Raw genomic sequence first — 72,089 nt, forward strand, 5'->3', positions numbered from 1 at the left:
GTGAACACTTGCAGCAAATGTACTCATGTGAGGAAAGTGTCGCGAGGAGAAAATTCACGTTTGGTCAGAATGCCGCATAAGTCAAAAGCTTGAGTAATTTAAATTTATGCAAGAGAGCTGACCTTATGATAACAACTCCTCACATTATATATATAGTTCAAATATTTATGGCATTGATGAATTTGGAGGTTAGGTCAACACATCAAACTCATTGTTGTGTTCCTCAGACCATTCCTGAACCATTTTGCTTTGTGCCAGGGCGCATTATACCATGCTGAAAGACTGTCTTATTATTATTCCTTATTCTTATAGTGAATCCTGGTGCCATGTGTTCCCCAGGTAAGCGACGCACCTGGCCATCCGTGTGATGTAAAAAATGATGTCATTCATTCATTTATTCATCCATCCATTGCTCTGTGGTCCTGTTCTGATGCTTACGTGCCCATTGTAGGCACCTTCGGCAGTGGACAGGGGCCCGCATGGGCGCCATGACTGGTCTGTGGCTACTTAGCCAAACTAATGCACAGTGTTCTGACACCTTTCTGTCAGAACCAACATAAACCTTTTTCAGTAGCGGACCACACAGGCCTGACTTTGCTCCCCACGTGTGTCATTGACCCTGTCGCCAGTTCACCGCTTTTCCTTCCTTGGACCACTTTTGATAGGTGATGACCACTACAGTCCTTTATTCTGGAAGCCAACTTTCAAGAGCCAGGAGGGTTACAAGTTATCTCTTTGCAGGATGTGATTAGTCCAACACCGAAATAGCAAAATTGTCCAAATTTGATCCAAAGGGATAAATAGTTCATTACTAATGCAGGATGGCTTCAGCAACAGCTTCCACTCTACACACTACTGCTGTACAACAAATGAAGGGTAAATTCATTAGGAGCAACCTACTGAGGCTGACACTATGTAGATGACAAACTACACCTGGCTTTGAAGAAGTTCACTCCTTTTTCAGTTATCAGAGAACTGGTAAAGGGTCTGAGTACTAGAGGAGAGGGTGGATCTTCAGGGAAGATAGTACTGGGGGCTGATCGCTACTGAACTCCTGCAGAGGTGTGCATGCTGAGATCCAAAAAAATTGGGAGTACAGCAAAGTATGACTTCAAGGAAGGAGGTCAAGTGAGTTGAAGGAGCAAACAGCCTTTCTGAGTCTCAGATGAAAAGAGAGCTGAAAATCCACGTTTCACGCTTTGTACTCGACAGTGGGTTTCACTTGTGGGAGTAATTAGCATCGCAGCTTTTCTTTTGAAGTGAGCTCGAAGAAATAGTGGAGGAGAGAGCTGCTGCTATTGCTGCTTGTAAGGACCACACATTAATGGAGATAGATATAAGGGGTGGAAAAGAGTGATGCTGAGGGTGATGGTTAGTTTCATACAATCATGTAATTTGGCACAAAGCACTGCATTAAAAAAAGATTCTTTGGAGCAGCTGCTAGGAAAAAAACTTACTGAACTTATGAAAAATTTACCTTTCAGGAAAGTTGCACAAAGACAAAACAAGACAGTTGATTTACAAAGGAAAATAATCATCCTCACCGGTCATAAAATCTATATTTTAATAGCAATATCACCATCAAAATCATCATCCTGTAGATTATAATGCAACTGAATATCTTCTTATACACCTGGAAAACAAGTGTAACTGTAAATTTTATGAAAAAAGAAAATATAACAGGTGAATGTGCATGTTTTGGCCATATTTACAGTTTATTTATTCACTTTTATTGGGAGTTTTCTTCAAAACAATATTTCTGTCCATACAATCACATTCCAAATAAAGCTTCCAAAACATTGAAATACTGATAAAAACAGCGAATGTTGATCAATATTCCTGTGACCAAAAGCACTCCCATGCTTTACAGGCCCACATATTGGATATTGCATGTCTGTGTAGCTCCTACCAGTCGGCCAGTAGACCAAAGCAGCTGTTCCAAAGCAACACTTCTTCTGTCCTTCATTTTCAGAAACAAAACCTAAGGGCTCAGGGATTGCGCAATACAAAGATGGTGGCCCGGGAGATATTTTGCCAAAGAAAACAGCTGGACTGAAAATTGCGAAAACGGCAAAAGAACTAAGTCAGAGGTTGTAACTGTATATGTATATTGACATGTTGCTGTTATTATTATCCAGCTAATAGGTCTGTGAGTTTAGTGATTTGAGTTACACAGCTGATCAGAGCTGGAGCTGAACTTTCTTTAGATGTCACGATCCTGTCCTGAGTTCTGTGTGTGCTGTTAGTTTATAGTTTGCTTGCTACTTTTAGTGTGCGTCCTCTACCTGTGGCCTGTACTACGAAGCGGGGTAACTGGCTTATCCAGGTAACTTCAGGAGTTGGGTGTAACTTCCCAGTTACTACGGAAGGTGGATAGGTGTTACCCGAGGTCTTTTGCCTTGGCAATTTACGCTGCGGTTGCAATGAAGTTCTGAACACCACAGCCTCTGAGAAATATCTTGGAGCTTTTTTTCTGATCCACATTCTGGACTGAAATTACACTTATTTAAGATACAGAGATCTCATCTTTTGATCAGAGTAAGACAGAGATGAGTTTTTTGCTCCTGAGGCCAATATGAGAAAACTGAGACATATTTGAAAAGACTCATGAGATCCTTAACTTCCCAGTTAACCCATACTACGAAAGGTGGATAGGTGTTACCTGAGGTCTGTTGCCATGGCAATTTACGCTGCATCTCTAAACTGCTCCGAGCAGGTTTTGTTCGTGGTTAACTCGAGGTTACCCTGCACGTGGACTACAAACCACATCTGTACTTAGTGTTAATGATTAATTAATGAAATTATTACACACCACTTCATAAAATATGTTTAGATTTCATCCTGATTTGTTCCACTGCGGTTGCAATAAAGTTCTGAACACAACAGCATTAGGCTACATTCAGACAGCGAGCCCTGCAGCCTCTGTGATTTTAGAGAGGAATCTTAATTAATTAACAGGACAGTTCCTTAGATGTAGCCCATCTGTAGTCTATAAATGAATTCTGTTTTCACATATTTAGATTATTTTACGTGTCCAAAAAATACAGCGCCAGGGTGAGGAGTTAATGACCGAGAAAAAAGATCCTAGATTAAAGTGTGAAATTTACAAGAAGAACAATGGGAAATTCCCTGAAATTAACGTAAAAAAAAACCTAAACTCATGAGTATTTCTTCACTGCTTTCCAATAAGTGCATACTAAACAGCAGATATGTGTGTGTGATGTTACAGCCTTGCAAAGTGAAGTTTCTCTCAAATGTGTGACTATAATGTCAGAGAACATTCAAGCTTTTTACTTGTAGATTAATGTTGGAAATTAAATTCTGTCTCGGATTATTACCCGTCTCCGCTGGCTCCTTTTTTTCTATTACAATGGACCTTATGTGCAGTTGTACCTTTACATCTTAATAATATTACACATAACCCAGAAGAAAAATCTTTTGCTCAGAATAGTCTTTTCTTTAACTCTTGAGAAAACACTAAGATCTCAATAGTGAATCTTTGAGATCACTCCTGTGATGGAACCCCGCTCCTGCAACAACGCTGCCGCTGCGCCATCCAGCTAAAACTAAATTTTCCTTTACTGAAGAGGAGAAATGCCATATCCACAATTAAAAGTCCTCAAAATTCTACTCAAGTAAAAGGTATAAAAGTATTCCATAGTGAATGTACTTCAAAAGTAAAAGTGCTTATTCTGTATGACAGATACTTGTTGTGCATCAGTTCTTGCGTGCATTCGGTCCTTAATGAATTAATCTCTAAACATCATGTCAAAGTATTGGGTGTTCCAGTTATGCTGGCTGTGACTACCTTAACCAATTGGAAAGCATGACATTTGAAAGTGCATTATTTTCAACGTCAAAATGTATTTTATTTTTCTCAGTAACTTGTAACAGATAATTAACAATAAATACAATAAGGATTTGAAATTAAGGGGAGTAAAAGTACAAACCCCCATAAAAAGAAAATACTCAACCTCAGCATTTGACGTAAGGAAAGTACTTGAGTAAAATAACCCCTAAGTGGGGTTACTAACACAAAACTGAGAAATATCTTGGAGCTGAAATTACACTTATTTAAGATGAGTTGAGATGAGTTTTTTGCAGAAAACAGACATATTTGAGTAGAATCATGAGATCCCAGGATCATAGCTGAGTTTTCTTTGAGCTCTTTCTCTGATCTCATGGTCCAATGTTCAGGAGACTTCAATAACACTTATTTAAGATCAGTTAGAGATCTCTTGTTTTGATCAGAGTCAGACATAAATGAGATTTTATATGGTTGTTTTTCCTGGGATAAATTTGAGAAGTGGGAGAAAAGGCCTTAAGTCTCACATTGCTATTAAAAGCAGCTCATTTGTGTCTAGGAGAACAGAAGGAAACAACGATGAGATCTCATCTTGGATTTTGCTTTCCTATGGGAAAAGAAGAGCCCATAACATACATAAGAGATTTGAACTACAATAAGAACACTGGGAAGATAATTAGGCTAAAAATTTAATCCATGCGATGCCAACAAGCCTCCCTGCCTTTGTCGTCCGCTACGATATTAGATTCAGCCTTTAACTTGTCTTTACATTCATAATTTCCTGACACTACCAAAGTGCATTCCTCTGGAGAAATACGGCGCATGCGCCGTTGCGCCTGCACGGACGCACACATCCCTTTTATGCGAACGCACACAAACTCCAATTAAGTTAACACCGGGTTAACACGAACTCAACTAACCAACATCTTATCTTAGCGATTTATGTTTTGATATAAGTTAATTTAGATGCTTGGTGTTTGATGTGTGTTTGGTATGGATAAAAATGGTTGGTTTGACGTTGTGGCTGAGCCTTCCAGCTTCATGGAGGTGTGTGGCATGCATAGGGTGACAAAATACTAGGATCAGACATGGATTTCTCATTTGCATTTTGTGCGAAAATCGATTGTCCCTCGGAATCGGTCATGAGCGTGCTTAACAGGCAACTATCACAAAGTGTGTATTTAGTTATGTATTTATATTCTAATCCTGGTAATGAAAATGTTTTAAAGGTCCTTTTACATAGAACGCTTTACAAACAGATGAAAATTCAAAAATTTTGCTGGCAAATATGCCAAATAATCACCTTAAAAATTGCAAATTGTAAAACATGAGTTTTTGAACATGAACATGAACTTATTATATTTGGCATAGATCTAATCCTGAAAGCCTGACATTTCTATGTTCAGTGTCCTAATGATATTATCCCACTCTAAAACTCACTCTGGTGACGTGAAACCATACTTCTGGCTAAATTGGACTGAGACTGGGGCACCGTCCAGGTCTGGAGGTGGTCTCTGGTGAGGGAATAGAGAGGATATGAGGCTAATTTGCATGTTATGTTCCCATATACAATCTGTTGGACTCATCATCTCATGTTTGTGGAAATAGCTGGCAATACAGATGACAACGGTGGATGGAGTATGCCAGCTAATCAAGAACATCCTCCCTGAAAGGCAGAGACCAAAAGTTTTTATTTTGTTTCCTGTAGATTATTGCTCCAGCATTGTGCTAACACTCAGTTTAAACCTCCATCTTCAGTTTGAAAGTGGCCATTTATTAAGTAAAAACTATTTTCCACCAAACATGGAAGACGGATTAGATACTGCATTTCTCTTAATGCCAACAAATCCCATAAATAGTATGGTATATCTTGTTCTTTTGTGAGAAGCTCCATTGTGGTCCAAAAACTAAAACACATCAATGGGCCACATCGTTGCACTGGGTTACATGTTTTTCATCCTGTGTTGTAACCATGGTTCGAATTACGGGGGGGGGATTGGGGGGGGTCTGACCCCCCTAGTTAAGGCTTGGACCCCCCCAAAAGAGGCAAAACCAACAGTTCAGGGGGGTCTTTCTTACCTGTATTTATAAATATTACAATTTCCTGTACTTATATTCAAGAATCTTGACAGCGCTGGTGCTTTGGCATGAGCAGTGAAATTGGGGGATTAGTTATTGTAGAGATACATTTTTACATAAATATAGAGTTTATTAGCTCATTTGAAGTCTTTTGCGAGTCCTTTCACAATAAACATGGCATTTGTTTTAACACTGGAATTCCCAAAAATTCCCAATTCCCCAACAACAGTGTTTGTCAGACTACTGCTTTATTGGACGCAGATTACATCATTCACAGTCAACATGAGCAAGAGGAAAGGAGATATTTGTTGAAAAAGAGTAAGCTGAAACTTTAAACTTGATGAGATAATAATGCAGACTGTATTTTATGTGTCTTTAGTTCTGTATCAACACTGTGTGGGTTTGTTTTCAGCAGTCATGATGGTCTGCTGTTGTGTGTCTGACTTGCTGGCAGTTTTGCTCTAGAATACTTGGTGACCTCTACAAAAGTTGTCATGTGGTATGGGGCACCCGTGAACTGGTGTAACGAATTTGATTTATCATCATCATCTTCATCATCATCATCATCTACTGACTGATGACATTAGTTAAATAAGCGAGGATACTGTAAGCATTGTAAGATTTTAGATGGTTAGAAGCCCGTGCCTGTGCTGTACGGGGTTTTTTTTTTGGACCTGGAAAGAAAGTTGACCCCCCCCCCCCCCCCACCGGTTGCCACTGTATAATTCGCACCCCGGTTGTAACGCTACTTGTGCCCTGAGAGGCAATAGCCCGATAGCTCAGGCCTCCCCATGTAGTTTCAGCCTGGAGATGTGCATAAGCAGTGAGATTGCTACATTACAGTTTTCTTAGCTTTTTTAATTAAAAGAAATAAACACAATGTCGTGCCATGTTCACTACATAAGCAAAGAATTTGTGTCGATTCATTTTATTAATCGATGAATCGTTGCAGCCCTAGTGTTCATATATTGTGATTGTGATACTGTTATTTCCTTAGTGATCACTAAGGTCCTTTATGTTGGTGACAATTTTTATTTAAAGTCAGTAAATGTATTTTTCATTTTCCTCATATAATTCATGCAACATAGCTCAGTTTGTACTGAAATTAGTTTTTGCCACTTTAACCTAACTACTAAATAATCTTAAATCAACTTCTTTTGGTCAGATTTTTATCTTCTTGTTTTGTGTAAACTGACGTCAGGATGTTTTTTGGATCAGCTGCTTGCTGCTACACAGCCTGCAGAGCAGTTTCCTGCAAGGGTCTGAAAAAGTCACATTCAGACTCAAGATGAAAGTAAATGGAAATAAATTAGTGACGGGCTGATCATAATATGGATTTACAGCCAAACTGAATTCTGGGCTACGGATACGGCCGAGGAACTAGTGTGTGTGTGTGTGTGAGTTTCTGGCATTTGTCAGGCTTCTAGTTGGCACAACTACTACCCGACTAGCGACAGGTGTGTCTGTTTACACTCGGACACACACACACTAATTACAACCCTGGCTCTCTGCTCGGTTTAATCCGCTCTCTGGATGTTTGCCGTGGCACTCAGAGACTTCCAAGGTTGTATGTGTGCGTGGTGATCATCGATGTGCCCAGGTGTGTGTACATACTGTACAGGTGTGTATTTCTGCTTTGTGTGTGTGTGCGCTTCTGCCTCAAGATAACTTCTGTCACTAGTTTTGAGTTTCTTTTACAATGACAATGGCCATCATTGTTGTTTATTTTTTGTTAAATAAACAGATTTTAATTTGGTTTATATTTTTTAAAATAAAAACGTCCAAAGGAATCTGAACATATACAGTAAAATTGTACAAAAAGGCTGATAATGACACTGATTAGATCTAAACAAAAGAAACCCAGAAAAATTTAATTATTATAATCCCATTTTCAACAAGATTTTCTTGAAAATACGGTTTTGGAAAATAATCTAATTGCAATTTTTTTTAATCCATAGCGATTTAATATGCGATTAATTTTTAAGCCTCTGTATTATTCAAAATGGACAAGCAGTAAATCAGTATATACTATGACCAAGACACTATTAGAAGGATAAAACTACACTGTTCTTTCTTGTGTTATGATGAATTAGGTAGAATTATTATTATGAGCAATGGTGGAGAAGATATATCAAATTCTATTAATATGAGAAAGATAACTTGAGTCAAGTCATGGCATTAAATATGATGTAATATCATCAGGTCGGCCTACCTACAGACCACAAGAAAAACTAAGTTCACCACAGCGTGTTATACAGTAAGTGCTCAATACAAAACCCACAGCTCAACAAGCAATTAATGAATCCTTATCTGAGTTCAGATCTCCAAGGAGTCCATCTTTCTATATCCCAGTAAGCAAACAAAAAAATACTCAGTTTGACGAAAACTGGCCAACGAAAATAAAACCAAGTGTCACCTCTCGTGTTTAATAGACAAGCTTAGAAAATCTCCGACAACATCGGAATCCCCCTCCTCCTTCACAGACATTTCCTGAGCTGGCTGATGGCTGTATTTGTGAGGAAGGCGCCGATCGCCATAATACACCTACCATACAGCACGTGTCTTTCTGTTGTGCATTTTTCCTGTGCGTCAAAGCTGCGGATGGCCCGACGATTTCACCCACCACAACCATCAAGTTACCCGCGGGTGGCGGCTGCTACCTTAATGCCCTGTGTGACACTTAAGTTTATATAATATCAGCTTCTGTCAAGCTTAAGGCTTGGTTGTACAACAAGAGACAAAGTATCAACTTCGTCTGCAGACTGCTTTCTGCTTGGGTGTCATGTGACCAGAGTTTAATCGCAGCCTTTGCAATTAGAAAATCTCGTTTTATTACATCGCGATAATATCGCAAATGCAATTAATGGTTCAGCCCAACAGATAAATTCCAAATTCGTTTTGAAAAAGTCAGAACAAACAAAAGGCTCCAATATATGTCTTTGACTATCACATTGACTTCACTGTCAGGCACATTATATGACTAAATAAAATGTTTTTCACCTGTGGCGAAATAAACTCTAAAGAAAAGACATCTTGTTGTTTACTAACAGAAAAACAGGAGATGAACTTTGATGAGAGAAGAAAAATTGTAAAGTTGGAATCTGAGAGCTGATTATTAATGATGAAAAGATGGGAAAAAGAAGACATTTTATTGATGATTGGAGAAACAGGAAAGAAAATAAGGAGGGGGGAAATAAATAAGAAGGAAAAGGAGATAAGAGACAAGAGGAGAGATTAGGAGCAACAGATGAGTTGAGCAGAAGGAAGGAGAAGATATGTTTTCTGTTTTTCCCATATAATAGATAATAGATTAGTCTTCCCTGGAAAATGAGAGAGAGAGAGAGAGAGAAAGAGAGAGGGGAAAATACAGAGAGAGGGGGTTAGGAGTGAGAGGACACGCACACACATAAGCCAATTTGCCACAGTGATAGTGGAGAGGGAATTAAATACAAGCTTAAATGTGAAGGATGGAGACATACTGAGAGGAAAGAAGAAAGGAAGATGAAGGAGAGGGTGGAAGAATAAATGAAAAGGTTCAAGAGGAAAGCAAAGGAGAGGCAGTCACTGCAATACAAGCGACCAAAAAAGCAAATATTAAGTCACTTTGTGTGCTCAACTGCCTTGGCTCTTTTTCAGCATTTCATGAACTCCTCCCAGGTCTACACTGTTTTTATTAAAGAAAGTCAACACTCTTTGGCCAGTCCAACATTTCCAACCACTTCAGCTTGCTCTCAACAATGTTGACAATGTTCTCCAACTGATCATTGGAGGCTGTAAAACTTGTGACTCTGTATAGGAGTGTTCATATTGATGTTTTATTTTCATGAATTGGAGAGCTAAAGGGCCTTGTTTTACATGCTTATTTCACCCTATGTTTTTCCTAATGTTTCCTTAGTTTCCACATCAAGATTGTTTATTTTATGTGTCTTGGTACATGTGCCATCTCTGGTTTTGAAGGAGCATTTATAATAATGAGTCATTTAGCTGACGCTTTTATCCAAAGTGACAATTTGCTATATATGTCAGAGGCTGCATACCTCTGGAGCATCTAAGTGTCTTGCTCAGGGACACATTGGTGGATATCGCAGTGGGAATTGAACCCCGGTCTCCCACACCAGAGTCTTATCGACTGTCGCGTAGCTACCCCTCATTTCTGATTTATCACAACAAGTTTTTTCTTCCCTTTGAAAAATATACATTTTAAACCCGAAATGCATATGTTTGCCAGACATGGGTGATTAAGACAAGCTATAAAAGCCACAAGGCAATTTACACACAGAAATGGGATATATAAAGATTCAAACTAAGTAAAATACAAGATTAAAATGAAATAAAATAGAATAAGACAGATTAATTGTTCCAAATTTAACTTTAAATGCAGCAGCAAACAAAAGTCTTAAGAACTGATTTAAAACAACTGAGAGTTGGAGCAGACCTCAAGTGTTCATGTGATGCATGTGGTTAATTATTTGACCGACAGTCTGACTGAGCTGACAGCATCACGGACATGAAAGATAGTCCAGGTGCTGCAGAGTTGATCCAGGTTGTGTGATTTTCTTTTTTTTAGTCTCCATGAGGATGAATAAGGAACTTGAGGATGTCAGCAGAATTCTCGGGTTGAGGAGACCATGTGGGAGAAAAAAAGGAGTTAATGAAGGAAAGCAGAGGAGGAGAGAAGCTGGGGTGTTACACCGAGTCAGGAGAAGACGACGAGGGATGTTCTGCAGGAGGATGATGAGGAGGAAAGCAGCAGGATGGATTAAGGCGAGGATTTGGTGTTTGTGTGTGTGGTATCAAGAGAGAGAGAAAAAAGTTTTTTTCTGTTAAGGTAAGGGTTCGTGCCAAAATTGATGAGCTTGCTATCTTTCCAAGATCCCTGTGCGCTACTTTTGTCAAAATCTTTGTTACTGAGAAGCTGTCACTGAAATCACCTGTTCAGTCAAAAACTGTGGGCAGTACTGTGTCCTCTTCCTTTGACTTCCTGTTAATCGCTTTCAAGTTCCTGTTGATGGAGGTTGAGTTAGAGCTGCTCTTCTGTTTATTTGTTCAGTTTATCACTGCTCAGTTTATCACATTTCTCTCTATAAAGTAAATCTTAATGTTCTTGTTCATGTCCTCCTCTCCCTTATTTACTGCAAAGTGATGTAATTAGATGATTAAAGTCAAGAATTATGTAGCTTAACCACAAGATTTTGAATAAAGAGTAATTTATGCTTTGTGACACATGTCCAAGTTACTGAGTTGCACAAATGATGACACTCACCATCCATCCAGACCAGCGACTTGTGTGCAGTACAATAACATAGCATGGGGTCTAGACACTAGTGGTGGTGGCTAAAGAAGACCAGCTGAAGATCTGAATGAATGCAATCTGGAGTGGGATTCCTGATGAGCTCAGTGGAAGGACCGAGTGTTCATCTGGTTCTGAGCTGTTGTGTCAAGCTGACAGTAAAGAGACAATCACAGCTACAGAGTTGTAGCTAAATCGTATTTGATAAATCTTTGGTTAAAGTAAAAACTTGTATCGCCTCTAGTCAGAGGATTGTCAGTGGTAACGGCCAAATCTACATGAACAATGACAGTAAGCCTGAACGATGTGGTCTTTGCGAGGCTTCATTTCTGTAACTTTATTAAGGCCACACCCCAGTAGTCTGGTGATACGTGGTTTTCACTGGACAGAAACAAAGAAAACTATCTGCCAATAGTAAGTTCACTATTTTAAAAATAGGAAAAATGACTGACAGGTTTCCAATACTGATCCTGAATATCAAACCCATTGTGTTGTCAGAGCGGAGTGCTTTAACTCCAGACTGTTGGATTTTCATGCTTCTGCAAGAGCTTCTTCACATATGTGTCACTTCTTAATTGTGTGTGTGTGTCTGTGTGTCTGTGTGTGTAAGTCTAAGTGTGTGAGTGTGCAATTTCTGGCCTTATTGCAGCATACTCTGCAGAGACCTTGGATGAAAAGTGAGTGTGTGAGAGGGTGTAAGCAGACGTCTGTATTAGGTATTTATTGCATAATAGTGAGCTTTCATTCTACATTCTGTGAAGGCAGATGTGCATAGACTGTTGTGATACCTGTATTTCTAAAACAGTTAAGAGTAAAAGTTGTATTTAGGTTTAGGATTACAATTAGGAGCCTTTGCATTGCTGAAGAAATGAACATTTGAATTTTGTAACCGGTTCCTTCATGAAATAATCTGTAGTCTTTATAATTACACAAAACCACAACCGTTTTAGCCAAGGCCTCCACGATTGGCATGTGAAGGTAAAGGGGCTCTCCACCAATTTTACATGTTAATCTCAGTTAACTCTTTGTGCTTATTACTACTCAGCCTATGAATGCTGTTGTTTTATGTCTTCTGCAACTATGGAGAACCTTTGTCAAGTCTGGATAATATCAGATGAAGCTCGGAAACTATACATTTTTAACTTGAAGCCTGTGTTTATTATTATATATATATTACTATTCCATTTTTGTAGAAGTGCAATATGAAGCCACTGTAGTATTGCACTTTTAGAAGCTAACATGTGGAATATAAGTGTATTTTCACACACCTCTCTTTGGGGTCACAATTCCCTCTTAGCCCCTCACACATCACCTTTGACCCATTCTCCTGTGAAATGTGGATGTCATTTTCTTTCCTAGCATCATAATCCATCCCGCAGTTTCTAAAGGGCAACATACCCCATCAGCTGCAACCATTGTTTTCTGAGGAAGCCCACACACTGGTGACATCTTGACAACTTGTCAGGATATACTACAGTGTTTTTCCCCAGCACTGACCGAGGTCAACTCTTCAGAAAAGGAGTGATTTTATCATATTCACTCCCTAGATTGTCACATTATGGCTACTGAACCCTGAGCAGTTGACTACTTCTGTCAGTATGATGCATTCAGAGCTATGGGCGTCAAGTGATGTGATGATCTACGTTAACAATGTGTGTTGCACTTAACAGTTGAAGCTGAAGCAACTTTTTATTGTCTCCAGTGTCACTAGCACAAGTGCCTAGCCTAAAACTATGGTTGAGCGACAGTAACATAACATTTCTGTTTCGCTTTTAATTTTTTCATTTGTGTAAGAGTGGTCACATTTATTTACTTGGAGGTTCTGTTTCTCTCTATGTTCTGTCAGAGATAAAGAGACAAAATCGTCTTGATCAAAACCAAATCAGAGCAAATGTCAACATGATGATTTATGTGAAAAGATCTTTAAGCCAAAAAGATCTGTTGTACTACTTCATGCAGTGAGATATTAATGGAAGATGTGAGACGACTGTAAGTCTAGCAGTAACCTGCTTTTGAAAATGAAACTCAGACTTCGAGAACATTAACTGAATGGATGTACAGCTGCACAACAACAAGCTGCGTCAGCTAGCTCCTTGTTTCCAGCCTGGTTGCTCTGAGGTGGACCTCCATGATTGCACAAGCTGTGATTTCTGGTAGATTTATGATACATACAGCCACTAAGCCTCTAGAGGCTACTGTCATCTTGGTATATGCATCCAGTCTCTTTGTTAATCCAGTGCTGTGTGTCGGTGCTCTGTTCTACATTTATATTTTACTCTGGAAATCTAGGGTGATAAAACTGGATGCAAACGTTTTACACAGACTTTGCTTTGGACTCCCTTATTCAAAAAATGAAACTAGGCTTGCACTTATATATGAATCATTGTATATCAAACTTATACTCCATAGTTAATTTTTTTTTGGCTGATGAAAATGTCAGTAAAAATCAAAATTTAACCTCTACATTTTTAGAAGTGTTGTTCTCCTTGGACAAGTTAGCAAAAAAAAAGAAGCCTTTAGAAGGCCTGTATCTGTATGCCAGCTTATATTATTTCAGCCCAATAATAACGCAACCTAATTGATTTGGGCCTGTACTACCAAGCAAATTCAACCTAGGATGTGTTTTCATTATCTGGCTTCCTTAACCATAACAATCATAAACATGGACAAATCTACTGGGAGCAGAGCATCAAAATTTTACAAATGAAGAGCAAACTATAATATTACACAAATATGAGGAAGTTAAACATAAATCAGGCTAAAGTGTCCCATTAGGGCACTGTTATGACCTGGCTCAAAAGGCCACAACAAAAGGGAGACACACAATGGCAACCATTTAGTAAAATATGTTTATTTAAACCAAAATGAACCAAATTAAAACTTTTGCCAAAGGTGATAAAGTATAGAGTATGAACATCAGTGGTTTCAGTTCTGTCAGGGCAGGATGATGGATGCAAGGAAAATGTGTGTAAGGGTGTTGTAATGTGCAAGAAACAATAACTACAACTAAAACAGCCTGTCCAGAAACCAAGGCAAAGGTGGAACCTGTGGAGGGAAACAGAGGGTAGTAAGTTAGCAGGGAGGTCTGTCACCTCAGCCCAGCAACAGAATGAATGAGAATAAGGCGCTACAAATACTCTACAGGACAATTAGCCCAGGTGCCTAGAGTTACTGCAATCAGTCTCAGCTTTTCACCTGCAAGGGATAGAGATTGGGCACGCCCACACATGACCCCACAGGGTGTCACAGGCACATGTAGATCTTCTACATCTAGAGCTTAGTTCTTTCGCACGCTACGGCTGTGTGTCAGTTTTTTCACATTGGAAGCAATGGGTACTGAATAAGTCGTTCAACTCAAGATCTTCTTGTCATTTCAAAAATCGTATTAATTTATTTAAAGAGGTCTTATTATGCTTGTTGACTTTTCCCTCTCCTTTATTGAGTTTTATATCTTTTTTGTGCTTGTAATAGGTTTGCAAAGTTAAAAAGCCCGAAGTCCAGCCCAAAGGGAGTTTCCATCTCCCACAGAAAACTCTGCTCTGAACTGCCTGAACAGCTTGTTTGTAGTCCAGCTTTTTCCTTTTGTTCTCTGTGATGTCACAGCAAAATGTGCGTCATCATGCTCGCCAAGTGGCTAGACCAACACACCCTCAAAAACACCAGTGGAAAACACAGCTGCAGCACACAGTGACAAGATGTCCGCCTGCTGCCTCCCCTCTATCCTTTCAAACACTAGCTACCCTCCAGGCAGTCAATGGACATAAAGTTGTTACTGTGATGTAGAGACAGAGCTAAGTTAAAACTTTATGGATGAAAGATACATTTGTTACAGATTAATAACTCACCACTCTGAAACTCTTGCTCCAGTCCATGCTGCTATACTGGTAAGGGGAACATATACAGCTGAACCAAAGCTGTGTTTACCGGCTTCTCACAACCCGCCGTACTCTGCTTCTGATTGGCTAGTAGTCCTTTACTAGGTACTGCGCATGTGCAACTCCCAACAAATATCTTGTAGAGGTGAGATGTGTCACTCTATAGCTAAAACGAAGCGTTCAACACACAGGGTGAAAAGAGGAGCTGTAATGTGCAGTATGACAAAAATATGGTGTTTTTTGAAAATGACACCATGTAAACCTGTTCTGGTACAACCCATAAATAAGATGATTTGAACCTGAAAATTAGCATAATATGACCTCTATAACATACCCAAATGTGCTCCAAAATTGCTCAGTTACTTTTATAAAGCAACGGGGGAAAATTCCATTCATGCCATAGAATGTGCTCAAACAGTGGTCAAAAGACTGTATGCCAACCACGGCTTCAGTTCCCAACATTTACCGAAAACTTACACATTACCTGTGTCCCCAAACAGCAAAAGCTGGGGCTTTACATGACCAGGCTCTATAATACAATTTTATATTAAATTTAATTTAATTTGAATACCATAATACTGCATATATGCTGATATTTAACATAACGGCGATGTAATAAGTGAACCATCGTCGAAGGAGTAATCCGGAAGTTACCTTGCCAACCTAACAATTCTGCTTGTAGACCCTTGGGGCATGAGGAAATAAAATAAGACAGTTGCTTGTTTTTATCACGGGTTGTGCGAACAGGGTAACCAGTAACAAGAGGAACAGGACCAAAATGCAGACTGCAGAGGCGGAGCTATTGCGGAAAAGTGATTTATAAACAAAAATCAAAAGAATCAAAAGGCTTACAGGTTGGTGAGGAAGACAGAGGTCAAAACTAGGGACACAGTCAAACAAAAGTAAACAAATCCAATCGGGAGCAGGCAAAATCCTAGAGACAGGCAAGGTCCAGGGAAATAAATATCCAACAAGACACAAGAACAAAATTGAAGAATGGCAGGAATGCTTGACACAGGGACAAAGACAAAATGCCACTGAGACACAGGAACACAGATAGACACAAGTGAAACTAATAAGGGTGCAGCAGACAATCAGAACACACAAAGGTAGGAAGTAAAGTGACTGACATGGGAGGAGAGGTGAATTACATGAAGTAACTAAAACCCAACTTTACTGAGACACCCAGCACGATCTCAGTGATGTACACAAGCGTCTTGTACAATCACTGAATAAGTGTTTACCAATTCCAGAGCACCAAGTCACAATAATCTTAATTAACTTTGAGATTGGGGAGGTTGTGTTTAACAAGTAACAGGGACACTTTGAATTAACAAGGTAATTAGATTTAATTACATCTCTCCTGCGGAGATGTCACTGATGAACATTTTACTTCTACTAATCTCTTGCTGTATTCCTTTGTCTAACTTTTCTTTCCCTCATTCTTTCCAACTCTATTCTTTCTTTACTCATTCATGTTGTGTTGTCAAATGTGATAACCTTTATGATCTTCCTAAGTAGACGACATTTTCAGGGTTAATTTAATTGGTCCCTCTAAAAGAACAACTGGCCTAGAGAGAGGAGAGCTTGGCTTGAGCGAGTTGACCACACAAGGCATGCCGACAATGCAAAGTGTTATTCCACTACACATGGATGGAGGTGCTGGAGCTAAGAGATTTTTTTTTTAACCTATCTGTTCTACAATGGAGCCAGTAATAATATATTTGTTGTGTGTTGCTACTGTACAAATTCATGAAATAAAGTAAATAAATCTCTCTTTTTTTACAGTTTTAATTTATAATGTCTGTTTTCCTTTGATTTGGATGTCTCTGAAACCAGACTTTCTTCCTATTTATTTCAGTCATTCCCCTCTATGTCACATATTTTCATATAGTTTGATTTTATCCCACACTTTCCATATTTCCATCGGTTAATCTCCACAGGGAATCAATGTTTCCATAACCATGTACAACTTTAGAGGCTTCACTGCTAAATTATTTTTGATGCTGCTCAATGCAGGACCACAGAGAGACAGAAGAGCTTTTTAAAAATGTTTAATAATTTACATTTTGACAGAGGAATACGCTCCCTCAGTGCTTTTTGTGTAAGAGCTGATGCAATTCCAAAAAGCCTGGGTATCTCTGGTGGTTAAGAAGCAGTCCTGGTAACAGAGTGGTTGTAGGTATGAATCCTGTCTGCAGTTCACAGATATTCTCCATGTTCTAATTGATTAACTTAACAACCATAATAACCTGATTTCATACAATTCTTCTTTCAGCTCAGTGAAAACTATACAGTATATATGTAAATAATTTTCACTCATTTTTTATTTGAACTTAGCAGAAAACATAAGATTTCGAGGGCAGATGTGCATTATTGTGTGTTTTAACAGCCACATCCAAATGCTGAAGACAATCCAATAAACCGAACCTTGTTCTTATTAGACACAAGGCGTTTGGCCTTCAGTGTTACGGATCAACATCAGCATATCATTATTTACAGGAAGACAGCTGACAGACATATAGTCACCTCTGGAGGCTCATTGTGCTTTTCTTGTACGTATGTAATTTAATTGGTCATCTCTTCTCATTTTCTCTCTCCCATGCTTGCTCAATCTCTCTGTCAATTTGTTTTTTTTTGCCCACATCACATAATTTGTTCTCTTTCCTTGTAGAGTGGAGCTCAGAGAACAACTTGCTGCTAAATCAAATGCCCCCATAAGGATTAATGAAGCTGAATGGATTATAAAGGCATAGATAATGTCCACATTTAACATATTATGGAAATTGCTTTACTTAATGGTGATATGAATTAATCAAACCATATCACGCCAAAGTGTGTAATACATCCAGCGTTGTAGTTTGGTTAGGTTTAAGCACCAAAACCACTTGGTTAGGTTTAGGAAAAGATCATGGTTTGGGTTAAAATAACTACTTCCTTAAATGAGATTTTCTTTCTCGTAAAACATTTTTAGACAGATGTAAATATTTTTAAGCTTTTTTTCAAAATTATAGTTCCTCTTTAAGAATATTCAACGATGTACAGATACATTGACTCAATCTGCTTGATTTTTTATGTTGCTGTTGATTATTATCCCAAGGAAGTAAAAGAACTGTCTTTAACATTAAAACAAATTGTTTACTCGGAGTGGCCGTATTACGGTAGCAAAGTAGTAGGAAGTAGGGTGGAAGTATGTGTAGCACACATATTTGATCATTTCTTGTTCGCACAAAACAGTACAGTACATTGATTTTCTGTATACTAGTTCCAAAAACATTTTACTATTACAATTAATTATTAGTGTTTATGCTGTCTACTCTTAGTATGTGGTGGTGAAATTGGGACTCAGAGTATGTCTTTGGTCCAGTCTGAAGAATTAATAGTCCACATTGTCTTTTAAAAACAAGAATAGGTAAAGAGGCTCATGTTCCCATGGTGTCACTTAATATCAGCATATGATTATGGCTAACATGACAGCTCGTTGACAAAGGTGTCAGTGTAACAGGCTCTCTGGGCCCCCCAGTGCTTATCTTTAACTGTCCAGCTATCAGATTAGGCCTGATAGGCCCCTGGGGACCAGTGGCTGTAAACCAGAAGCTGCTTATTTGGACAAAGTTCAAAAGCCTAACACCCAAAGGAAACCTGTCTGTGATTCAGGAGTGGAAACATGCTTACTGGCTGAAACGTCAGGATGGTCATTGTTCTAAAAATTCATGATATTCTCTGTTGTATTTTAGGAAAGTGTCTTATTTCATTTAATTTTCTGGTTCATTGCCTTTGTTTACTGAGGTAATGTCTTGTTGTTGATGCTTGCAAATTAATAGTTTGGAGGTACGGCTTCCTGAGCTTGTTAGAGGGGGTCTGTACCCTGATGACCAATCAAACAGCTCCTGAACCCTCATATGTCCCCAGGTGCCTTTGTTGCTCTTTTACCAAAGCCCTCGTTTCTGTTGTCATGCTGTCTCAGTTTTTTGTCACTGCAGTAAGTTTCTCCAGGTTACACTTAACAGCAGGTTCCTGTTGCCTTCAGCCTGAGAGAAAAACAACAAACCTGCCAGTTCCTCTCATCTTCAGCATTGGCTTGGCATAAGTAGCAGTGCTTTATGCTCAGAATCCAATTAGGACTTTTTTGAGTCGTAACTTTCCTGATTTTAACAGAAAGAATTCTGACTTCCCAGCTGAAAAATGTATTTTCCTACATCAAACACAACCTTTTTCAGTAATGATGATCCATTTGTAAGGTTATCATTGGTATATTTCTGTAACGTATTTCCATACGTCCATTTTATCCGCCTCCATCAACAGTCCAGTCATACATTCATTAGTCTTTATCTATCCCTCCACCTCATTTTTCTTCTTTTTTTTAATCTAGTCATCTCTAAACCTATCATCTGCCATCTACCCATTCATCCATCACACATGACAGTTTCTGCAGTAACAATGTATTTATCATCACCTTTCTAACCCTCTAATTATCCACACAGTGCAGCCCCAAAGCACCAGGGCTGTTTAAGACAGACATATAATTCGACTGAATGGAAGAAGGGGCTTCTTGGTGCATCATCAATGACTTCTGTTCCATTCAGTATAGTTCAATTCAATTCATATCTTAATGTCCAACAAAGGACATTTAGTTTGCAATCATTTACAGTACAAACACAGGTGAAATCATGTATTTAAAACATACATTAAATGTCTGCTGTGCTCATTAACAGTTGTTTCCCTGGTTGGAGAAATAATCTACCAATCAATGGCCACAAACATAGCAACGAATGGGGAGGAAATTGACGGAGCAGTAAAGTTTGTTGTTTGTTGATTTTCAGTAATAACAAACTCAAATCAACACATTTCTTCTATCGGCGTGATAAACGTTAACTGCACTGAGTACCATGGAATTGACTGAAAATTACATCAGCATTACAGATTTGTTATTCACTACTAATCAGTGGTGGAAATAGCCACATTTTACTGGGAGAACCGTACTTGGGTGGGGGTCGGGGGTTGTCATCTGATAATGATGAGTAAGAAAAATTGTCCTGTCTCCTCTTCTCTCCGCTGCATTGTTTCCTCTCCTGTCCTGCTCTCGTCTCCTGTCCAACAACAATAAATAAATATATATATATTAAAATGTTGTTGTTGTTTTGACAAATTGTAGTGTTAAACACGTGTTTAGGGATGTGTATCATTACGATTTTATCGATAACACTACTGTTAAACTAAAAGTGCTTTTAAAAAATGTATTTTAAAAAATACTAAATTCAGAACAGGATTAGAATTTAATATATATAATTTAACTAAATGTTGTTTCTAGGGCAGCAACAGTAATATTTACAACACCAAAGTCACTATGTTATACTCTGCATATACGTGCGTGTCAACATTACTGCAGCTTCCAGCATTCAGCAATAGACTTTTGAAATCTGAGCAGGAACGCCATTCCCTAGACTTCCACATTCACTCACCTGGGCTCAACAAAACGCAGCAAAATGCTAATTTAAACAACAACGGTGGTGCCTTGAACACCCTATTGTGTACGCTGGCATACTGCACTTTACTGCCTTGTTAATGTGTTTATATCCACACTGCTGCTGATAGGGTAATAGCGTTTGTAGTGAACCAGCCAGTGTTGGTTTGATTATCTTATATCAAAAAGGATTAATCCAGAATCTCTCAACCTGAACCAGGCTGTGAGGACCTCAGCAGCCATAAACTAAACAACCTCTAAACACTCCCAAGACCAAAAGGGTAACCATGGTAACGAAGTTCCTCTTTCAGATTACTTCAGACATCAAAGATCCCCTTCTTTTGGACTCTTAACATGCCCTCTCCATTTTCACACCCAGTTGTGAAACTGGTGAGTAAAGCCAGACGCCAGGAAGGACAACCCCAAATTCCTTTGTTGAACAGAATGTTGTATACTTGTATACGAAAAACTTCCCTATCACCTTGTTTGAATTAAATAATCTTTATTAAGTTACACAGTAGTTCTCGCCACGTCAATTTGAGTAGTTTTACCATGTTCTTGTTAAAAAAATATGTTGGAAAGAAGGAACCATAAATAAGTTAATTTTGCCGTGCTTTTGAATCTTCATCAATGCATGCCGACATTTCTGCATTTAATCTATGTTCTAACTAATAGTTTGTTCCCAGCACCTTTATATACTCTCTTAGAAATGATATTATACAGAAATATTATCATGTGTTAAATAACCAATTATCCTAGCTCCTGAACCAAGGATTGAGTTAACTATAAGTAAATAATCAGAGGATCTTTTGTCCTGTCTTGGAACCAGTATCCTCCCCAGAGGACAAAAGAAGTATTGCATGTCACTGTTAATGCCTCTCCTTCAGTTTAATGTATTACTGTTTTATTGTTTATAATCTGATGCCATCTTCGTATAACTTGCTTATATATTCTCTATTCTATAAGTAAGAACGTTTAACAACCAATATTATCCAGGAAGTGGTTAATTAAGTTTCTTTCATCTGCTGTGATCCTGAAAATGTTGTTTGACCGAACCATTTTCAGTCGTTACGATGATTAATTCAATTTTCTTTTCCTTTTATCAAATGCTTAAAACTAAGAACGGTATAACTGTTTATGACATTTAAGGTTTCATTGTGGACGGTATTTCATTAAAAACGCGCAAATACATGTTAAATTTAAGACACAGAAATCTGAGGAGACGGGAAGCCCTCCACTTGAGGATACACCCCAGGAGACAAAACATGCTGTTGTGTAAAAATTCAAGACTTGGGCCAGATAAGAAAGCTTGAACTATTACCAACATTTTTATTATAGAGCCCCTCTGTTACCAGAACAGAGACCCGAGTTGACATGAAAACCATGTAACGACTGACTTTCACCTCCTTTTATAGTTTCTTGGCTTCACATCATCTCTTGATCTGACTGCCTGCTCCTCCTCTCTGTGTCCTTTGCATGCACTCCGCTTGATCATGCCATTTCATCCATAACCTGACTTTTGTGGAATTGGTGTTGTTTGTGCTCCGAGCTAGAAACAGGACATTCTTACTGTGATGGACTATATTGATGTATGTTTTGTAATACAATTTTCACAAAATCTGCTTCTATGTTTTCCTTTGGAAGTGTTTTTGATTCTATCTTACTGTGCTCCCTCCCTTTGCTCCCAAAGCAAGTGTGTTCACACACACACACATATGTGCTACTGCTGAGCCTGTGTAGTTAGATACAGAAAGGAGCACATACACAGAGCTATAGAGTTTTAACACTGTGATCCTAACTTTACACAATAAAACAAAACTTTAAATGATGACAATGTAGACCACCATTGCTCTAGTAATTAATGATAACAATTTAGGCTATAATGCTCCAAAATAATTCACAACAATGCGCTCGCTCTCTTCTTGCTCTCAACTCTCTGCACGCTTACAGAATGTGCTCCGTGTCCAAGCAACGCCAACGGCAAGAGTTCCGCACGCCATTGTCTGTGAAATTTTCTTTGTCTTCCAGCAACGTACTTATCCATATTCACCCGAACCTTCGTTGAGTTGATCTTTTCTTTTCTTTTGTTTGTTAAAGTTATTAAGCCACGCAACGTTGAATTCAGGAACAACCAAGTTCACTTTAACGTTTATTTTAGTCGAATTAACTTCTACTGCTCTCACCAAAGTTCAGACCCAGCCACGTGGGTCCGTTACGGCAGCAGTAATCCAGAGGACATCAAACCAACGAACCGAGCCAGGGTTATCTGCCAGGCTGGACGGCCCTATCACTGCAAGTGTTTTCTTCACCACCAGCCGAAGCGGACGGACCCCCGGAATAATCGCTAGCAAAAAGCCAGGAGTCGAGCAGCTAGCGTGGGGCCGCTTGACCAGCATGAAGGCTGACAAAACGCAGTAAGGCAAACAAAAACCCTGCATTCTGTGGTCAGTTGATGTCCATTACTATTTTTAATCCTTTAGCTTTAATCTTTAATCCTGTAGCCTAAAACTAAAAAATTTAACTTAGTTATTATCATAACTTGCATTCTCTTTCTCTCTTAGACTCAAATCCTTCCACAATAGACCAAATAAATTCACATTGAACTCCTTAATTCTTAGTGATTGCATTCTGTTTGTTTAGTCATTGTTTTATTTCTTTGATATATTTAAGATCACTTGTATTCACTTTAGTTAGTTAATCAATTTCACCTTAATCACAGGAACGGTGTGTGTGTACTGTTTAAATCCAAGTCACTGGACGGAGGATTCACAACTTGATATGAGACTGACTGATTGATTGAAAATTTATTTTTCACTAGTGAATAATTGTGTAATTATTAAAAACCATACTTAAGGCTTCCTGAAGGCCTTAGGCGAACGGAATTTCAGGTGGTGCCACAAAACGAGAGTTTTATTAATTAATATTTCCAAATATTATTATTCATAACCTTATTAACCAATAATACGTAGGTTCACTATACGCTGACACACTCACGAAATGAGAGAAAACATACCTCAAAGCCTGTTTTGTACCATTGCACACTGTTTTGAGGAAACATCATTTAGCCCAGAAACCATTGCAAACTGGAGCAAAGCATTTTGAGATTTAACGTGCCCCAGTTCTCACTTCCATCATCAGTCACTCACTTTACTAACCCTGTAAGCTGTTTTTGTAAGAGATTTTTATTATAGTTTTCTTGTGCATTGAGGGATTATTATTGATATTTCAGGTGCACTTTTAGTTTGACCTCCAAATAAAGTCATATTTTTTAAAACCTGTCAGATATTCTGACTGCCTGAATTTGTTTTTGGAGATGTAATAGCACAAGTGAACACAAGTTTAAATTTACAAAGCCCTGCCAGTATCAGGGCTACACACAATGATAATGGACTCACAGAAGCTCAACTCCAGGTAGTTCAAACAATAGATTTATTGGACAAGGTGCACAAAGAATCAGGCGAAGGTACTGAAAATACTAGACTGGAATCAGGGTCAAAAGGCAAGGCTTTGGTTGAAACTCTCAGTAGAAAAACCACTAGGAAACAGCTCTGTCACCAGGTAACAAGTCAATCTGGCAAAGACATCAGTGAGGAGTGGTTTATACACTAGTGCCAGGGAGACAATGAGACATGGGAGCACATTAGGGTGGGAACAGGTAATCACACATGGAGGGGAGGCAGACAAAGACCTGAAGCGAGACACAAGATGAGTAACCCACACAAAACAGATAGTGGCTACAGACAAGGAAACAAAAAACATGACCTTAACTGTGGGTACTCGACATGACAGCGAGTAGTCTCTATAGAGGCTGCAATGTAGCGACTGGAGTCACTATTTCAATAGGGTTGACCCCTGTGGTACAATGAAGGTTAATTTTAAACATAATGTCATTGCAGCCATTAAATGGAGAAAACAGGATATGCACACTGTGTCTGGAGAACATTTTGATCTCATGAAGATCCTCACTAGGCTTTTAACAGGCAAATGTTAAATAACACTACACATGGAAAACAACACACACACACACACACACACACACACACACACACACACACACACACAGGTGATTTCAGTCTGCATATATTCTTCTTATATCAGTACTGAACTAGGGAACTATCAGGAGGGTGATGATTAAGATATGACACAACCTGTTCATCTACCTGCAGATGTTTTCCAGGCCAAATGGTCTAAACTTATCAAAGCAAGGGACTTTTATTCCATCTGCTCTGTGCAGATTTGATGGAAATCAGGCCAGAAGTTTATAGTTCGAGGCCAAGAGACCATGATCGTTGACACCAAATGTCCATTTTTTTCAATTTCTAGCACCAAAGTGCTGGAAAGACATACAAGGACTAAAGTTGTTAGCTAATCTGGCAACCTACAAAGTCCAATAGAGATACAAAGTAATCAATCATTGCTGGTTCAAATTAAAGGTGCTCTGTGAAGCATTTTAAAATCAATAGTGCAAAGAGTGAAAGGACTTTGACACGTTTCTCTCCTGGGAGGAAGGATGGAAAGGAAGGGCAGTGTTTATGAGACATATATGGTCTCTAGTTTGGAGAAAAATAAGTTATCAACACCTCTTTTATGAGACAGAGGTGACCAGTCATCTCTGTCATGATTTCATTTTGTGAACTTAATTATACCAAGTACAATTACATAGCCTACTTGTGGTTAAAAATGATCCACACAAGCACCTTTTAAATTAGTTTAAATTATCTAATTTATCTTCGTGACACTGGCAGGCACTTTAAATCCTCACACTTATCTTCACATTTCTACCTGAAGTAATTTGGTAAAAGATTAAATTACTTGTTTTACATGAAGATTTTTTTGAAGTGCAGAACTTGACTACCTGATAGCTCCATTCTCTCTCCTGGAGGATTAGCTCTGCCACTGGGACTGCACGGCTAATTTGACAGATAAAAAGGTGGAGATGTTAACATGCAAATGTAACACAAAGGCAGTCCCACTTGTCCACAGGTATGTCTTCTGTTTGTGTGTGTGTGGGAGAGTAGGACTAGCTTCTAAGTGACAGGCAGTGGTGCACCTGAATTGATTGCTACATGAGCTAAGTGGTCTCCATAAAACAAGCTGGAGATGAAATAATGACTATAATATCAGTAAGCTTTTGTACATTTTTGTTAGCATAGTTACAAACAAAAGAGACTGTGAGAAAAGTATACAATAAAAATTAAAACACAAAAAGCTAAGCTAGCTGTTGATGGTCAGTTTTGTAAAATGCCTCCACACTGTAATATTAGGTTGGCTGCTTGGTAAACTATACTGTGTCGTCTTATATTTCTTCACACGTTAAATACTGGGATGCGTGGACGTGGACGCTTTGGAGTGAAGCTGTGCTGAATAACAGAAGGTAATTAACAAGTGATGTGACTAACTAGCTGTTTTATTAATTTGCAATGTAATTACTTTTTAATGATTAACAAGTAATAAGTAATTGATTTTATTTTCCATGTAATTTCCCCCAAACTGTTCCTCCCTCTATCTTCTGCCCTCACTATGCATGTAGGTGCACAGCTTTTTAGTGAGCTAAATACTGTGAAAACTGTATTGGATAAAACACAACAAATTCAATGATGTGGATTACAAATCTCAAAAAACATGAGATACCTGAAATCTAAATGCATGTATGTTACGGCCTTAGAGCCGTGTGTTCTGTGTTTTGTTTTATGTGCTTCTCCTTCTCCTGTAGTTCTCCAGGTCCTTCCCCGCTCCTGCCTCACAGCTGCAACTAGTGATTGGCAGCAGCTGCCCGTGATTCCCCAATCAGTACCTAAAGGATAAGAGAACAATGAGAGAGCAGCAACGGGGCTTGTGGGGCCAGTCTTGAGAGGCCAGCGTTTGAGGCTGATCTTGAGAGGCCAGCCTGTGTGGCCGCCAACCAGCGGGTCACATGGCGGTGTTCGGGAGCAGCAGGGTGGAGCTATGGGCTCGCAGACTCTCTCGGAATAGAGAGAGTGTTGAGTGTGTTACTTCAGTTTCTAGTTTAGTGTTTTTAGTTAGAACCTATATTTCATCTTTTTTTAAGTAGCCTAAGCCCTGTGGCAGAAAGAATTGAGAAGGAATTTTAGGGGTACACCGGTTTCGTCTGGTCATGTTTGGGTCAGTGGGAGATGGGAACTCCCTTTGGGTGGACTTTGGGCTTTTTCACCCTGCAAACCTATTACATGCACAACAAAGGTATATACCTCAATAAAGGAGAGAGGAAAAGCCAAAGAGCTGTTAGGTGCATTGTGGATTGCCTGACATGTATGCACCACAGTGTTGATTTAATGGTGCCTTTCCACAGCAGTGCCTATCTTCCACTGGAGCACCACAAAGATTTTTTTCCTTTTACTCTACATCCTCTATACCAACTATTGTAGGAGTCAGTATAGTGATGGACACATCCTTAAATTTGTTTACACTGTCATCAGTCTGATCCAAGATAGACATCTCATGGGCCTGTTATTGATGTTTGAACACTGGTGTAGTAATCATTTTCTAAGGTTAAATACTACTAAAACAAAAGACATGACAGACTTGACATTAGAAGAGCATAATCACTCCCACCCTTTGACCACTGTCAAAGGTCAGTGAGTAGTGAACGTTGCGGCAAGCTGTTAGAAAGGCCAGCAAAGGCCTACGGAGACTTAATGTCATCGATGTTGACCATAAAGTAGTGGTGCTATTTTATATAAGTCCCCACACACACGCGCACACACGCACGCGTCAGTCACATTTGTCCATACCAGCAGAGGGGAGGACTCCCCAACCGAAACACACGGGTAATCCTCACCACTGAACAGTCCACTTTCATGTATGATGGATTACCATAGCATGTCAACAAATCCATCAAAGTGTTGGTAGGATGAGGCCTTGAGTCCCCTGAGTAAAAGGGAGCGAGAGAGAGGTTTAAATATATGGAATTCTACATTTTACATAAACATACCTTTTTAAAAGTGCGTGCGTGCTTTCAGTTTTCAATATTTCATATGTCCTCCTGGTCATGTTGCCCTTGATGATTGATATCCCAGTTCATCAATTTGGCAGTATAATGTCTGCAATACACAACACAAACACAGTAACACCCTCATGGTTACACTGTAAAGACATAAAAAATCAGAATCTGGTCTTATTATAAATGTTGTTACTGTTCACAAGCACACTTTCCTCTTTTTTCCATAGCTGACAACAAAATAGAATTTTGACTTTCCTTTTGTTCTCAAAAACTGGGCTTATGCAAACTCACACACAGATACACACACCTGCTGTCTAGAAAAATGAAAACACAGAAATAACAGCATCTGGACTCAATCCTCATGTGGTCACTTTTCACCCACACACACCCACACACATGCCATGTTGGCAGCGTCTGACTGACTAACGCACGTCTAATCGTCGCGTGGTTGCTGCATAACTTTAAACCTTAATATACACAGATGTCCTGAACGGGGACCCGTTTTTTTAGTACCAGGCTGTAAAACATGTTTATTTATGCTGTAAAGGTGGCCATTGTAATATGGGGGTCTATGGGGAAGACTTGAAGGGTGTACACGTGATGGCCTCCACCCCCCCGTGTGTGAGTGTGTGATTACTCAAGCAGAATCCTGAGTTGAGTCTCATCAGCTGCCTCCCATTCTGCAATCAAGTCTCTTACAAGAACACAAGCGCTGTCACACTTGCTGTTACAGCAGTTCTGTCTTCTCTGCTCCAATCCCTGCCTCCAACAGGTGACCTGTAGGTTTTGCCTCTCAGTTATGGACCCTGCTCTCTCACTCTTTGGACTCCGCTCTGGCACACACCACTCCTGGGAGGAATCCAGACAGGGGAAACCCTGTCTGGATTCTTCCTCTTCGGTGTACCTCCTTGGTTCAAGTTCACTCCCAGTTCACATTTGTTAAGGTTGTAAATAAATCATCTTGCAAATTATACCCCTGCCTCTTGTCTTACTGTATCTTGCTCGTGGGTTCACTAGCTCCGCCGTAACAGTGCCGTTGTTGTAATGCTTCCATCTCAATTCCAAGTAGTTAACTGGGTGTAACAAAGTTGAGTAGACAGGTAAAGGTGAAAGCTTTTGTCAGTACTGGCTTGTGTTAGCTGTCCTTTTTCCCTGATTGAAAGTCGATTTTTTTGATTTTAAACTTTTTTTTTTTTTTAAAGTTCAAACTCTCCTGATGTACTTTAGCCAGAATAAACACTGTGATCTAAAGAAAAAAATATGTACTTAAAAAAAAAGTAAATAAAATAGGAGTGGTGTGCTGTGATGTCAATCATCCTCCAGCAGGAATTTTATACCCAATGTGTGTTGTCTTACTAGAGTGGTATTTGATTAAAGTGAATAGTTCACTGGGTTCTGATTACTCTGATTAAAATTAAGTACCAACCCTGATGTGACAGCTTCGACAGCCATGACTTTTAAATATACAAGTATTTTAACATGACTGTGTACTGCAGCTTGCATAGAACAAGTGAATGTTTCTGTCCCCACTGAGCCACAGAGCTGCTTCTCATTCAGCTATTAGAGGCTAAAGTAGTTTGTCTGATTAGTCGAGTGTTTACCAGCCAGGCCTAATTCCTGACAGAGCCACAGTATCCATCCACATATCCATTTTAATTAACACTTCATCACAATTAGCTTTGTGATCAGCAGCACAGTGGGCTGGGTGAACACTATCTCTCTCTCTCACACACACACACACACACACACACACACACACACACACACACACACACACACACACACACACACACACACACACACACACACACACACACACACACACACACTCCAGTGAATGAATGAAGAGCCTACAAAGGTGTTAGAATATTTTCCATCGACGTGTTCAGAGAAAAACATGAAAACATAATGGAGGTCAGCTGACCTCTCTACACTCTAACAAACTGATGTGTAGCCTCTGCGCTGCACTGTGAAAGAGTAATTTTGCACCCAGTTTGAACTTCTCTATGCCTGCTGCCTGCAGTTGTAAGACAAACAGGGGACAGTAGAGGTTTGGGGTCAGGCTGGACAGAGAGAACAGAAAGTCTCAATTCTGTGGCCTGCTGGCACTCAAATTTTGACAATATAAACCACATCGCTGTTTAAGGTTGTGCAAGGTAACTGGGACATCTCAACATCCTGTACAGATATGTTCTCTTCTAGATATGACCGGTGCCTGAATACTACTGAGCAGTATCTGTCATTAGAGAAGGAATCAAATGCAATTGTAATAGATTTCACAAATGTGTTTCTACTTGAATTTATTGGACCATTTAAAAAATGCGGGTTAGGTAGGCAACTATTATATCATCACAATGAAGCAACTATGTGAACATACCCACACAAGTCAAAATATATTTTGTTGCACAGCCAACGGGATATTTTTTCATCCAGGTGGTTGCAATCTTTCTGGGTTTTTCAAAGATCACAAAGTAATTATTTTTCAGAAAATCGGATGCTTAGCTCTGTGGCTCAAATACTTGAGAAGACTGAAGTCTTGATCCAAACATCAACACATCAACCAGCATTAGAACTGTGTATGATGTTTGCACAGCAACACAAAGCTCTGCGCACCAAGCAGTGTCAAAACACAATTTGCCCACATGTATAATGAGCCGTTTCTATATTATTGCAAACACTGTCATTTATTCAGCAAATCTGATGTTCTGGCAAATTAAAAATAAATTATTTAAAAAAAGAAAAAACTGGCGGTGTACAGTAATATTTCTGTCACTTTGCATGCTCTGCAGATACTGAATCTAGTCTTGTTTACACATTTCTCAGCTGTGTAACATTTCTAACGATTTGTTTGGCCTGTGTTAACCAATGCATCAAACCACAATCATTCATTATTAATTCATGAAAGCTTCATATCTACTCAAGCAAATTCTTCCCACAACAAAACAGACCACTACAATTATACTACTATTCAGACCAAGGATTCATTAGCACCATCCAATCAGGCTTGCTCTGATGAGCTGACACTGATACAATAGCTGGATAGACTACTTAGGGCGCAAGGAGTCTGATTGAGCTGATGTGTTTGAATTTTCTTGTGAGCATTGTTTTTTTTTTTTTTTTGTTTTTTTTAAGACCTTCCTCTTGCTTCAGCCGTTAAAAAACATTAGTACCAACCCCACATGATATGATTTTTGCTCTATCCCAGCTCACTAATTTGATACCTGATGCTGCACTGCAAACTAAACAAAGGAAGTTTTATGAGATTATATTGAAATGAAAGATAGCATATTGATTTGAGCCTATTCTATTTAGCACTTAACGCGCCACTGTAGCAACGTGTGTGTGTGTGTGTGTGTGTGTGTGTGTGTGTGTGTACAACTGTATATCGCTTCAATCATTCAACTAACAGTATCTTTTTTTACAGGGACTATTTATTTTTTCTGTCAAAATATGACTTTAACTAAGCCTATACAGCAAGCCACATCAATTCACAGAAACATATCGTCGTTGAGTGTAACTTTGCCTCTCTTCCAGTCTTCTTAACACAAACACACACACACACACACACACACACACACACACACACACACACACACACACCTCATTCATAATTTTCTTTTGAGTAATGTATACTATGGCATTTTATTGCTATCAGCTGAATTTAATAAGAACAAACGTTATTTATTTACTTATTAAGTAAATAATTGCCTAAGACAGACAGAGAGAAAGAGACTTCATTGCTCATTACGTGGTCAACACTTTCTTTCACACACAGCAGCACAATATTTGCACCAGATGTGTGTGATACTGCAACAAAGTTTAAGTTTCAAAAGCCTGAAATAAACCAACAAAGACCGCAAATCCGCCATTTATGGTATCATTATTAATCATGTCGTAATGACATTCATGCGGTGTGCAGCATTTTGAAAACTTGTTTATTTTAGCTTGTTTATCTTATTAATGTAAATAATAATTTCAATGAAAATACCTTTGTGATTAAAAATAATGGTTGTTGGTAAATGACTTAGTGACCCCCACAGATGCATGATTTTACTGCTGCCATAAGAGCTCAGACCCTCCTTATGGACCATAATTACAACTCTGCTGGACTATATGGACTAAAGCTTGTGGACTATCTAACTGTAAAATCTGTAAAAATGAACATACATGCAATAAAATATGTATACCTGTATCAATAAGTTTGTAAATATCCACTTTTTAAAAATGAATGGAGAATGGAGTTAGTAGCCTACTGTAATAATACTTTCACTTTATTCACTGTATACACACAGATTACACAGTTAGAAAAGGAGTTGGCAGCAGTGACTGATTTGGAATATCCAAAACAAGTCCAAAATAAGTCTGACTTTTTATTTTATTTTACCTTTATTTAACGAGAAAGAAAACTCATTCCAAGAGCATCCTGGCCAAGACAGGCAGAAGCACAATTAACAGTTGACATAGCTTAATGTTACCTATATAGAACGACAAATAACCTAACTTACACACTTGTAACGTTCTGTAATTTGTGTGATTTAGATGTACAATATTGTCAGCGGTAGCTATTTTGATGCCGAACACCTACCAAGAACAATGCATTCAGACTTTACTCAATATTTTGGATAATGCTAACCAGTCACGTACTGTTGTCGCGATGTGTCCTGACAGTGGAGCTGACCTGACAGTGGAGGTCTGCACCAGAAGCAACCCCACAGTGGAGGTCTGCAGTTGGACCCCTCTCAAATTAAGAGATATTGACCAGTTAATTCTCACCAACTCAACCTCATTTAGCTCATTGTTTTGGCTTTTTACAGCACATTCACTGTTTGGTTCGGTGTCAATAGCCTCATTTGAAACCAGCAGCAGGCAGCTGTTTTCATCAGACAACCCACTGTCACTACCTGTCTAAACAAAAACTAAATGGGGAGTGAATAGCTGACTTACATTCATCCAGTGGACAAAACATGACTACAATAGTGTGATTATGTTGCTCTGTGTGTGCTGGATGAGTAAATAATACTGGACCATGACTGGCTTCCAAACTACAGAATAATGTGAGAATAATACACTTGAGTACAAATTTAGCCCAAGGAATGAGCCACAGTAGCCAATGAGTGAGCCAGGAGCGAGCAGATCTAACTAATAGAACAGCATATTTTTCAAAATATGCAACAAGTGCAAGTTTCTTTGAATTTCACTTTTTTCATAGTCAACCAAGTCCAGGGTCACAGGGTTGAGCAATATGACCATAGGCCTTGGTGTGAGATGATAGTATACTAATAGAGATTTATATACTAGTATTTTCCTTATAGTGCCTAAGGCCTACATTGTGTAAGGTTATTGTGTGCAATAATCAATCAATCAATCATTTATTATTTGTTCTGCAGCAGACATATTAACGCAACAAAAAAATAAAGGACAATATGACATGAACATACAATATAATACGGAAACACACACACACACACACACACACACACACACACACACACACACACACACACACACACACACACACACACACACACACACACACACACCTGTACGTGCCTCATAGTGAGGTCCAGGTTAATTAACTGGTGGAGTGAGGACCAACCTTTCTGCTATACTTTGAGACAAATGCATGATAGAATCCAACACTGGGTGGCTCCTTGATGCCAGTTTCCACCTCAGTTCCTTAAAAAACAAGAAGGAAAATTTAATTTTTTTTAACCCAGTTTACCACTGTAATGGGGACTTTTTCAAGGGGGCGCTATTGAGTTCGTTTCACAATGGACTAGTTTAACTATCTTTTGTCTTTAGCTTTAAATTTTAATAACTTTAATGTTCTAGCATAACACATTATGTAAAAATAAATCAGTATGGACATGTTTAAAAAGAATTGCCCAGTCTGAGATTCATAGATAAGCAGAATACCTAAATTTAATGAGGTGACCATCGATTTGACTGCTCTACAAACATACATACTTACTGGTCACTTACTGCTTTACTAAAGTAAATCTAACTTATTCAAAGCTGCAGGGATATAACAGAAATCCATTGATTATTAAACATAAACATACCGTAAAATAAATAATTCCAGAAAAAAATTATTGCCTTTTGTACAACTCAGAAAATACAGTAGTGTACTGTATCATTACTTTTTTTCTTTTATTCTTTTAGCTTTCGCTTTTATCCAAAGCGACTTACAATTGCTATATATGTCAGAGGTTGCACGCCTCTGGAGCAACTAGGGGCTAAGTGTCTTGCTCAGGGACACATTGGTGGATGGGTCACAGTGGGAATCGAACCCTGGTCTCACAAAGGCATCTGTCTTATCCGTTGCACCATCACCACACCCTATTAAATTACCAATTAAATTGAAGGCCAATACAAAGAAATGGGATATTATCAGACAAACATCACTTCCTATTAGTCAATGAAACCTCAAGTATAATGGATTTATTTTAAATGTTCATGTGTATTTAAGTGCTTTAAGAACAGACATTTGATTGCTAACTCTCTTACCATGGAACAAAAAAGGTTAACTGTCACAAAAAACACATTGGCCGTCATGAATTAGCTATCTGAAAAGAGTTACAGACGGCACTCAGACAAAAGGTTGAGCTGTTAAGAGTTATACATACACTTACAGTAAGAGTACAGTAGTACTCTACTTGTCTTTGGACAGAGTTAAAGCATGGATGAAGGATTTTTTGTATATTTCATAATAAAAGCCATTTAACTCACCATCAGTGTCTGAACTCCTTATCTCTAACTCAGCGCAGGGGTCAGAACCTCCATCTGAAAAACAAGAGCATACAAAAGGTAACACCTTGTACTATTTAGTGTGGGTAAGGCTGATTTACTGAAATCTTTCTACACATTTTAAATAACTTACGCTTCTGTTTGCCTTTCTTCTTCTGGAGAAGCTTTGGGCTTTCACCTACAACATCTACAACAGGAACAGTCAAACATCAGTTCCTCTGCAGCTATAATGGATATTTAAAAGGGGTCCATGTGTATTCAAGTGCTTTTATTATTAAAATCTGACAACTAAGAACTGACAGCTGGCTAACTCTTAAATTACAGAGATCAAAACTATAAGTAGCAGAGTGTCCTTGAACGTTACAAACTAGTTCTTACACACAATTGTGTCACCATGGGACAAAAAAGGTTAACTGTCACAAAAAAACACATTGGCTGTAACACACTGTCACACACAGTGTTGTTTCCAAAAAACAAACCATTCCAAAACCGATACATAGTTGCCCCAATCTCTTGTTGGCATGGTCATCGTCAACCATCCCCTCAGCATCAATGTTGGCTACCTCCTTCTGTTACTTGCATCTGAGACTTGAATGGAGACCGGGATGAAGGAGTTCTTATACCTGTTTTTTCTGGCGATTGGCCAGATAGTAGTAGAGTATACTCAGAGTTAAGAGGATGGGCACTATCTGAGCAAATAACCGTCGCTTTTATAAGCACACGCTTAATGAATATGAATGAATATATATATATATATATATATATATATAATCATATATATATATATATATATATATATATATATATATATATATATATATATATATATATATATATATATATATATATAATCATATAAACTGAAGTCCCACTATCTTGCTGGCTTCTTTAGTGATCCTAGCCAGGGCATTTTTATCTTTGATACCAAGGTTACCATACCAGCAGATGATGGAAAATGAAATGACAGATATCAGTATACATGTGAAGACACTGTGGACTGTGGTTTATTGTCAGCTGTCTATAAAACAGAAAGTTCTACATGATGATTTGATTCATGCTTTTTTTTTAAGTGTGGTATATCAGAGATAATTTCCTTGAATGTCCTTTGTGAAATATCATTGACAAAATATAATTATAGTACCATATCTAGAGCACAATTAGGGCTGAATGATTAAAAATCTTTTCAAAAATGATTGCGATTTGAAAGAACAGGATAAGCTAATTGTGAAATGTAAAATGTAGGTTAATTATACAGCACATCTGTCTCTTTTAAACGGTCATGCAGTTACAAATTCTTGCTGACCAATCACAAACGCCATGCACCTGCTGTTACGGTCCTACTCACTAATCAGAGTGGGCACAGGGCGTGTACAACAAACAAACGAATCTGGAGGATAACGTGGGATCATGGCGTCAGGCGAACCGACGTCAACTCACACTGAAGTGTTTCAGCAGCGGAGCATTTAGCTGCCCTACGTTTTTGACGGGCTGTTAATTTGTCATTTTTTGTGCTTCAACTACGAATAACAGCTCTCTGCAAGCTGGTTTTGTTCCACTCTCCGCAGGCTACATATCACATGTGGAGCATTTCAGAATAAGAGAGCATTGGCTGCCTGATTTTGCCGACTTGTTCAGATTTTGTAAATTTGTTCAACTGTCCTTTTTTCGTGCTTCTATCATGATTAGGTAGGCTAGGTATGTTGATATACGATCAGGAGTATGCACAGGGTATTTTGAAAATCAACCAGATTCTCTGTGCCATTCAGTGTTTGACTTCCTTCCTTTGATCTATATACTTTAACAATTGAAAATGTCCCTAGATGTGTTTACATGCAGTGATTCAGCTTTGCAGTAATTTAAATGCTAAGAGGAATCACTCTATCTCACACACACACACACACACACACACACACACACACACACACTGATCAGTCTATTTATCAGTCAGTTAGTTGACCTCATTTGCTATGATGAGAAGAACTCCCTTCTCAATCAACAAGTATTGATCTGCTTGTGTGTGCATGCATGATATTTCTATTGTCATGTTTGTGTGTACTATCTATGAATCTGAACGAGTGTGTGTGTGTGTGTGTGTTGCACAGTCAATGCAGTATTCCTCTCTTTTGTCTTTACAACCTACAGTCTGTTGGAGGAGGTCAGTTTGCGGACTGAATAATGACTACAGAGAAAAACTTTAAAGCATCACTTGTCAAAATAATGTAGCACTATTGAGCTTTTTAGCCTGATTTAGCTCATATTTTTTTACAGTACATTTAGTCATCATTTCCAGCATTAGCAGGCAGATGTTGTCATCAAACTAACTGTGATGAACCCACTGTACCCTACCTGCCCAAACCAGAACTAAATGGGGAGTAAATAGTAGATATAGTATAGAATAGTGCTTGAAGTGGGCCGGAATGCCCCGGTACGCCGTACCAGCACCTCGACATTTTACTCTTTGGCGTACTGGGATATTTTCTTGCGTACCGGGACTTCTCCCAAGCTACCAGTATTCTCCTCTGCCCTCTCCATGTCAGGTTCTTTGGGCGCTACGTGACGCTCACCCTCAGATGGGGTGCCTTTCAAGCAGCCGTGTGCTGAATGTAGCTCGTCAATGTCACTTGACGTGAACCAACCAGTCACAGCCTGGATAGGGTGGGACATTTAAAAGTATTGACAGATAGGTGTCATTTACACTGGGGACGCTGGGGACAGGTCAGATTCCAAATGTCTCCATCACTTTTTGAAAGCTTTTGTTAAAGATAATTCTGAAAAACAGCTTGCAACTAGAAATGTTAAACAACAAATCAAACAATGCACAATAAGAAAACATGCAATGCAATTGAAATATAGAAGAAACAAATTTGCATTGTCTAAAAAGCTGATAACTGACTTGTATTCCATTATATTTTGAATTGTCACCTGTCACCTTAATTTAGTTTCCCCGCATGTACACCGCCTTTCGCCCGATGTAAGCTAGGATTGGCTCCAGCCCCCCGTGACCCCGTATGCAAGATAAGCGGTTGACAATGGATGGATGGATGGACTCATACTCACTCAGTATTCTTTTATCCCTTTGCTCTGCTGAAATTTCCCCAAAATACTGAACTATTGCTTCCAGTGTATCTAAGTGTGATTTAAATGCTCGTGTCACTCAAAGTGTATATATTTTGTGAGTCTGCTTGCCCTTTAGCATGGAAGCTGAGAGGAAACTGAACCTGTTATTCAATGTTTAGGGCCTTATTCTGCTCATTGATCCACATAGTTTTAGTGACTGTGTTCAACTGTAAAGGGGTGTGTGTGTGTGTGTGTGTGTGTGCGTGCACGTGTGTGTGCGTACTGTCATTAATGCCGATACTAATTGCCAGCAGAGAGAATAATGAAGTAGTTTCTGTGTGTAATTGCACCCTCTATCATTTTGCTGTTGTTAGCACTGATGCTAATTGCTAGTGCGCAGAATAATGAAGTTCTATGGTGTGTGTGTGTCTTCCTGCATCCATTTGTGTGGTTGAATACCATCAGTCACTGTCCTGTCATTAGCACTGGTGCTAATTGCTAGCAGACAGGGTAATGGAGTGGTCCCTCAGGACCGTTCAACAACCTAAGCCTCCAATACATCCGACACACACAAGTGTGTGTGTGTGTGTGTGTGGGTGGGGGGGGGGGGGGGGGGGGGTTAATGAGAGACTGGAAGGATTAATGATGGCACCGTACGTCCGTCTGTCTATGTTGTGTGTCCCTTAACTATAAATATATTAGACAAACTCCGGGTAAGAATTTATCCAGTCTATCAGACCTAGATTGCATTGAGGTTGAAGATGGAAGTCAGAGTGAGATCCTCATAGAAGAAACAGCACCATTGGTTCTCACCATAAAGTCACATTTTACTATTGAGTTTTAGATAATTTCACTAGGCCTATACTACTTTGTTATGGACTGCAGTTTGAAATGTTTAAATTGTTTTTAACCAATCACATTTACATATTGGAGCGTCAAAAAGAATACAAATACTGCAGTACCCATAAGTCTCTGCTGTTTGGCCTCCAGGCAGACACGCAGTTCTCAAAACTAGGCAACCGTCCAACCTGATGGAGGATAGAGCCGTTGCAGGGGGACTGCACATGATTGGGGGAAAACTTTGGAGCGTATCGCAACATGAACGCAACTGATTAATGAAGAAGAATAGCCAAACAAGCTCTCTGATGCTGACAATGCTATTAACATTTTCATGTTGGTAAAATTTATTCAGACAGCAAAACATGTAAAGCTTTTTGACAGGGAAAAGTGATGCTCATTAATCAAACATTTCAGTCAAATGCAAATACAGTATTAAGAAACCTGTCTTGCCCTTGAGTTTACTCTCAGTACATGTCTTTAAACTTATCTAAAACTGGCAGTTTCGACAACATTTAACTAGTGTTAAACGATCCCAACAAGGTTTACTTTCCTTTAAGATCTTTCAACCACATTCCTCAGTAACTGGCGTGAACAAACAGTCCCAACTTAAGGTCCAGTTACAAGCTTTTTCTGAAACTTTCAACCACATCAAAGTCTTCATCAACCAATAAGTACTTAATTTAAAAGCCAACGTGGATGAGAAGTCTCAAAACTGCTATGGATGGTTCTTTATTTTGTTTTTCACTCTTTCCATCTTGTTTAGATATAGGGATGCAACAATTACAGATTTTGTTGTTACAATTATTGTCAGAGAAATAATCACGGTTTCACGATTATCGCGATTATTATGCATTAATTCATTTCACAATAATAATGACGTAAGTTGATTTTTAATATTTAATTACATTAACAATTATATTTCTATAATGTGTATGTATTATTAATATAAGAGGAATATTAACTTTTATCCTCTAGGGAAAATTGTTATAAAGGAGGGGAATGAACTGTTCTGTTACTGTCATCAACTCTCATCCATACATATAAGTTTTAGTGAAAAACCGAGTGCAGTGTTAACTGAAATGCAGTTAATTGGTTGCCTATAGTCCTGAAAGTCTATAAACTCTTGATGTATGTTAGTGTTTAACACCTGGCAACATTTTATCAACACAGACAGGAGAATGCAACAGGATGTAACATTAAATGTTCGGTGACTGAAGGTCTTGTGAGCACTACGTTCTGTCTTCCATAAAGGCCCTTTCAGAAAAGAAGTGACTTGCAGTGCGTGGAAGCTGCTCAGCGCTAATGTTCAACTACTTTGACTGCGGTGTGTGTGCGCCAGCTCGCCGTGCTCGACGCAGCAACAAAAAAATGGGCCTTAATGCTGTTGTTTCGGTGGGTCTGACAGGTTACATGCTACTTTGTTTGTTTACGTTGCACTTAAAGCTTGAGTCTCACCGTCACGGCATCGATTGTAAGTGACACATTTATATTTAATTCCCTACCAACTTGCTACATTATTTAATATAATGTTAGGCCTAACTTTACTTGGGCGTGCAACTCTGGGTGGTGATTCCGCAGGTTCTTCATCAAGTTTAATGTAGATATTTGCTCCTTTTGCAGGAACCTTTTAACGGCAAGTTTTTTGAACAGGTGATCCGTCATCTTTTACCCGCTCCCACACTGCCGACTTCAACCTTTCTTTGGTGGAAATAAAGCTTCACAATTTGGTCCCTCTGACAGAGTTTAGCCAGTGTGCAGTAGCCTCTGATAAGCATGACACTTTAAGCTGGTGCATCGCTTGTGTAACTTTGTTTTCATTTTGTGAAACAGAAACACTCGGTGTAGCGGAGCCTTTACAATTAATTAACCATTTTAAAGAGCGGTTAATAGTGAAATCCGGTAATCGCTGCATCCCTATTTAGATATTGCCTCTGTGCCTCTGTGCCAACTCCAATGCTAGATGCACAGGTATAAGGCTGTGAAAATGAGTACTCAATTAAGATGTTTGGGAGGAAAAGTGCAACGGATGAAGTCATAACAGCTAGGGATCTTGCATGTCAACAGATCCATCTCCATCCCCATCACAACTGAGCAAACTCCTTTTGCTGATGAAGACCATGTGATAGAAAACCCAGTGAACCTTGAGTTGGGATTGTTTGTACTTTCCCCAAGGTCAAGAATAGATTTTCATTCCTTGACCTTGACTATTTCTCATTTGCGCAAGAAACTCATGAGAAACATGCATGAAAAGACACATGCAGTTAATCATTTATTTAATGTTAATTTTCAGTTCCCTGTACTGGTGAGTACCTCTCCAGTTCAAGCTCTGGTGTCATCACATGTATTTAAAACTAGCTGCCCAATTAATTTTTAAAGGATCGACAATGAACCAAACTGGTTTTCATCAGGTTTCTGTAAGTGTGAATCCACTGCCTTGATTTGAGTAAATAGGACATTTATATATAAATGTGTGACTTTAAACATTGTGGGCCATTCAGCTTGGAGCATACAGTTTAATATCAGCACAACACATATATATTGATTTATATACTGGCATTCTGGCAGGTTTCCAAATATAGGACAATCCGACTACAGTGCAAAAATGTAATAATGTTATCAGGAAAGTAGAAAATGATTAATACGTTTTCCATGGAACAGAACTTATGACCCAAAAACCATGGCTGTGCTACAATGCAGATGCCCGAGCTGCTGACACTTCAGTCCGTCGCCTGCAGAAAATCAAACCACACGTCAATTATTGCTTTGCAAAGGGTTTGGGATTAACGATTCCTGGGGGGAAAATTCATCTCATCTGCACATCCATTACTTCCATCTCTAATTCTGACTAGCCAGCAAAGCAGATGAGCGCAAAGTGTAGATGTTCCTGTTCTGGACTTTAATTTGTGGATCTGTTACCTGAAAACAAGTGCTGACATAAAATGTGTCATCTGTCAATATTTCAACTATGCTGACAGGCATCAATCTGCAGTGTCTGTGCTGTATTATAGCATATTTACAAGTATATTCGTTTCAAGTGACAAAATATGTTGCATTTTTTGATCTGAGGCCACTATCAGCAGGATGTAGTAAGTTGTCTGTTTGATCGTGTAATATTGTGGTTAATGTTTGGTTGGGTTTAAGCACAAAAACGACTTTGTTAGGTTTAGATAAAGATTGTGGTTTGAGTTAAATTAATACTTTATTAAGGGTAGAGGACCTTTTGTAGTCACGGTTACAATAAAAAACACTGTTAAAGTTATGGAAGGATCGTGTTCATGGTTAACAGAAACCAATGTTCACTATTAGTGAAACGGGAAATGAAAAGCAGCCTTCTGTTCAACATTTTATTGACACATCCATCCACCCTGACCTCCTAACTCTGTGGACTTTGGAGCTCAAACAACATCACACTTTGAAGGAAAAGAGTCACATTTCCTGTACTAGAGGGCTTTGTCACCTGAACATAAATATATGATGTTATAAAGGATTTACTGATATCTGAGAAACAGTCAAGCCATCCTCAAATTCATCAGTCCTATTTATTTTTATCTAATTTATCATAAGCCATTACATATGATTTGTAACCTTGGAATCTTAAATTCTTTTTTTATGATTCTTTATCTCAGTGCAGCCCTTTCATGAATGAAACTGTAATAAGCCTATCCACATGCAGAACTCAGAACGCATACCCTGGTGTCAAAGTAATTCACTTCATACACCCACTGTCCACAATGACCACCTCCCTACGACAAACATTTCTTTGATTGAGAAAAAATGACAATCACAGCATCATACAAACTCCATACATTTCGGACAGCAAATATATTTATGTTGAGTGGTAGAACTGTCCTGAATCCTACAAATCTGATTGTAGTTCTGATGTGGATGCTAGTGGTAACATGTTGTATTTAGATGTTTTGGGTTTTCATGCAAGCCTGTAATTATTCAAATCAGTGTTTCATGTTAAAAGATAAAGACTCTAACCAGCAATCAACAGTTCTGTGCTCAGTGAATAGTGGGTCATTACGTCAAACATCAGTCTGATATTCACAGATGACAGATGAAAGAAAGACTCGATCAGCAAATCAGACTGGAGTGTTGAACTGAGTTGTGTATTAGATGTTTTAAATCAAACCCTTTCTGCTCTGCCCTGACAGCTGCCATTCTGAGTGGCCAAATCCATACACTGCTGATACATGATAGATATCCACAGTACAAATACATTAAATTTCTGCATGAAAACACTGCCAGAAACAGTCACACACACCAAGGTAAAAATGTTGCTCTGAATGAAGCCTAGCCTTTTTTTCAGCAGCAAACAGAAAATCTAAATCCTAGTACTCTTGTAGGGTCTGAAGTATTGACCCTGTAGACAAGGAAGTGTAAGCAGAGAAAATAAATGTGTTGCTTCAATAAGAGATGATGCGTGTGAGTGTGAGATTTAAGTTAAAAAAAAAACATCAGCTCTGAAAGAAAAGAATGAAAAACTGTTAAACCACAAACTGCAATCAATCACAGAGACACATGTAAATGAGTAAAAAATTAAGAGTAGGAATAAAAGAGGGAAAGGAAGAGGACGTTGGTTTGTTCTTAAATGCTGAGCCTGTGTGTGTGTGTGTGTGTGTGTGAGCAGGTGATTGATGTTTAGCTGACTGTGCAGTCAGACCAGAGGAACTAAACACAATTACTCACCATTCATTTTCTATCTAGAGGTCTCTGAGGGAAACACGCGCACACACACGCGCGCGCGCGCACGCACACACGCACACACACACACACACACACACACACACACACACACACATTTAATCACAGTCTCTTGGTATCTTTGGTCTAAACAGACTAAAAACGGATTTTACCACAAACCCACACATTTACTTAGTACATATTACTTCAAACCATCAATGACGACATAATACATTTCCCAACCTTAAGGTTCGCAACCTTTTTTGGCTCAAGACCCTAATTTTAGATTTTTTAAACATAAAATAAATTCAGGTCTCACCTAGAATGGTACACTGATTGCATGCAAACAAATGGTAAATGGTCTGTACTTGTATACGCCGTCCCAACCACTCAATGTTTTACACTATGTTTTCCAACAGGCCGAGTATAGCCCACTTTATTTGTGCCATGCTGCTCAAAGCCATGAATACAGATGTTCTTCTGCATCCACACAGACCATGCCGACCATACCTTGCCCTGGTATAAGGGCTGACAGCAGCCAACTGGTGAAAGCTTCCTCATTCATATGAAAAATGTTTCTTGTTCTCAAGTGAATGGCTCACCACGTGTCTGCGCTGCTGACTAGACAGAAGTGTCAGCTCTCATTTTACTGCATATTCAGTGCTACTTGGTCAGGTGATCAGTTTTATATTGGAGATAAGAATGGAACAAGCGCAAACAGCCACAGTGAGCTGTTAAATAAAGAGCTGCAGACAACTACTGTGGTTTGTGCAAACCAGCTTACCTTCAACAAGCAGGACTGTAGTGGGAAACATCACAACACATGGACTTATCCATTTTATACAAAATATAACCACACTAGATGTCCTAAATAATTACATTTATGATGTGTTTTGTTGCTTATTTGTTGCTTTAGTCAGGTCATGCCTTTTTGGCTGGCTAACCAAAGAGCATGCACACCAGAGACTTCCACAGGCCGAGTCGGCTAACATCCGGTTTAGCTTAGTTTAATTTGAATGGGGATAAAATAATTAAATTGTAATTAAATTCTTCTAGACTTCTAAATGTTATTGGGCCTAATTGATCAAATTCTGAAAGTGAAATGAGTCATATAATCCACTGTTTTACAGCCGCAACAGTAGCGATGTAGTAAGTAATTGTGGAGCTTGTAACATAAGCACAAATTTAACTTAGTTGTGATTGACCAATGAGCCCAGTCCCGAACGGCACATGCAACGCAGCATGACCAGTACACCACTGCTGACAAGTCATCAAGTAAATAACACAATTTACCATGCCATGCTCTGCTCTGCTGTAAATGGCTTGGTTTGAGTTGGCACAAGTTTTATCATACAGGTAAGTGCTTGCAAAGGAAACCATTATTTTGACCCCCTCTTGCTCAAACCTTCCTCCATTGAAACTCTTAAATCCTTTAAGCACTCAGTCACCTGACAGGTCAGACAGGTGTTCAGTGGCCCTTGGCTGGCATATTCAAAGAGATCTCATTATAGTTGAATTGTTTCCTTTGATATGTAAAGTAGTGGAAATTGGGGGTGGTGCATGGGAGTGCCATTCTGAGAGTAAAATTCAGGAGGGGACGACGTTCCAGCTCAGATGTTGAAAATCTATACAATGTTATTTATAGGAGAAAAACGCTTATAGCTGTTTCATGTAACAAATATAAAATAATCTACTTGTATGCACCACAATTCCAGCTACTACACATCCAGCCAAAAGGAAAGCCTGACATTGCAGGGACCCTGCGTTTCTATGTCAGCGTTGTCATTGCTACTGGCTACAGGTGTACTGGAAGCTGCAGTGATGTGTCCCTGATGCATTAAAATCCAAAAGGATGCAGTAAACTCACTATTGACGCACCCTATTTTCCCTGTGATTATGTCATTACAATGTGAACAACAAAATCCTGCTCTCTGTGAGGTCCCACACACACACACACACACACACACACACACACACACACACACACACACACACACACACACACACACACACACACACACGGAGCAAAGTCAGTGAACCGTAGAGCTGAGAGGCCGTACTGGAGAGAGTGAACCAGGTGAAGGTAACTTAACGATTACTCGGCTTGAAGACAACTACGCTTGGAATTGCTTCTTGCAATAAAACCTTTGCGAGTATAAAGCAATGTAAAAAAATAATAAATTTTTAAAGTACTTTTAGTAATGAAAAAGAACCAATAACAGTGTTGATGAAAACCCGAACTGATAAGAGCAGTAGTATCTATTAAAAAGAACAATACCCATCCCTAAACATGGGTTTAACACTACAATTTGTCAAAAAACACATTTTAATGGGGACCCTCTTAATTTCCCTGGGACCCACTACATTGAAAACATCACTGAAGCTGTTGAGAAACTCATCAGAATCAATGGTGGTGGTTACTAATTTCCTCCGTGGTATCTTTGACATATCTAGTCTATTTAATGTAACATAATCTTGATTATTTGCTGATTCGTGTGTTTATTGTTGTTGGACAGGAGAGGAGAGAATAGTAGGAGAACATGTTTTTTGAAGCTCAATAAGCAGTATAACAGTAAGAGTAAAGTCAATAAGAATTTGTTTATTAAAAAATCTGTGAATGTAATTTTTGGTGACATGTTTTTTTTTTTTTTACATTCAAAGTGAATTAGATTAACATAAATGTGATATTTACTTATTTCAAATCTATTTACTATTACGTTTAGCAAAGTAGAAGTACATTTTGCAACCCCACATGCTGACCAGGTGACCCAATGTGAGAAAGGGCTTTCTGACCTAATTTAACTTAATAAAGTTTAAAGTTTACCAGAAACAGCCTCTTAAAAAGTGACAACCAGAAAAAAAATCCTCACTCTCAAGGACTAAACCTGAAATTGGTCCTCACAAAGATAGTACAAAGTACAAAATCACTACATAAACACACCATGTGTTACTTTATGAGGAATAATACAGCCTTTAACCCTGTAACCTCTTACAAGACTGACAGACACACAAATAACACCTGTTATCACCATCAGACTCCTCACAATCCCATTCCTGTTCATTTGTTTAGAATTTTGTGAATTTTATTTTTTTTAAACTGTGTTTCTTCTGACATGAGGGGGCATAAATAATGAGTTTAATCTCCAGCTGTTCTCTGGTTGTACTGCAAATATAAATATAAATGTAGTAGCCTGAAGCCGACTGTAGCTGAAAAAGAGAAAAGAACATGAGTGTAATGTTCCCTTCTTACATTTAAAAATTAAACGTCATACATCCACATCTGCCTGATTTCCCTACTTTACCTATTATGTATCCACTAACTTTCTGTCTTGTTCCTCACTGTTTTGGAAGACACTTTTGACCCACATTAGAAATATTACAACATGAGTTTTGTTATTTCAAAGCCCCCACACTTCAGATTGAAAGCATCTAAAGTTGTACAGTTGACAGTTTTACAGCAACACCTTATACAGTGTATTCTTTTACAAATACATATCATTTACACGTACCCAACCACACTGTAAATTCTACAGATTATTTTTTTTTTTACAATCTAGCAATCTTACACTTAATGCCAAGTTTATCAGGAAGACCCTCCACCCCACCACCACATTATAAATTCTTTGTTCGCCATGATCTTTAACTTGAATTATCATTTTACACCTAATAACGGTAAGTTATTTGTTATCTATTCTATATCTATATCAGCCCTCCATGTTTCAATCCAACCCAAATAAAATTAAGAGGTCTTTATTAACAGCTCTTCGGCTGGTTTAGTGTCTCTAGGAATAACAAGTCAAAAAGCTGTTTTTTGTTTTCTTAAAATTTTACAAACCAAACCAAATTAATGTTTCACGACATAAAAAAATTATATTGTTGGAATTATCAAATGAAGTGTAAACTTTGCTTATCTTAAATTTTACCACTAGTGGGTAAAAGAAAACGTTTGTGCTGATGGTGGCGCCAGAGAAAAGATCATTTTATTACCTAAATGAGAAGGGTTTAACTTCTGAATGGTGGCCATGTCAGAAAACAGCTTTACATTCTCAGGTCAGTTTTCATCTGTCTACAGGTGAAATATATAGCAAAAAGCAGGTAGAACAGGAACTAATAATGGTGGAGTTGTAAACATTAAAATCTACAGCTAATTTGGCTAGCAGTAGTAGAAGTAGCACAAGTATTCTAAATTGTGAAAATTATGCACCATTAACACTAGAACTACCAGAATTCTGTAACTACTAGAATTCATTATTTTACTTAAATTATTATTATAAATTCTGATAGTGAATCTGTAATGTTAGGATAGGTAATAATAAACTTCAGGACACAAAATTTTAATTTTAATGTGAACATGTATTAGTTAATCGACAACAACAGAACCCGTTATTGTAGTTACAGATACAAAGTCGAATAAGATTCTATTATTTTCTTTGTAAAATAAAAACAAATGTATTCTTCCTTGGATCTTAGGATACAATAACATATGATAAAAACATCACCAATTTGCATTTCAATGCATAGTAAAAACATTTATGGATACATACGAAACACATATATCCCAAGATGGCCCAAACAGTCATCGCACCACCACAGGAAAATAATGTGAAAATTTGTTAAATTTCGTGAAAACTAACTGATCTTGGGGGTGAACATTGTGCATCAGTTTCACGGATGCTTGTGTAGTGTTAATTTTGTCAGCCATTTTAAAATTTAGTCTTAGTCCTGTGTCAAATGTCCTAGTTAGTTTTTGTCATATTTAATCCACTGTATTCTATTTTTTTAATCAAGTTTTAGTTGACTAAAAGTCTGGGTATTTTAGTCTGATTTTAGTCAAAAGAAAAACAAAGGTATTTTAGTCTAGTTTTAGTCACTAACCATCATTTTAGTCTTTTCAAACTCATTAGTATAATTTTGATTAGCATTTTGGTCAATCTGCAAGCTTTGTTCTCATTTTTATTGCAAAGGAGAAATTAACTCAATTCCCAGGTGGTTAGCCTTGATGTGCCGTTTCAAGTTCATAGTGTTTTTTCCAAAAATCTTATAACCACATCAATGTGCAAACTATCCATAGCTTTCGGGGGAGCTCAGTTTTTTTTTCCATGACAGGAAGGAGGGGGACCAACTGTCACTCTTACTGCTGAATCATTAATAGCTGCAAGCATGTAGGCTTGGGGCAGACTGTGAAAATATCAGGCATCTTTGTCTAATAATAATTTCATATGTAGCCATTTTTCTACAATTTCGCTTCACAAAACGGCTGCGGCTGAAAATAATGATGGGCCTCATAGCACAGCGGTGCTGTTGTTGTGGTGGCTCTGAAAGGTTACACCTGCTTTGTTTGTTTACATTGCACTGAAAGCTCGAGTCTCACCGCTACAGCATCAATTGTAAGTGACAAGTTTATTTAATTCCCAACCAACTTGCTACGTTATTTAATATATTGTATTAGGCCTACCTTTAATTAGGCATGCAAGTTTTTTAAACCGTCATCTTCAGTAACACCCTGGTCAGACTTTGTGTACCCGAAATGCTCCCACACTTCAGCCGTTTCTTTGGTGGAAAAAGCTTCACAATTTGGTCAGAGTTAAGCCAGTGTGCAGTAGCCTCTGATAAGCACGACACTTTAAGCTGGTGCACCGCTCGTGTAACTTTGTTTTCAAGTTTCCACAGTTTCATTTCGTGCAACAGAAACACTCGGTGTAGCTGAGCCTTTACGATTAATTAACCGTGACGTTTTAAAGCGCGGTTAACAGTGAAATCTGGTAATTACTGCTTCCCTAATAGAGATTAACAGCAATAAAGCAAGCTGTCAATATTTGAAAGACTCCCGAAATATCACAAATCATGCTTTTAGGGGAGCTAATATCTAAGCAACTCTTTCTCCCAAGCATGTTTGGTTTAACACCAGAGTTCATATCCTCCACAGCTGTGGCGTAAAGTAGTAACAACAGGCCCCGGTGCAGGCTGATATGATGGGCCCTTGGGCTACCCCGCTCACACTGCTGTCTATAAGGGAACCCTATATTTAGGGGAGGATTGGCCATTGGGAATTTTCATAACAATCGGCCATTCATCTGCAGTGGAACGCTGTCTGTAGCTTATGTCTGTCAGACTGGGCCAAACCAAAGCCCTTTTAGGCAAGTTGTGCCACTTGGCAGCCATCTTGGCAATGCCTCTGAGCAGTAATTTCAGACTAACAAAACCAGGCTCCTAACGAAATGAATCGGGAGAGAGCCAGATCTGCACTTTCACTGGTCACCGGGACATGAAAACTACATGAATAGAATCAGCATTAAAATCTGCTAAAAATCGCTGGAAGAGTTTCACAACTTTGCCTCAAAATAAGGTTTTAAAAAAGCGTTTTTCACGACTGGTTATACTTCTCTTACGCATGCGTCACTGCTTCCGCGCATGCGCAGTAGAAGTAACACGGACCCTTACGTCAGTGGAACCACAGGATTGGCTGAAATATGTTTCCCGCTTTGGCTGTTTAAAGCAGACGATTGGCATTCTAGCGGGAGGAGTAGGATAACCGCCATCTTTGCCGTTATGGGCTTTCCCCATAGAGTTGTATTGAGGATGTGACTGGCATGTCTCCTCTAAATTGTCTCTGGCCAAACTAATACTTTCAATATTGAGGGGGGATACGGGCGGCCTCTTCCAACTTTGCCTTGTTTTACTGAAATCTGACTGGCTCAAAGGCACTGATCAAAGGAGTTTACTCTCAATACCTGTCGTCGGGGCTAAACTCAGCCCAGGGTTATGTGACAAGCACAACAGAGCAGGTAAATATGTGGAAAAGAAAAAAAGAGGGGGGAAAATTTTTTGAATATAATAATTTATAAGAACAAATGTTGGCACAAGAGGCAGCTAAATGTGCAAAATTAACCAACCTCTTCCTTGGTGAAAAAGTGCTGTGGCAGGCACAGCTGAGGCAGGGCCCAGCACAGCCACTGATAAGTAGGCTAATGCATTTATTATATACTGAAATTATTTATATATGCATTTATGTATAGGCTAAATTATATATTTATATTATAAACAACAATTGAAGGAAGAAGGAAGAGGAGGAACAGGAGGAGCTGTAGGAGAAGGACGATAGAGAAGCAGGAGGAGGAGGAGGACAATGGAACCAGAAACAGTGACAGGTACAGGGCCAGTGTGCAGGGCTGGGTAGGCAATCATCCATAGATAGAATTAAAGAATGGATTATTGTTAGACATATTTATTACTAATGTTCTTCTCATGCATATGTAGCTGTAGAATTAGTGTGCAAATAGCTGGCAGTTTCAGGTTTTAAGGGCAGGTCACTTTAAGTGACAGGTGGTTTCTGCAACCAGGCTTCATTTTGCCCCTCTTAGCTCCACCTCTTTGCCAATCTTTGGATTAGCCAGAGTCAGAGACTGCCAAGATGGTGATGGCCACAGTCTCCCACATTGACCTTCATTACGGCTCTTCAGAAACCTGTGGGTGGGTCATGGAGACTATGTCCGTGTTGTAAACAGTCCAATGATCATCACATGGGTAAGAGCAAATCAGTGGTCTGTGCATTTTTTATCTTCAAATAGTGTTTTCTCATTGTTTTCTAATTTTCCTCTCATTCAGTTTTTTTCAAACAACTCTTACAAATGATCTGAATGCTAACTTTAGCAGTGATAACAAGCTAGAAAGAGGTCAGATCATCAATCGTTACTACAGAACTGATGTTTGTTCACGCACGCACACACACACGCACGCACGCACGCACGCACGCACACACACACACACCCCTAATTTCCTGCAGTTTGTTGTACTTGTTCTAAGTTGTTTTTTATTAGTGGTTTTAATCTGAATTTCTGTCCTTCCTTTGTTCTGTGAAGAAAAACTTTGAGCCTCCCTGCTGCATTAAAGTAACTCAAAATGGACCCATGAAAATAACTGAATAACTTATAATATAAAACAAGGGTTTTTTTCAACTTGGCAGAAGCTGTACTTTTAAATCCAGCTATCATTTAGAAGGCATTGAAAAGACAAAGAAGGGAGGAGGGCTAAGGTCTGATCATCTTATCATGTGATTATATTATAAACAAAGATGGAAAAAAACAATGCTGTTTATATTCTCTGACCTAAAAATTAAGCAGGAGAGTTTCCACCCCTTCAGTTTGAATAGCCATGATACTATAGCTCTGCTTTTATCTTCTTTTTTTCTTCTCTGGTCTAGTCCACCTTACTGTTTCACACTGTTGTAGATAACACATTACAGTGTGACATTTTACTGTAACATTATGGTCCAACAGTCACACAAATCTGAATTTTCATCTCATGTGAAACAGATATTTAATAAATAATCACAGTGAATGCAATTTTTTTTATTCTGTTCTATTTTAATAGCACTGAATCTGACACATACAGCATCTGGTCATCATGGTGATCTTAGCTTTAAAGACAGCTGCTCTGAAGAAGTAACACTTGGTTTTCTTGAAGCAGCGGACGACATGTTGACCGACCTTCATCTGTGAGTGCAGATCTTCACCATGACACTGTGTCCGTGTGTGTGTGTGGGCATGTATTACCCATGTTGTGGGGACATAAATCTGTTTACACAGTCATATTGTGGAGACTCGCCTTCCTTTAGGGGACAAAACTCCAGTCTCCAGGAAATGAATGAAAGTCTATTTAATGTCCTCTGAAGTGATGGAAACACAACTGTGTGTGTGTATGTGTGTCTGTGTAAGCTTTTAAGGAAAGGCCAAGTGGCTGTCTTGGATGTGAATGTCGGAGGCAGCTTGTCTGCTCTCCTCTCTTCACCTTGTCACCACATCTTGTCTTTCTTCTCCCCCCCCCCTCTTTATTTTTCTCTCTCACTCTTTGTCTTTTCACTCTCCGTCTCTCTCCCTGTCTTTTTTTGTCTGTCTGTCAAATCCTTTCTCGTCCAACATCTTTTCTTTGGTTGTTCAAGAGTCTGCCCTCTATTTCACCTTGTCTATGTCTCCAAATCAGCTCTAGAGTATATCGGAAGATAATTTTTCTGTCCTTATCTTCTCTCCCTATATCCTCGCACACACTGTTCTTTTAGCATTTGCTGCAACACCAACTAATTGTTTATGTTCTTTAAGAAAAAATTATGCACCATCTTTATGTAGACATATGCAGTTCACAAAAACCAACAGACCTGATCCCTCTAGTTTCACACAGAGCCGACTGCTGCTCATTTCTGAGATGGCGATGAGACCTGAGATGTAATTTATTCTCACAGTAACAGCCTCTGCTCAACATAAAGAACTGAGAGAACAGAATTATTCGGCTGAGCAGTCAGGGGTGGAAAGGACTGCATTCATCTATGCACGGGGTCTACAAGTCTCTAGTCTAACTAAAGGCTGTAATGAACAGTATAAACCAGAAACTAAAACTGTTGGATGGCTGAGGAAAAACAACTTTAGCATTTATATTTAAAGTCTCCCTCCACTCAAAAATGCGTTTTTGTTATTGTTACTTTACTTCACTGTGCAGAATGATGTATGTGCAGAGTTTGTTTTCACATTCATCTGCTGACGGGTGAAAGTTTCTCTGTGCTTACTAATTTTATGTCTTCAAGGCTGGAAGGGATCTTTAATTATTGGTGTTTTCTTTCTGTTGGTGGAATAAAATAAATAATGTAAATTTTCTCTCAAAGTACTTCTTCCATGTTGAGTGGTAATCTGGCAACGTTCTGTTTTTTTCCCATAAAAGGGCCAAAACCTATTGTGTGTGTGTTTAAAACCTGATATGATATTTCTCTGTGCCATAAAGCTCTGTTTTTGCCAGTGAACCACAGTGTTGCACATTTTGACTCAATCCCACATACACCGTCCTGCTGCCTGAAACATAGAGCACCAAATGTGGATTAATCCGCTGCTGAAAATAGTCCCCAACAGTAATTTGTGAAAAACTACCATGCCCAGCTTTTTTAGGAAATTGCACTGAAATCGTATGTCAACATGGCGAACATTATTGACACCCATTAAAAAGCAAACTGTTGTGGGGACAGCCCAGCTGACGGTGAGTGTCCTGGTTTCCCTTTTTTTTCCTCGCTTTATTTCACCCATTGTTTTGCTCTGCCTGCCTCCCTTCCTCAGCTCCTGAGCCCAGCCAACTACCCGCACCTGCACCTCCATCAGCCACCTCGTCAGCAAGCATGAAACACTGCATGAAGCATCAACACAAACATTACAGTAAGTAAAGTAAAACACTTCCTCATCTTATAAGTTATCAGCTTTATACAGCCAACAGCCAAATATTTTAGAACGCTAATAAAGCATTTCTTTACTTCCACTTGATATCTGCACATACTTTTAATGTGTCCTGCACACTTGTGGCCCATAAACACCTTTTTGAAAACCCGAAATGTACCTGTAAAGTCTACATTTACCATAAGGTGCAAGAATGTTCACAAGAAGACCTATTATGCTTTTCCACATTTTATGACTTATCTATAATGTTATAATGTTGGATGTTCATGTTAAACATGAAGTTTCAAAAAATGAGGTTAAAGCATTTATAAGAAATCACTGTGAGCCAAAACATCAGGTTTCCTCCTGTTCTGAACGCTCTGTTTTGAACTGCTTTTTCTACCAATGGCTCCATTCTACATAATACCGAGCCAGACGGAGCCCGTGTTTCATATATGGTCATGTGCTCCCACGCCAACGGCACAGCGACGCTCAGTCTGCCTGTTCCGCCCAGCAACAACAACAGCCTGGTAACATCCTTCAGGTCTTGGCCAATTAGAAAAGACAGTGGGCTTTGAGAGGAGGGGCCTTAAAGAGACAGGAACACCTACAGCTTGTTCTGACAGAGGCTCAAATGAAGGCCTACATGAAGAATCAATTTTTTTTTTACTTTGAATCATGCAAAGCTGCCTTACAGTGCCAGGAGTCACAGAACTAGAATATAGGACTGGAAAAGCAGTATAATAGGTCTCCTTTAAAACAGGCTTAATTACAAGCCACATCATTTTAGCAGACTATTTTATAATCTAGCAGACAGATTGCCGTGATATTTGCTCAGTGCATTCAAGCTACCAAGGGAGCGTTATCAGGCTTTCACATTGATTTGATCTTCCTGTAGACTACAAATAGAAATCCACAGTATAGTCAGTGTGTTCTCTCTTTTCTAAAATACATTGATACTTTTCGTCTTGGTTGAAGTTTCAGGGAGATGAAAGCAGCTGGTGGATCTATATTTGTGGGGGGGTTTTTTTTTTTTTGGTAAATGAATAAATGGAAGGGCTTTCACGGGACATGGGAGGTGAAGGTTGGTTGAAGGGTTGTTTTACCTACTGGCTTGTCCAGCTGAGTGTTATGCTATTAGGTTTTGATGCTTAATTTATAGAATTTAACTCCATTTTATTTAAGGTTGTTTTTACTTCACTTGAGAGCCACATGAACAGTCAAGCACTCCCACTTCATGCAGATATTGACCAGCAGTTTGGAGGTGTGAAGGTAGACATGATTTGAATATCTCTATTAACCTTGCTTTTTTGATCCTTCACACAATTTTGTCTGTAACTTTTGAAGAACAGAGTGACATTGTGAATTACTTGGAGGAGAGACTGTCCAAATGTGTGTGCTGTTATCCCCATTTGTTTCCCTTAAATGCATCCACGTTTCTCTCACTTTCATCTTTTCCGCAGGAGGAATTGATCAAACGTGTTTTTAGAGAAGTTAGACAGCTCTGTAGTCTTTTGATGCCTTGAAGTTTGTATTTGCACAGATGGTGTGATGTACTGTTGAAAATAAGGATGCACAGTTTCTGCCAGGCTAACATTTTTCGTGTCCTACCACAATCAAAATTCATGCATGCAAAAACGTTTACAGTGATTGTTTAGTTTTTATTACAGGGTACCCGCGGGTTCTTAAAAGTATTTTAAAAAGTCTTAATTTCATATTCCAAAAATAAGGCCTTAAAAGTATTAAATTTCATTCACCGAGTCTTAAATTTCATTTACCAAGGTCTTAAATTTTTTCTGGTCCTTTCGTAGGATTAAATTAATGCCGTAACGTCATAAATAAATACTTTGTGTGTGTGAGACTTACTAATATACTCCGTTTGGTGTGACTCTTAATTTATACGGCAGTACAGTTAACATCAGTGTTCAGCTTTACGCTCTGGAGTGTGGTGTGTTCGCAGTGCACGAGCTCTGGCATCCAGCTCTGGCGTGTATAGTTGTCAGGAAAGAAAACAGAACTTCTCTGATGTGCTACTAACAAGCTAACACTAGCTTGTCACCTGAGAATGGGCAAGTGTCAGATATTCAGAAAGCCAGAGCTATGGACAAGTTGGCGGTTGAGGCTGAGGGCAGTGCCGCTGAGGTTAGCATAACAAGCGAGTCGGAGCGTGAGCCAGTCACACTTTGGCAAATGAAATGATGAAACAGCGGAGCTGGAAGACCAGCTGCAGGTTACTGGTGTTGTGAACCAACAGTGTGGATTTGTTCAACCCTCTACGGACAGCCGAAGCGACTCCAAGGAAGAGGTGAAAGGTTTCTCTCCCTAAGTGCTGTTTCTGGGAAGTCTGATCGTAAAACTTGCCACCTCTGATACCGCAGCCAGATAACGCGGTGCCTGACTGTTAAAATGACGAAAGAAACACTCACCAGAGACTAGCTTTCTCCTGAACTCTTCTCTTCGTAAGAGAGCAGGAAAACCTAAACCGCCCCTCCACACACGTCACCATGGCAACTGACCTTCCTCTTTGTTTAATTACCTCACATCAAAGGACATTCTCCTCTTCACGCCCAGGTGTGAGGAACTCCAGCCCTAAATTCCTTTGTGTAAACAGAGTACTGTCTCCTCAAGACTCAAAAATTACCTTGTTTAATTACATTTTTCAGTCACTCAACTAGGTCTCCCCATTCCATTTTAGTAGTTATGTTACCATGTTGTTGTTGTTGCTATTTTTGAAAAGAATCTAAATAAGTTAATTTTGCAGTGTTGTAATTTCCATCGTCACCTGACTTTATTCATTTTATTTGTAACCAATGCTTTGTTCACAATACTTTCTGACACTTCCTAGACATGATGATAAAGAAATGTCATCCTACACTTGATTAATTTTCCAGCTCAAATTTAAGGTAAAAAATGACTAAATTCCCCAGCTCCTGAGAAGATTGTTTTAGGATCAATCAGAGCTATCCTCATGTAACCCGAGCTCCCCCAAGTGGACAAAATAAGTATTACATGCCATTCTGAAATGCTAGCCTCAAAGTTGAACTACTGATAATTGTTTTCCTTTTATCAAGTGCTTAAACTAAGAACGGTATAACCATTTGGCAATTAAGGTTTGATTGTGGGAAGATATTTGATTAAAATACGTGCAAATAGATTTTCGATAGACATATTGAAAGTTAAGAAGACAGTCTCTCAGGCAAACCGAAGACAAGCCCTCCCTCAGGGAAACAAAGGACTGCCCTCTGGGAACCACACCCCAACAGACAAAACAGCGACACACGTGCCCGTTCGCTCTCTTGTCCTCTGCTTGTTCCTGGCTCTCCAACTGTGCTTCGGCACGCGCCCAGCGTGCCCCTCTCCCAGCAACGCCATAAGATTCGAACCGGCGCAGCAAAGGCTTGTTCGTTTCAAGCCACACACTCGTGGAGTGCCGCGACCTCAGCTTTCCCTCATTTCAGCAGCTTACTTGCGTTTTATTTTCTTTGGTTTTATTTTGTTAAAAGTTATCAGTCCGTTAAGTTACACTAGTTTAATTCAAGAACGACCAAGTTCTTTTTAAGCCTTATCCGTCGAGCTAACTTCCACTGATCCCTACTCGGACTTTCTGCGTGGGCCCACCAGCAGTAACAAAGGACGACCAAACCTCTGACCCGAGCCAGGGTTGGGAAGGCCCCACTGCGAGTTTCTTCAGTAAGCCGACAAAAAGACGGACCTCCGGAGCAATTCTTCTCCACAATAGAACTTCACCTTCTCATTGTTTAGCCATTGTTTATTTCTTTGATGTATTTAACCGCATTTTTATATCACCTTAGTTAGTTAATAAACGCTTCTGTAACCAAGGAATTGTGTGTATTGCCAATCTCCAAGTCCCTGCCAAGAGAATTTACCCCTTCGATATGAGACTGACTGATTGATTTAAGATAATTAAGCGATTATTAACTAACTGATCACTAGTGAATAATTGTATAATGACTCTGGGTTAATTAAAACTCTGGTGGTGCCCCGCAAAACGAGAGATTTATAGATTAATACTTTCTGAATATTAAAATTCATAAGTTGGTATTAATTCAAACATCCAACTAACGCACTTTAAACTTACATCACCCAAACCGGGGCCCAACTTCTTATCCCTGCTGCCTTCAAGCCAATACTATCTAATACTGTAGTTCAAGCAGCCTTTAGATGCTAACACAGAATAGAATTTAATAATCACAGAAACAATTGGCATATTATATTACATTTCATTACCTTATCCTAGCCAAGGTGTAACTAATTGCAACAACTTACCACACAATATTTTGGTATTTTTGATTTCACCCCTTAAGAGTTCTTAGTGCACAAATATTGTATTCATTACATAGTTGTCATTTACATTGTGGATACTAGGGACATGTCTTCATCACTTTTTTAAAGTATTTGTTCTGAAAATGGCTTCAGAACAAATCAAAATGCATTGAGAAAGAATGATTTGCACAATAATAAAACAAGCAATGCAATTTAAAGATAGAAGAAACAAATATGCATTGTCCAAAAAAAGTTTCTTTAGCTAAAAAAAAACAGCTGCTGAGTATTGCATTATATTCTTTCTATTATATTCTTTGAATTGTCACCAGAATCAATTTATATAAATAAAGACAATTCTACCATAACTTAGTGCAGAAAATGTCTGCAGAATGCTGGAAAATAAGTGTTTTAGTGCTCAAAATTTTCTAGGGGACCCCCAGACCTCTCATTTTTATATTTCAGCATTGAATACTTCATCAAATAGTGTTAAAATGTCTTCTTGTCTTGTTCTCGTGAACCCAATGTTGTAAATTGTGCATGTGAGCTAAGTGTATCCTCGCACCCCTAATCTGAACCCTTATGTCCCCACCACTTTTCAACACAAAGTGATGTCCTTGATTCATTTTGTATTATAAGTACAAACACACCCCAAAAAGCTATAGTGTGTTAATTATGAATGTATTATAATAAAATATTTTATTAAATTCACATAGCTTTGTAAAAAAAATTTCTCGGGCTTAAAATTCATACAGACTTTCCATTCTACAGCTGTGATATTGGTATTAAATTTCATCCTAGGTGGTATTAAAAAGGTCTTAAAAAGTCTTACATTTTACTTTCCTGGGGATACCCTGTAGTAAATATTTGTATCTGCATTAATTCATATTGTTTGTAAATGCATTCTTTAATAATCCATATGATCCGGATGTCTCTAAAATAGTATCACTGATACAAGGAGAAATGACATCATAAAAAGAAAAATCCTTTATGATGAATGATGAAATTTGTCCAGACAGCGCTAGCTAAGCTAATAGGGCCACTAGCTGCACGACTAACTGAGAAAACTAGCTAACAGCAGCTACAGTTAGCAGCAGTTAGCTGTTGCTTTAAAGCTATCTGTCCATCAGGAAACTCCGTTAATCAACGTGAGTTGAGGCGGAGCAGCCGGAGGACATCAGAAGGAAAATCTTTAAATATTTTGTAAATAAAATATGATCCAGTTTGACCAAAATCAGTGAATAAAGTTGTTGTTTTTTTGTTAAGTAGCAACATCTGGGGCATACCTGTCCACACTCCCATTTTTCCGGGGATTCTTACTAATCTCTCCCACTGGGTGTATTTGAAATGTTTGCTACTTTCCCCAAGCAGGTGGCAGTTTGTAGAACATTAGCTGAAGTGTGACGGGAAGTCATTGCACCTGCAAGCAAGAAGAAGTCCAGGATGGATGATGCAGGGCTCTACAGAGTATTTATACATGTGCAAACCGGAAAAATTATTTATGAGCACAGTGTGCGAGTAAAGACTACAACCTACCATAATTGTTCTGCATGAATGGTTATGATTATTGACAAATTAGTACTTTTTTAATAAAATAGTGACCAGTATAGGCTGTTTTTCTTTAGGGTTTAATGAATGAAAACAAACCTACAAAAGTGAAACTGCTGTAACTGGAATTAACATTAGGTTTATACTAGTGGTAAACATTATACTATTATATGAAATGATACTGACTATAGTAACATTTTATAAGTATTAACATTATACTAACAGTATACTATGAAATTAACATTATACTGTTATTTATTTAATGTTAGAATATTAAACTAATACAGTTGTTTATACTTGAGATTGTGGATAGTGATAGTGAAAATTTCCCTTTTTTTCAAATCCCACGGTTGACAGGTAAGTTCAGGGGCTGTAAAATTAAGCCAGGAGGGTCATGATGACTGAAAATGATTTCACATTCTGTCTGTCCAAAGGACAAGCTTCAACACTACACAATTCAACACAGATAAAACATGAACTTTTGCTAAATGAGAGAGGTTTAGTACGTAAGTTGAAAAGTAAAAATACTCCCAAAACATGTTTTATGTTTCACATGAAATGTAATTATGCATTGTATTTCTGTGTGCTGGAGTATGTTCACTTTCTACTTCTTACTTAGATATATTATGAGTCTTACACCGAGTACCAGAGCCCGATGTTGTTGAAGAGTGCCTTGTTTGCTGCTCTGATTTAAGTCTAGTTTAAACACATAAGAATGTGTGCACATCCAAACCAACCTAGTAGTAGTAGTTATAAATCCAGCGAGGTGGTATCATTAATTGTGAGGTTGAAAACTCTAAAGTTTAAAGAGGTGGTATTGTGCTTATTTTCAGGTTCAAAATCTTATTTAGGGGCTGTACCAGAACAGGTTTACATGGTTTCATTTTCAAAAAAACACCATATTGTTTTTATACTGCACATTGCTGCAGCTCCTCTTTTCACCCTGTGTTCCTGTGTTGAGAAGGCTTTGTTTTAGCTTTGGAGTGATACATCTTGTCTCTAAATAAGCTTAGTTGGGAGCTGCATATGCGCAGCTGTAGGCTACATGTTGCCGACCAGCTTGGCAATATGGACTGGAGGAAGAGTTTCAGAGTGGTATTTATCTGTACCAAAATGTCTTTCATCCATAAAGTTTTAACTGAGCTCTGTCTCTACATCAATTCAATTCAATTCGATTTTACTTTGGGTGGAAGGAGAGAGAGAGGGGATGGGGGCCTACACAGTATCCACACAGAGGTACAGACAGTAAAGGTAATGTTGCTATAGCCTGCGTAGGGTTTTGGGCGGGTAACTGCTGAAATAGAAGGGCAGAGAAGTGTGTTAGACTGCAACTCTGTCTCCTTGTCTCAACTGTGGGTTGTCATGGATTTGGTCCACTAATAAACTTGGCCAGATTTCTAGAAATGAGAGCTGCTCTTTCCCAAGTGGGATGGATGCCGTCTCTCCGTCTTCCCCAGAAAGTCTGCCAATGATCTACAAAGCCCACATCGTTTGCTGGACACCACCTCGACAACCAGCGGCGGAATGACGACATGCGGCTATACATGTCATCACTGGTCAGATTTGGAAGGGGTCCAGAGAAAACTACGTTGTCCGACATTGTTTTTGCAGATGTACACACCAACTCAACCTCCCCCCTCCCGTTTCTGTATTTATGAGGTAAATAAAGAGGAGGCTGTAGGCTTACCAATTCAAAATAATAGCTGCATAACGACAAGACATCAAACTACTGTCATATTCTTTAATTATAATGAAAATCTCCTAATCCAAACTGCCGCTTCATAACATCATCATATTATTTTGACTTAATCAGGTGTTTAGCGAATTTTGCAGTGTTGCTAAAGTATTTCACTGTCTTTGCACACACATCACATACAGCGTCATTATTACCATCACAGCTAAAATACCGCCAGATGTGACTGCTTTTACAGTCAGCCATAGTCAGTATTCAATAGCGGGAAATGTAAAGGGCTGCAGTGGTTCACTTCAAAGAAGCTCCATCACAAAGCCTTAGCGCAAGCATGACTTTGACATGCGGAAGGAAAAGTAGTTCCTATCAACCGAGTATCATTAGACCATCCTGGTAACAGAAAGATACTTATGATAAAACACTCACTCACTCCAAATTACTGAGTTTCCAGACCGCAGTGTGAAGAGGAGATGTTAACTAGCGCTAACCGCCTTCACTTTTCCAGCAGTTGGAAACAACAGATAGACTTTGATTGACACACTGTAACCTACACTGTACATTTACTGCCACGCTGAAACTTAGCGCTCATATTTTACTCTGCTCCGCACGCTTTCACGTTACTTTCTGCCACCTGTCACGTAGCTTTGAAGAATGAGGAGAGGATGCTAGCTAAGCACTACCATGCTGCACAGTATGTGGGTGAAAATCATTAACGTTATCTGAGCATTGATTATATTGATCATGTGAAAGTTTAGCTGTGGCAGTCATTCACTGAACAGCTGACACACACACAAAAACATGCATACATACATGCAGCATATGTAGTCCTTGATATCAGGAACAACATCATTGACATTCCACTACAGCCTGAATCTTTTCCCTCGGTGTGCAAACCTCCTTCACAGTAGATGTAGAGTTAAAGTGATACTCCACCCAAAATTTCACCTCATGTGGATTAGTTTCCTCCTCACAAACAGTCTGCATAATTTAGGAATTTAGTTACAATGATGACAGGTAATAATGGTGGATAAAATTTTGGGTAAGAGTATTAACCAAAGAAAATTCCAAATGGTGAGTTCTGCCAGCCAGCTCATATGAGACAGATTCTAATGTGTAGAGGCTGATATTTATTCATTCATTCATCACTCCACACAAGCTCAGCACAGCTGAAATTGCGGACTGACAACAGTCCATCGTCATCACACACAACATATTTGCAATTTGCAGATATATCAGTCTACGCTGACTCCAAGAGAGACATGTTTGATGCACAATACGTGAACCCCCTGCATTTTTTACTGTCTGAGTGTATTCTGTCAGTCTTTTCAGTTCTGTTTTTTTTCTGTTGAAGCCTTAGTGAACTGTAATATCCACAGGTAGCCTTTCAAATCACACAAATTCCCTACTGTATATATGTTGTTAGGTTAAAAACTACCTCTGTAATGATTGACCAAGACCCTCAGTCACACTGTTTGCTTTCTGATTTCACAGACTCAACCAGTTACATTTTCTCAGCTGCTTTCTGAGGACACGGATGCTTTAATGGAGGTCAGGGTCAGTGTGGATTGAACAGATGGATGCTTTAGTACGGCTGAGTAGGCTTTTAGTCCAAAAATGGCATTGCATTAAAACAAAGCAATTGGAGTATTGATGTGGCCGTGTTGTACCAGTGAGATGATGAAATATGCTCCAGCACGATTGTTTAAGTAATTTTATCAGTTTCATCATATGCCCAAACCGCTGCACAGCGATTTATTATATATGAAGAAGTTTTTTTTTCTATAAACATTTCACTGCAACAATCATTTCATCCTCCAGATGGATGATTGACTGGTAAACACTGCAATTACCTAAAAATTTCTATTAATAGCCGACTCCCAAATTGCCGCCTGGCCTGGTGTAGGTACACATTTTTGACAAACACAGGTCTCAATTAGACGCCTGGTCTTTTAGAAGTTCTTGGGATGTATAAAACCTATAAAAGTCCACTGGGTCATCTGCTTGAGCTAGTTCTAAGCTGCTTAGATTGTGAATTCAACTATAAATGTTTAAACTTTTGTCAGTATGGTCAATCATTCACTTCATTTTATGTAGACAACGAGCCCCAAAGTCTAATTCATTGAGATTTGGTAAACAAGAGATGAGAAAAAAGTGCCGTCTCCCTACCTTTGAAGAGGTTGTCTTCATCCTGTACCTGTTGTTGGGAAAGCTTCTTTTCCATACTTTGCTGCCTACAAAATAATAGCTGTCAGAGCTAGATCAAATGAATGATTTGATATGATTTGATATAATACTTTTTATACAAATAATATTCATACTTGTTGAAATAAATAGCTTGATAGTAGTCTATTTCAGTTTTAAAAGCCCGGGCTATTAATCATAGTTTGCGAATCATGTTCGCGTAATCCACCTGAAATATATGCTAACACATATTTATAGACCATTGACTTTTGCCGATGTTTTTTTTGAGTGAGACCCCTGAATCAGGACCTTATACGTCAAAAAGTGTTCTCACTGAAATAAATAAGTGTGCAGACTGTTTTTTCACTCAGTGTCACTGTCCATCTGAACATGACTGATGTCTTGCTTCTGGTGTGAATTTGGTTTAAATTTTGAACATAACTGAAGCTTTTAAGCAGTTTTGGATCAGTTTGTTGTATTATCTGACCGCCAGTCATCAGCTGCAGTAGAAAGATAAAATATAAAGACTGTAGTTAGCTCCATACTCTTATGACAAATGATACCGCCTTGTAACACACATACATACACACACGTTTCCGAGCTATTTGGCAGAAATGCTTCTCTCAGCATTTATCACACTAATCTGGGTAATTAGCTAAGATCTCCTCCCCATCTTCCTCTCACCTCTTTACCTCTTCATGCTCTTTCTCTCATACAGCTCGCACCTAATGAATGACTCATGGGAGAATTACTGACTTCTTGCTTTATGCTCAGAATTAACCCCGTGGGACTGAAAACATTAGATGATGATTGCAATGTGTGTGTGTGTGTGTGTGTGTGTGTGTGTGTGTGTGTGCATGTTTCATATCCTGGTGGGGACTGCACAGTAACTGATGTGGGAGATTTATGTCACTGTGGTGACAAAAACTGAGGTCCCCATGGGTAGAGACTGCTTTTTGAGGGTTAAGACTTGGTTTTAGGATTCAGGTTACAATTAGGTTTAGGTTAGGGTTAGAATAAGAGTTAAGGTCAGGCATGTAGTTATGATGATTGAGGTTAGGGGCTTGTGAATGCATTATGTCAATGAGATGTCCCCACCAGGATAGAGGAACAAACGCGCGTGTGTGTGTCTTTTAAACAGGGGTAATTATTCCCCAGCCTTTCAATTAAACTTCCTGCTCAGATATTTCACATTCCATCAACTCAACATCCATAGACAGTCCATTTCCTGGTATGCTTTTAATGTGAACAACGCCTGGTAACATCAAAAAGTGCCACAGGGAAGTGATGAACATGAAGGTGCTCGTGAGTAACAATTCAATTTCAATTAAATTCAGTTTTATTCATAACATTCAATTCATAACAGATGTAATCCCATTGCATATGGAGCATATATAGCAGGTCCATACTCTTGTAATATTATTTACGGAGAGCCAGTTGGTGACAGTGGCAAGGAAAAACTCCCTTCTAACAGGCAGAAACCTTGAGCAGAACAATTGCAGTAAACCATTCCTTTTAGGAAGCAGTATATAGGCTACTTCAACGAATGATGGCTTCCTTCGTTTGGGACTCTTTAGCTGCCTGTTCCTTAGTGCCTGTCAGCACTGTCAAGATTTTTGTTGTACTTAGTGTTGTACTTGGAAATGTGTATTATGCTAAATTTATCATGTGAGCCACTAGTACAAGTAGTACCTGGCCTTTATTAGGTGACTGGCCTTTATTTGTATGTGCAGGTCAGAACCTGGCTTTTGTTTGAGATTTTACTTATGCTGGCCACACACTAGAGTATAATTGGGCCTTTTTGGGGTCCGTTTCAACCCTCCTGACTATTGCTGTCACATTTCCAAACCGAGGCAGGTCAGAACCGAATTATCCTGTAGTGTGAGGGGTTTACAGACATAATCTTAAGGTCACCGACTGTATCGGACGCTCCCTTTATATCAAATTGTAAATATCATCATCATCAACATAAACATATGTAGGATTCAAAATTGGGAAACTAATCCAGTTAAAACCCGTAAGAGCCAATGAGAGCGAGCTGACCAGGAAGCGTCACCAATGTGTAAATTTGCTTTCACTTTAAAATGTATAAACTATGCTGGTTCTGTCTTCTGAGTCATCAGTAACTTGGTTCATCCAAGAATTTGAAAATCCTCTAGTGTGCACCAGACATTATTGCAGCATCAGGACATGAAACAGAGGTCCATAGCAGCAAGGGCTCTTTGAAACACAAAGAGGAACACCCCCCCCCCCCCCCCCCCCCCTCAGTTGACCTTACCTTGTTGAACCGACAAACTACTTATCAATAATCCCTTCCTATCACATTTATCAATACTCCTCACTGCTTGATAACATCATCAGATTCACCGATCGATACCCGCCACGGTTGTATCAAATTATACCTCGTTGTTATCAATACCCGGGACTGGGTGTACTGTATTCCATTAGAAAGAAGGTCCGATCAATAGCAAGCAGCGACTGCAGCCAGACCTGAAGCCTTATCAATGCCAGCCGCTGTCCTGACAAATGATAATGCAGACAGATCAATAGGTTATGCTGGTGATAACGTCACCTCGCCCGGGTGTTACCCCTAGATCAGCAGACGGAGGTACTTGCTGAGAGTTTGTAATGTTACTGACAGAGACACAATGTTACTAACATAACTGTGGTGGTTTGCTGTCATGTTGTGTGATTTGCTTTTGTGGTTTGCACTTCAGGGCCACCGTACTAAACAGTCGGAACCAGAGCCTGCTTAATCCCTCTGACATAATTTGATTTAAAAATATAGGATAATAACTTATTTGCTTATAACTATAATAACTATGTGAAGTCTGTGTATGTGAAGCCTACAGATCAGTTCAGATCATCTACTAATCTCTTCCTTTAAGATTTTACTTTTCAATTTGATAGTAATCTGCTATAGTCTACAACACAGAGGAATGAAAACAACAAGGTAGGACAAAGCTTTAGCCCTTACCTGGCTTACAGGAAGAAAAAACAGAAATACAGGTTATTGTTTCACTGAGACACAGATGCAGAGAAACAATAAGATTCACCATCAGAATAAAAACACTGTCTAAGAACAACGGACAGAATCTTAGAAAAACCATGGCTAAAGGATAAAGTCCTCTAAATTGAAAGGAGTGGATTCACCACTGACAGGCTCACTTTCAGTTTTTGCTTGGTGCCCGCTGTGTCTTCCATTTTCACTCACAGAGAAAACAGCTTCACGATCAGAGGAGGATCTCTCTTATCCTCTCTGCCATGACATCAAAGGAATCCTGTTGTCCTGTCATGTAGCCACAACTTCTGTAAAGACCACCTGCAGAGAGGGTGGAGAAAGAAACAAGTACTTTCTAAAAGAAGGTCTTTCCTGGGTCATCCACCTTGTAACTTGGCATTAAGGAACCTGTGAGAGGCCTTCTCACTAGAGAGAGATCAAACAGCATCGGCAGAGTCTGAGGCTTTCTTCTCTTTGGTCTGGACCATCAGCAGCCAGTGTGTCTCATCTGTCAAGATTTAAAAACACACAACAACCACAGATTCAGACCCATTTATGAAGCTGCCCAGGATCATAGAGAGGAGCTCCGGAAATCCCTGAAACCCTTACAGGAGAAGCTGAAGCTCTTTGAACAAGTTAAAGGAAAGTGTGATCGAACAGCAGAACACATGAAGGTCCAGGCCCGACACACAGAGAGGCAGATTAAGGAGCAGTTTAAGGCTACATTCAGACTGCAGGCCTAAATGCTCAATTACGATTTTTTCCCAGATCCGATTTTTTTGTTCGACAGTTCACATTATAGTTTAAATGTGGCCCATATCAAACTCCAGTGTGAACTGTCCGCGGCCTGAAAGTGACCCTCATGCGCAGAAGAATAACACGACGTCACACGCAGCACGCTGTTACAGGCTACAGAAGTAAACAAGGAGCAACATAGCTCCGGTTAGCTCGCGGGAGACTCCCGTTTGTCATTGTCCTCTCACGGGTCACATTTCTCCCGAATTATGACAAGTGTTCACAACTTTCTGTTCTTTTCTTTACGGTTTCTGGCGCTGTACAACGCAACTGCCCCGCGCTTTCAGACACAATCAGAGGCACAGAGGAGGAGCTGAGAGCTGAAGACATTTCATTCCTGCAGAACCACAATGCTGAAGTGGAAAGAGTCCACCTGGGAACACCTGGGCAAGCTGACCTTCAACATCTGGAACACGATGAAGAAAATCATCACCTGCACTTCTGGATCCAAACTCTGCCAACCCACAACTTTCCTGTGTAATAATGTGACCAGTGTGAGATGTGGACAGAAACAGAAGCTTCCTGAAAACCCAGAGAGGTTTGATTCCTTCGTCTCTATCCTGGACTAGTCCAGTTTGGAGTGAGTAAAGTAGACTGTCTAGCTTATTGGGAATTGTGTTCTGTGATGATGAGTACACAGCAGACTCCGATCCCTCCCTTTCTGTGTCCAGTGCTTAAAGTGGGCAGTTGTAATCACCTGTAGACAGTACCAGTACTTCGACTTTTTATTCTTCTTCTCACAAGCTGCCAGTTCTCTTTTTCTGACCGCTCAGGCTCTCTGGGCGTCTCATAATGGTCATAAGTAAACTGCATTACCCAGGGGGCACTATGTTATGTTAACCTGTTAACAATCTCGCCGGCCTGCTTTTCCCAGTTGGCGGTTATTATAAGTAACATTACATAAACCTTACAAAGCCTGGCTCCAAAAGGACAGAAAGAGAATGCCAACAGAGATAGATCATGATACAACAGAGCTTTGAATGGAAAATCCTGCCATACCAATGCTAATCATTTGTGTGATGCGCTAAAAGTAGAGAGAAGAGAAAGGATCCAGGAATTTCACTGTGTATACAAGGAAGTTAGGACATATATTTCTGCTGTATTGTACTAATCCACTAATCTGTACTAGTTACTCATCCAGTTTGTGAATAGTGCATCTGCAGTGGACAGATGCAGATTTAGACTGAGTCAGGATGTCAGGGTCATTGTGCCAATACGTGCTGTTTCTAGCCAGCCTCCTCCTAGCAGCAACATCTTCCCCTTGTTTTATTTCTTTACATCTATTTTACTGAAGGTATTGTGGTGTGAGGTGGGTCGTCCAATACACATACCAACATATGTATAAGGGGAGTACTGGCACTTTCTTTTCCCACTTCAAGCACTGCCTGTATGCCCCCCATGTACTCAAAGGTCATTGGAATTCTTCCTCGCTCTCAGGAATAGCTGACAATGTTCTTCGACTGTACTGCACTCCTGTCTGAATGAATTATGAATGGTTTAATTGAGTGATTCATTTGGTTAGTTCGACTGATTGCATAGATTTAGGATGCAAAGCTGGGATTTTGCTTTCATTATACTGAAGTCTAAAAGTAAAATGTTGCACACTTCTCCTAACACTAATAATAATTACGGACAGTAAATTATTAGTTAATAAACTGGACAAGAATCAGAAAACTCTAACTCGACAGGAGGCAGAATGTTAATTGCAATATTCAAAGACCCAGAGCCGGCACCAGCCACTAAGCGACTTCTGGGTCTTGCACTGCCATTAAGCTCAGTAGCACTGGTGGATGTTTCCTGTTTGACATCAAACATAGTAGATATAATAATATGGAGTATAGTCTAGTTATTGTTTTTCATCAGAATCAGCTTTATTGTCAAACAGGTTTAAGAAATTTGCTTCGGGTCTTATTTAAAAACAAGAGACATTGTTTCTGTGTCATATATAGTGACAACGCCCAACAGTCTCCAACTAAATTTTAAATAGGGCCCCCGAAGGTCTAGGGGCAGCTCTGCAAAGACCACACAAGACAAGATACGAGCAGGTACCTTGTATGTGTTTAACAATGAGCAATAAAAGTAATAACTATATGTTCAATATGTAATTCCCTTAATCAAGACACCCCAGTTATAATCCATCAACAAATAATTTCTTTTATCACCTTTCCTTAAGGTTGAAATCACCGAGCTCTTTCAATTACCTCTCTTTTCAACTGGAATGAAATCACTGATCTATTCTCAACTATTTCTCAAGTTTTTTTTCTTGCTGGGTGCACCCTATTGTCAATAAATTCTCAGTATTCACAATGACCATATTAAACAATACCTGGTTCAGTATTTTCACTTCACAACTCCTGCCAACTTTACAATCGTTCACTATTCACTGTATGAGCAACAGCAAAATCACAGTAACCAGGACATCATAATACACATTATAAACCACATGAATACTCAAAGGGATGAATTTCAAAAAAAGATGATGTGTCAGAAAATAGGGTCTGTTGATTTAAAACAGGTCCTGTACCTGTTTATATGTATTATGTGTATATAAACTACGTATTTTGTCTTATGCACCATGTTTAGTATGTATATGAATGGTTATGCGTGGTACATGGTGTGTATGGATGGTTATGCAGTTTAATTATTCCCACATGGGAAAGGTGGACCAAAACAATAAAAACTGATGTGGCAATGAAAGAAAATCGGTTAAGAACAGGGATGGGTTTTGATGTATTAAATACCTGATTGACTGACTGACTGCCTGAACATGGAGACTTTCACTTGTTCTTCTGTAGCAGTGGAGAATAGTAAGTGGTAAAGGTAAGTGTATAGTGAAGCTTTGTGCTCATCCCTGTCAGGTTGTGTTATGGGCGGCAGGGCAGCTGTGAAAGGTGACGACAGCCTGGAGAGAGCTTCAGCTCAGGAGATTTACCCTGCTGCTGTAATCACTATCGACATCAACAGCCGCTTCCTCCCTCCTGCTGTGTGCCTGAGTGTGTAAATGGGACTATTCCCACCAATTACAGTACTAGTTCTTCCTGGGGGCATTGCAAGATAAATGTGAGGGTGAGAGATGATGTACAGGATCAGAAAAAGAATTGTTTCTACTGTACAAATGTATTATCATGTCTAGTTCTTCAAGTTTACCCCTAACTGTGGCATGTTTCATGTGTCCGTACGCTATAGAGAATGCCAACATTATTACACAATGAAGCTCATGTAAGTAATCAAGGTACTAGAAGTAGCAAGTATTTTTTGATACAAAGTGCATCACGGCACCAGAGCACCACATATATGTTAATCTGCTGCTGAAAAAAGTCACAAACAAACCCCTGTTTGTTTCAGTAATATCCTTAAAAAAGCTCTAAGCCAAGGCGCTTGGGACTGTGTGAGTCTTGAGAGACGGACCGACACATTGTTGGTTTTGGTCGTTTCATGGCATTTGTTGTTGACAATAATTATACATATATATATACAGAAAAATGACAACGTTAAAGAAAACATACAAAAGACACAAAAAGGCTACGTAATGTCTGTGTTGATGTTGCACGTTAATGTGCCTTTGGTAATCTTCACATATCAAAAACACAAGTGTTTCTGTCAAACAGCAATATATTAACTGTCTATCTTTCAAAGAAAACTGAAGCTGAAAAATGAAACAATAAGCAATTGTAGTTATAAATATGTGATGTAAACTTCATCAACCAGTCATGTCTTGGAAGTGGAGATTCCCATAGCACATGGATGCACCACAGCAAGTGTCATATACAGTGTGCACACAGTTTTTCAAGCAAATGGGCTAAAACAAGTAACTTCGGGATGAGGTTTAAGCATTACTATAAAAAATGAATGAGGAAACAGGGAAATCACTGTTCTGTAGCCAAGAGCTTAACAGCAGCAGGATATAACACAGAGAGAAAAGTGAGGCGGTGTGTTAAATATGTAACAACCTATCAGTTTCTCCTGAAGATCATGTATTTCTCTGACTAGAGATATTGGTCTGTAGAAATCACATCAAATGCACAATGATCTTTAGTTTTCAGTCTTGGGAGAGGCCCCTCCCAGAGGTCAGAGGGCTTTACTGAAGTACAGACACAACAAACTGATTGAGCCACAGTAACTCAGTTTTTATCATTTTTGGTTGAGACCTAATTTTTTTTTTATCACTATAGAAATGTGGAACTAGTGATGGTGGAGAATCTGACTATGTGCAATCATTTTTGAGTTTCTTTTTCTTCAACAGAATATAAAATATTGTGATGTAGCCTTTGGTTACGGAGTCCTGCTACTCAGTGGAAAAAAGTAGCTCACTTCTGAAAACACTAATGATTTTAGAAAATATCTACGCTACCAGAGCGTTACTGAAAAATGTTGTTAAACTCCCTAACACTTGTACACACTAAAGCTCTACAAGGCAGTCAAACACAAATCTTGGCTTTTCTGAATCAGAGTAGTAGCTTATATATTGAAACACACTTTCTAAAGTCCTGGTTTTATTAATTGGCACTTCTGCCGCGTATCGAAAAACAAAATGTTACCTTCCATCCGTCCTTTGACAGTACCCGTGAACTAAGTGCCATCTTCTGAGCAGTGCCAAAACACAGGCAACTCACCCCCAAAGCAATGGGAGAAGAATGAGAAAATAAAGCACAACCTTTGACAATGGCTACACGTTAAGTTATGGATTGTACAAAGTTCCTGGAGCGTAAACAGCCTATTACACATGCTGACTGGCGGGAGAGATATTTGTTTTAAAGACTATTTACAGTTGTTCCAAATGGTCGTAGTGGTGGTTCAGAATTACATTACATACATTTAGCTGACGCTTTTATCCAAAGCGACTTACAATTGCTATACATGTCAGATGTCGCACGCCTCTGGAGCAACTAGGGGTTAAGTGTCTTGCTTAGGGACACATTGGTGTCTCACAGTGGTCTCTCACATCAAAGGCAGGCGTCTTATCCACTGCACCATCACCACCCCCAGAATTATATAGATATCTGTAGATAAATAAACATTAGGGTGTTCAGATTAATCTATAGTCATATGTTTTACTACTGAGATAAAACACAACAATAATGTGCATGTCACTTGTTCATGTGTTTGTGAGGTAGCAAGTGTAGAGTTACTTCTGTATGTGTCATGCTACCCTGTCTATATGCTACTTGCATACGCCTCTTCCTTTTTATCAGTGAAGTGCTAAGGGGCATTGTTTGTGTGTGTGTCAGGTGAGGTAAACAGACTGTGACAGCAGGAACACTCTCTGTAATGGGAACAACCAGAACTACACAGTGGTGAAGTGGAAACAGTGAACCTTTCATTCATTTTGCACTCAGCTTCACTTTGCTCTCTGAATACAAACCTGTTTGAGTCGACATGGGAGAAGGTCTCATGGGCTTAGTTAGGCTGTAGGGGTAAACAGCAGAAAGGGCTGGGGGGCAGGGACACGTTGGAAGTGAGGCAACTGGCTGGAAATATTGCCACAAGTTAATTTTATTTTACTAACCAATTAACATTTTTCTATTGTACTGGTAATTCAGCCAGTAGAGATTTATTTCCATCCAAGCCTCGAAGGTGCTCCAACTGTGAGACATTTACTCAA

Source organism: Micropterus salmoides, unplaced genomic scaffold (genome assembly GCF_014851395.1).
Source record: "Micropterus salmoides isolate LMB-PRFRI ecotype aquatic unplaced genomic scaffold, ASM1485139v1 Ms_hic_scaffold_4, whole genome shotgun sequence".
NCBI lineage: Eukaryota > Metazoa > Chordata > Actinopteri > Centrarchiformes > Centrarchidae > Micropterus > Micropterus salmoides.